Genomic DNA, 72,089 nt, shown 5'->3' with positions numbered 1-72,089 from the left:
AGGAAAGGGACAGGATTAGCCCAGCGCTTGGTGAAGGGGGTGGACGATTTGCGAGAGCTATCCCCTCAGGTGCAGATCGTGGTGTGCACGGTGCCGGAGGTGCCTGTACGTGACAGTCACGTACAAAGAGCCGTAGTGGCTGCTAATGAGGCAATATGGAAAATCAGCCGAGAGAAAGGCTTCTTGGTTGTCGAAGTAAACAGCGAAGTGAGAAGTTGTGGTGGTTTTAGACGAGACGGGATCCACTTCAATTACATGCTGGCACGAGACGTGTGCTGGCGACTTGGTGGTCGCGCTGTTGCTTATTTAGAGGGTCCGCGTGTGCTCCGGAGGCTAGAGTAGATAGTAATGAAGAAGGTCCCCTAGGGGAACCTCAGAAGAGCATCGCCGTCGATAACAGGAAAAAGAGAAAAGCAAGAAAAAAGCTCGCCATGCTGTAGGCTACATAAACATGCAGGGCGGCAGAAGAAAGGAAAAGTGTGCAGAGATTGAGGAGAAGTTACATAAAGAACAAATAGGGGTGTATGCGGTTACAGAAACGAACCTTAGAGACTCAGAAGAGCCGCCAGTTATTAACAATTATGTTTGCGAAGGGTGCAAAAGAATTAAGTCGGAAAGAAAGGGAGGGGGAGTCGGAATGCTAATCCATCAGGGAGCCAAATGGAAAAGAGTAAATTCAAAATGTCAGGAGCATCTTTGCTTATCAGGTACAATGAGTGGGGAAAAAAGTTTGGCTGGACGTTACGTATTTGTGGACCGGAAATAATTGCATAGAGAAGAATAAAGAGCTAGTGGAATGCATAAGCGCTGATATCAAGGGTTCCGGGAATGGTGCTGAAATTGTCCTATTAGGTGACATGAATGCCCACATACAGTATTTAGGTGGCTATATCGACAACAACGGGAAGTCAATGCTAGACCTTTCTGGGCAACATAACCTCGTTATCTTGGATACAAGGCCTAAGTGTGAAGGGCAGATCACGTGGGAAGTGGGAAACCGGCAATCGAGCATTGATTACTCTCTGATGACAGAAGGAATTCATGGTAAGTTGAGAGAAATGGTCATTGATGAGGAAGGGCATAGCAGCATAAAGAGGGACCATAAACGCATCATTTTGAAAATGAAATATGTAGTTGGGAAAGAGAGCAAGGAGCGCAAAATGGCCAGTCCAAATTTGAACACTGAACAAATAGCAAATATAGTCACTAGAGTCGAGGAAGAACTTGGAAAATGGCCAAGTAAAGAGTGGGAATATGGTGAGCTTCTAAGTGTAATAAAGACAGAAATACGGAAAGGGAAACAACATGTTCGTTGGAAAGGAAGAAAGAAACCGAAAAGCTGGTGGAACAGGGAGATACGAGAAGCGATCGCCGAACGACAGAAAGCATCTTGAGAAGCACAGGCAGGCAAAGAAGGCGCAGTTGCCGCAGGATGAAGTAACCAGTAAATGGGAACTAAACCGGGAGAAAAAGTCTATGGTTCCAACACTGGTGCAAGTAAAATTAAAACGTCAAAGTGAACGTTGGTTGGTCAGAAATACGTGAGAAAAAGAAGGCCGAACCTAGAATATTTTGGAACCACATAAAACTATTAGGCAGGAAGTCAACTACAATACAACATATCCTAGACGAAGATGAGGAGAAGCAGCAATAAATTACATCCGAAAAATTCCAGCCGAATCTTTCTAAGCCAATGACGAGGTTGTATTTGAAGAAAAAAGAGCATGAAAGAGACCTAAGTCGAAAAGGAGCTGGTGCTGACAAAGTTCAACTGGAAGAAAGCGGAAGAGAAAATTCCTAAGCGCACAGCCACGGGGCTACACGAGGTTCCCGTTGGGCTGATTAATGAACCAGGACCAAAAAGTAAGGAAGCTCCGGTGAAAGCAGAGGAAAAAACATTAAAAGATGAACGAATACCAGGCAGTTGGCGACAAAGTAGAATGAATTTAATTTATAAAGGTAAGGGGGAGAAAAATAGAATTCACTCGTATAGAGTGTTGACCATTACATCGGTAATATACAGGGTAGCAATGCAGGTAATTAAATTAAAACTTCAAGCATGGGCAGAGAATAATGGCATTTTGGGAGAACTTCAGAATGGCTTCAGAATAGGTAGGCGTTTAGATGATAACTTATTTGTTCTTACTCAGCGTATTGAAATATCAAAAGTAGTAAGCAAACCGTTATATGAGGCCTTTTTAGACATTACAGGAGCATATATGACAACGTAGACCGGAACATTTTGTGGTATATTCTGGAAGGGGAAGGCTAATTAGGCGACGATTGTCTACAGCTTTTGAGATTTACCTAGAAAATACCGTTTGAGTTGAATGGGAAGGGAGAAGGAGCGAGGAGAAAGTTCATATCAACAAAGGACTGTGGCAGGGGTTCCCTTTATCCCCGCTGCTGTTTATGATGTACATGGTGAGGATGGAGAGGGCGCTAGAAGGAAGTAATATCGTGTTCAATCTCCCATACAAACAGGCGGGTACAGTAATAGAGCAGCAGCTCCCAGGTTTATTTTACGCGGACGACATTGTGTTGCTAGCTAACAAGCAAAGTGATTTGCAACGTCTGGCTAATATCTGTGGGTAGGAAGGCAACAATTTAGGTTTGAAATTTAGTGTTTGAAAATCAGGTGTTATGGTATTCAATGAAAACAGTGAACAGACAATGGAGATACAGGGCCAGGAAATACCTCGGGTAACATAATATAAATATCTTGGTATATGGATAAACGAAGGCAATCGATATACGGAAACACAGGAAAAAACAATAACAGTGAAGGAGAAGAGAAATGCAGCCATAATGAAGCACAGAGCGCTATGGGGATACAATAGGTACGAGATCATCCGAGGTATGTGGAAAGGTGTAATGGTTCCAGAACTTACTTTTGGAAATGCGGTTGTTTGCTTTAAATCAGGGGTAAAATCAGGACTCGATGGGAACCAAAGTTTAGTGGGTCGCCTCGCATTGGGCGCTCACGGGAAGACTACAAATGAAGCTGTGCAGGGTGATATGGGCTGGACTAGTTTTGAAGTGAGGGAAGCTCGCAGTAAAATTGTTTATGAAGAACGGCTGAGGAATATGGAAGAAAGTAAATGGACTGGGAGAGTGTTCAGGTATCTGTACAGGAAAAACATTGATTCACAATGGAGGAAAAGAACTAGGAAACTTACCAGCAAGGATGCGGCCTGTAGGGTGGGCAACACAGCAACAAAGAAGGTCAAGCGGAAAGTAAGAGAGGCTGAAATAATCTCATGGGTGGCGGCAATGGAAAAGAAACCTGCCATGAGTAACTACTTAAGAGAAAAAAACGAAATCAGGAAAGAAACCATTTATGATAACTCAAAGGGAAGCTCATTACTTTTCGTAGCGAGATCGGGATGCCTTAGAACACGCACCTGTAAAGCGAGATATAAGACGGAAGAAGAAGCATGTGCTTGCTGCGGTAAAGCTAGGGAGACTATGGAGCGTGTTTTGTTAGAATGTGAAGACGTCTACCTAGCGGTCGATTTAGGCGCCACTGGCCTCCTTGAAGCACTTGGGTTCAGCGAGAGCAGTGGAAAAGTAAACATGTCCGCAATAGGCATTAGTAAGAGGCGATTGAAGGATTGGTGGAAGAAAAGTAGGGAAACGAAATAGGGGATCAGAAAATTTGGGTGGAGTAGTTCCCATAGTGTTTTTTTTATTGTTTAACCTAGGCAGTACATTAAGCAGTATAATAGCAAGAGCTTGGTGGCGTAACCCACCGTCCCGTTCCAAAGGTGACGCTCATAATATCCATCCGTGGCAGCGGCGACGCTGGCTGTCGGTGGAAATAAAAAGAAAATCCGAGGACATTTTAGGACTTCTTACCAGCTGTGAATGCGAAAGCATTAATGTGCAATTGAACGCCGCTGAGGGGTTCTTAGAGTTTTGGGCTGCTAGTAAAGTGTATGGTTGAGTGAGACGGTTGAGTGGGACGAGTGGCTGGGGCGGCGCCAAGGAGGTTATATAAAAACTGCTTTCTTTAACCTCCTTGGGCGGCGCATGCTTTGCATGAGGCGCGCGACGATGAAAAATACTGTGGCGGCGCTGCGATCGCAGTCTTGGGCCGCATCAAGGTCGCGCCGTTGGAAACTGCTGGCGATTCTGCTCGGCGGGGTCGTTCGTACTGTTTCGCGCGCTGATGTTTGCCATCAGACCATTCAAATGGTGTTCATAATGGGATATGGCATGTATTTATGCCTTCGTAATAGACGCATTTCTTTATATTCTTTGTTTCGTTTTATTTATTTATAATACCGCTCTGTGAGCGCGCGTTGCGGCCGCAGTGTCGGTTTTCATTCTACTATGTTATTGTACGGTTCCCTTTGGAAAACAAATATTTTTCTTGTTCTTCAAGCAGTATGTATACATCGTGTGTATTTTTGCGCATATAGTTTTTCATCACCAGGATTGCGAAACGTAGACAGAAAAAAAAAAACATATGTAAGCTTCCTGCTTGCCGCTTCAACAAATAAAACGTAGCGGCGCCGCGCCCTGTACTGAGATTTACGGGAAGTATTGTTATAGAAAAGGAAAAACATACTGCAGTGCAATATTCCATTTATGTTCGCGTTTTCCTCGCGCAACATAACGCGCAGTAATTGGCACGGGTTCTTTGATTGCAGTCATCATCATCATCATCATTTATTGTCCGTTAAGGACCCCTTTACGTACATAAGGGGGTCGGAACTCTGACGCCGAAAACAGCTATGGGCAGCTATTGTATATGCTAATCTTTGGCCCATAAGCCATGTGAAATTTTTTGTCCAGTCCATTCTCAGCAACAACAAAAGAAAAGCTCAGTGCCCTTCCACTCTGTGAAGAACGATGACCAGCGAAGCTGTGTACGTGGGCCCCTAAATGGCGAACTGCACCTCCGCCGCTGGTCGGCCCGGCATTGCACTATCTTCGGTATTCTTTTTCTACACGCGGACACGATAGTGGGGAAAGTAGCCCTTAAAAGCTTATCTGTAAAAAAAATGAAAGAAAAAAACAAGCGGCGCGGTAGCTTAATTAGTGGCTGCATAGTGGATATGGCGTTGCGCCAGCTGCTAAACTCAGGCTCCCGGGTCCAAATCAGATCGCGGAATTCCATGGTAACAAAACGGAAAAACACTAGTGTAATTCAGTTTAGGCGCACATCAAAGAAACCCAGGTGGTGAGAACTGAACAAGGTGCCTCATAAGCATATCGCCAAACGTAAAGAGCTATAGATTAATTAAAGAAAGAAACAAGGAAAAAAAATAAAGTAGCTGCGTCCTTCGGCTTTTCTCTAAGGGTGTAAACGAAAGGAATTATTATCGAGTCTGATTTCCGTGAAAAACATGCTGCGCTTATCTTATATTTCATATCTAAATGCAATGTCGTTCCCGACTGTACGTGCGTTCAACTAAGCAGCTGTTGTATTATACTTATAATTATATATATGCTTTCGGTTATCTGGTGCACTATCATAAGGACAATAATGAAGCATTTAAAGTAACGGCATGCTTCACATACACGTAGATATATTTGTAGCTCTGCTGTGTTCGTTGAAGATAAGTGTGGTACCACATTGGGCACCCAGCTTTAATGGGCTACAGCGTCCGACTAAAAAAGAAATGTTTTCCTTGCCGGAGTCAAGTTTGCAGACATGACCCAAAACGACGCGTTTATATTGAATGATAGCTAGGAACTTTTCCAGCAGAACCGACTAGCACCCGTGCGTTAATTCTCTCGGGAACTGGTGCGCCTCTGCGCAACAGCCACGATTCTCCAGCAGCACAATCATTCGGAATAAGACTGCTCAATTGCATCGGCCCTTCACCTTCGAAATTTCAGAAGTGCTGTTAATTCGTTATACTCCGAACGCAAACGGTTATTCAGTAATTTTTAATAGTCAATTCTGAAGTCGAATACGATTTGAGTGGCAAATACAATTCGATAAGACTATATGTTTGTACTTCATTTCGTCTGCTGGCACGTCGAACTAGATCGCCATACAAGCCACGGAGATTACTTAGGTAAATACTTCCCGGTCTCAGCGATTCAATCTGAGTACATAGGCAATATCTTGTCCCTAACACCGTTGTTCATATTAACGCCCAATAATTGCCTCGATTCCTTTTCTCTGAAAGTCAATTGGTTCACCTGGGGCTGGTGCAGCGTTTAAAAGAAACGTGCTTATTCCGGTCAGGAGTTCTCACTTGTTCAATCAGCGCAGTTAGAATATTTGATAATTTTTCTCTTGTATACTGTCACGTGGCAGCGACGGGGAAGAAAGCAAAACGGCGAATGGCGAAACTTTTTGGGCGAATTTGTGGCCAAAAAAGCAAGTTACGCTCAAAGGACAGCAATAGCGGCGAACACGATCGGCGGTCGTCGAAATCTGATCAGCGGGTCAAGCGCGTCGGCTTTTATACATCAGTCGTCGAATGTTCCAGAGCAATCGCTGGGACCCGCGTGTCTTCCACAAAGTTCTACACTATTCGCGCCGCGCATAGGCATTGTAGTGTTGTCTCCCTTTCGTCCTTGTTTTGCAATCAGATTGTAGAAAGTTTGGTGACAGACAGCGGTTGGAACCATCGATAACATTCCAGAAACTTTCGATACATGCAGGCGCGTCCTGCGCTGTGCGAAAACATTTGTTAGGCGGTCAAACGTGGTCGGCCGATAAAGATAAACAATTACACGTGTCAATACGCCCTCTTCAAGAGCATCGACCTGATGCTGCAAACAAACGAAAGTAATAAACAAAAACACCCGTAGCAAAGAAACAACAAAATAACGAAATTCGTCAGCGTGCGTAAAAAGGCTTAAGACGCACCACGTGGACCACCTCAGATCGTGCGCGGCGCCGCTGTGAATGCGAAACGCCGTGTGGCACGACCTCATAGTCGAGTTCGCCAATACATCGGATGATCTCGTAGGGTCCGAAATAGCGTCGCAATAGTTCCTCACTGAGTCCTCGTCGGCGTATCGGGGTTCAAACCCAAACGCGGTTGCCGTGCTGGTACTCCACGTAGCGTCGTCGGAGGTTGTAGTGTCGGCTGTCGGTACGCTGCTGGTTCTTGATACGTAGGCGGGCGAGCTGTCGGGCTTCTTCGGCGCGCTGGAGATTGGTGGCGACGTCAAGATTCTCTTCGTCGGTGATGTGCAGGATGGCGTCGAGAGTCGTCGTCTGGTTCCTGCCGTACGTAAACCAGCGTGAACGGCGTGATCTGTGTTGTTTCTTGCACCGCCGTGCTGTAAGCGAAGGTTACGCACGGCAGGACGGCATCCCAGGTCTTGCATTCGACGTCGATGTACATTGCTAGCATCTCGGCGAGGGTCTTATTCAGGCGCTCCGTAATATTCGTCTGTGGGTGGTATAGGTAGTTGTCCTCCTGTGACTTGTCTGAATGTACTGCACAATGGTTTGGGTGAGTTCTGCTGTAAAGGCCGTTCCTCTGTCATTGATGAAGACTTCTGGGGCGCCATGTCATAGCAGTGTTACGTTTCGCCTACAACGCGCGGTATAGCCGGCGCGGATGCAGCGGACGCCGGGGCTTCGTTCAAAGCGGCGGACATTTTGGCCCGTTCGGCGCCGCCGCTACGCCTCCCCGCCAAGCGCGTCCAGGCATGTTCCAATGCCACGTGTCTTCGTGTGCGTGTGTGTGTGTGTGTGTGTGTGCATGTTGGTGCCCACGCTTGTCGAAGCGCGGCAGCCGGGGAGAGGAGCTCCCCCAACTGTGAAGCGAGGAGGTCTGACCGGCGCCGGCCCGGCGGATGCGTCACCTACTCGTCCCAACGTGCCCGAGCGGCGCCGTCACGTGCGCGTCTATAGAGGCGTTCCTTCTTGCCCTCAACTGCGAGAGTATAAAAGCAGCTGCCCCCGGACGCCGAGAGAGGCTCCGATTTCTTCTGTTGAGTAACGTGCACTCCCGTCTCTCCACTTCGGTCGACCTGACCGCCCGCTCTTATGCGATGATAGAATAAACAAGTTGTTCTGTTAGCAGTCGACTCATGCTTTGCCGGGACCTTCGGATGCTTCCAGTTGTGCCCCAGGCCGCCAGGCCAACGCTACCCTTGGGGCTTGCGACCCATATGCAACAACGGGCGTCAGCGCTGAGGTTCCAACAACTGGTGGCAGCGGTGGGATCGCGACAACGGAGGCCAGCAGCGAAGATATGCAGTTGACTGTATGCTGAGCAGCACAACGACCATCCGGGAGCAGTGCAACGAGCCCTGTGTGATGACTGGTTGCCTGCAGCGGAACGACTGCGCTGAATTCTTGGCTGCGAGGTTTGGTGAGTGCGGGACTTTCTTCTTCTGAGTTTTGCCAGGCTTTTGTTAGTGTCAGAAACAGAGCTGGTAATTGTGGTTGTCGTTGCTGCCGGGTTAGTTTGCGGCAAGACAATAATAGGCAGTAGAGAAAGCAGCATTCAGAGCAGCCATGGATTTGAAGTCGTTGCGCAAACCGAAATTGCTGGAGCTTGCAAGAGAATTGGGTCTGGATGTCTCAGACAAACTCAGAAAACCAGAACTGCTAAGGGCTATTCTTGAGTTAGAAGCTGAGGATGACGAGCTGTCGGAATGCCTTGAGACCATTGAGGAGAAGGAGACGGCAAAAAGACAGGAGCGCGAACTTAAAGAGCAAAAAGAGAAACAGGAGCGCGAACTTAAAGAACAGAAAGAAAAAGAAGAGCGTGAACGTAAAGAACAGAAAGAGCGAGAGCAACAAGAGCGCGACCGTCAACACGCTTTGGAAATGAAGCGTCTCGAGGTAGAGATGGAACGCGCTCGTAATGGAAGTCAGGCACACGGTGCAGGAGAACGCGTATTGTTCAAAATGACTGACCTGATGCGGCCGTTTAAGCTTGGAGAGGACATTGGTTTGTTCCTGGTTAACTTTGAGCGAACGTGCGAGAAGCAGAGGTTCTCTCGGGAAACGTGGCCACAGCGCTTGCTCACTTTGTTACCCGGCGAGGCGGCCGACGTAGTCGCTCGCTTGAATAGAGAGGAGGCAGAGGATTTCGACAAAGTGAAATCGAGTCTGCTAAAAAAGTACAGGCTGTCAGCGGAGGCGTTCCGTCGGAAGTTTCGGGAAAATGAGAAAGGCAGAAGTGAGTCATATACGGAGTTTGCGTACAGGCTTATGTCAAACATGCAGGAGTGGCTCAAAGAAGAGAAAGCGTTTGGTGACCACGATAAAGTTCTGCAGTGCTGCGGGCTGGAACAGTTTTATAGTCGGTTACCTGAGAACGTGCGGTACTGGGTCTTGGATAGGCCAGACGTTAGTACGGTGGCTAGAGCCGCTGAGCTAGCCGAGGAGTTTGTGACGCGTCGGGCTCGCGGAGCTAAGGACGGTCAAAAGGGTGAATTTGGCTCCAAGTTTGAGAGGCCAAAGTTCACACCCATGAGAGCAAGGGGGGACACACGTAGTGCGGATGCGAGTGAAAGTCCGACCGAACGTAAGGAGACGGCGGCAGCCGAAGCCGAACGCAGAAAGCGGTTCGAGACGAGGCAAGCGCGCGTGTTATACGTGCCAGAAGCCGGGTCACTTTTCGGCGCAGTGTCCGGAAACAAAAACAAAAGTTGTGTTTTTGTCATTATGCAGCACTGACGAGAACATGAAGCTTCTCGAGCCTTACATGCGAGACCTCCTCGTGAACGGGAAAAAGTGCCGAGTGCTTCGCGATTCCGCAGCTACGATGGATGTAGTTCACCCCTCTTACGTAGAACCCGATATGTTCACGGGCGAGTGCGCATGGATAAAGCAAGCCGTGGAAGCTCATAGCGTGTGTCTGCCCGTAGCCAAAGTGCTTATTGAAGGACCTTTCGGAGCACTTGAGACGGAGGCCGCAGTGTCATCTATGCTGCCCCCCCCCAGTACCCGTACCTATTTTCGAACAGGTCCGATCACCTCCTGCGCGAGAAGGGGCTTTTGTTTGGTGAGGCTAGCGTTCAGGCCTTAACCAGATCGAAGGTTCGGGAGCTCGCTGCAAAGGCGGTAGTTGCGGCGCCGACGTTGTCGAACAATGAGAAAGGGTCAGAGGCGCAGCAAGCCGATATTCAGAGCACGCCCGAACTGAATAAACTTGAGTCTGTAACGTTAAAGGCACCAGATACCGGAGAGGAAAATCCCGATGCGGGAAAGTTAGAAAAGCTATCTGCAGATTTGCTCATCGCGCCTACGTCAGACGGACTTGATAGGTTGCTAAAAGTCAGCCGGTCGGCTTTGATAGCCGAGCAAAAGAAGGATGGTAGCCTAGAAAACATACGCTGCAATGTCAAGGAAGGTATCGCCAGGAAAAATGCGCGTTTTGTGGAAAGAGTTGGAGTCCTGTACCGAAAGTATCTAGACCGCAGAGGAGTGGAGTTCGATCAGCTGATCGTTCCTCAATGCTATCGTCAGGATCTGTTGCGCTTGACGCATGGGGGTTCGTGGTCCGGACACCTTGGAGTTAAGAAAACTAAGGACCGTCTCTTGCAAGAGTACTATTGGCCAGGGTGTTTTCGGGACGCAGACCATTTCGTGAGGACATGTGCCAGTTAGCACAGGCCGAGGTTGTCTACCTCGGTCACGTGATTGGTCAGGGTCGTCGCCGCCCCTCTGAAATAAAGGTGGCCGCTGTGCGAGACTTCCTGCAACCGCGCACGAAGACCGATATTCGGTCGTTCTTAGGTGTCGCCGGCTACTATCAGAGGTACATCCCCAGGTACTCTGATATCGCGGCTCCCCTGACGGATGCTCTAAGAAAAACAGAGCCTCAAACAGTCGTCTGGGACGAGACAAAGGAAAGAGCTTTTAGCGCCCTAAAGAGTGCCCTAACAAGCCAGCCTGTGCTACGATCGCCAGACTATACAAAAGGGTTCGTTGTTCAGTGCGATGCTAGTGAGCGAGGCATGGGCGTTGTACTGTGCCAACGGGAAAATGGAGAAGTAGAACACCCCGTCCTGTATGCTAGTCGTAAGCTGACCAGTCGTGAGCAGGCGTATAGCGCCACCGAGAAAGAGTGTGCATGTCTCGTGTGGGCCGTTCAGAAATTGTCATGCTATCTAGCCGGCTCGAGGTTTATCATTGAGACGGATCACTGCCCTCTCCAATGGCTGCAGACCATCTCTCCCAAAAATGGCTGCCTCCTGCGCTGGAGCCTCGCTTTGCAACAATATTCCTTTGAGGTGCGTTACAAAAAGGGGAGTCTCAACGGTAACGCCGATGGCTTAAGTCGAAGCCCCTAACGTAGGAATCAGCCTCAAAATTGTTTGTTACTGATGTTTTTCTTCCTGAGGCAGGATTTTTAACATATTGCTTTTGTTTAGTGTTTCAAAGTGATGACATGCTTTCTAGTGCAATTTTCCAATTTGTGGACGCGTTCTAAGTGCTGCTAGACTACTGTAAGGAACTAGGCAGTGGTATAGAAGGGGAAAGAGCCTGGCAGGGCTTAGTGAGGGTTGTGCCGTGCTTGCTGACTGAGCGGTTGAGTTTCAGCGTAGTTCTAACGCTTGCCGGGAACAAGAACAAAAATGTGAACTCTCCCGAAGTCACTTTGCAGTGTCCTGTGCGAACCTGAACGAGAGAACGAGGCCTTCTCTGTGCGCTGCGCTCAAGAAACGTCGAGGGACGCCCGACTTCGGTTATGAGCATCATCGAGCGACATCCCTCCGGACAGCGGATGCAGTCCCCTGTCCATCGGGATCTCCTTCCCCCGGCGGGGCGGTCTGTTACGTTTCGCCTACGACGCGCGGTTTAGCCGGCGCGGCTGCAACAAAGCGGCAGACATTTTGGCCCGTTCGGCGTCGCCGCTACGCCTCCCCGCCAAGCGCGTCCAGGCATGTTCCGATGCCACGTGTCTTCATGTGCGTGTGTGAGTGTATGTGCATATTGGTGCCCACGCTTGTCGAAGCGCGGCAGCCGGGGAGAGGAGCTCCCAACAACTGTGAAGCGAGGGGGTCTGACAGGCGGCGACACGACAGTGTGAGCCACCTTCTCCTCCCCATTGTGCCCGACCGGCGGCGACACGACAGTGTGAGCCACCTTCTCCTCCCCATTGTGCCCGACCGGCGGCGACACGACAGTGTGAGCCACCTTCTCCTCCCCATTGTGCCCGACCGGCGGCGACACGACAGTGTGAGCCACCTTCTCCTCCCCATTGTGCCCGACCGGCGGCGACACGACAGTATGCGTCACCTTATCCCATTGTGCCCGAGCAGGCACAGTCACGTGCTCGTCTATAGAGGGGTTCCTTCTTGCCCTCAACTGCGAGAGTATAAAAGCAGCTTCCCCCGGACGCCAAAGGAGGGCTCCGATTTCTTCTGTTGAGTAAAGTGCACTCCCGTCTCTCTACTTCGGTCAACCTGACCGCCAACTCTTTGCGATGTTAGAATAAACAAGTTGTTCTGTTAGCAGTCGACTCATGCTTTGCCGGGACCTTCGGATGCTTCCAGTTGTGCCCCAGGCCGCCAGGCCAACGCTACCCTTGGGGCTTGCGACCCATATGCAACAACGGGCGTCAGCGCTGAGGTTCCAACAGCAGGAAGTTCTCGACGAAGAATTTCGCCCCTTCGGCTGCGCTGCCTTTTGGTAGAGCTTTAGTTTCAGCGAAGCGGGTGAGATAGTCCGTCGCCACGACGATCCACTTATTCCCGGATGTTGACGTCGGAAACGGCCCCAACAAATCCATCCCAATCTGCTGGAATGGTCGACGAGGAGGTACGATCGGCTTTAGTAATCCCGCAGGCCTTGTCGGTGGTCTCTTGCTTCCCTAACAGCCTCGGCATGTCTCGATGTAACGGGCAACGTCGGCGATCAGGCGCGGCCAGTAATACCTTTCCTGTATCTTCGATAGCGTCCGGCAGAATCCGAGGTGCCCAACGGTCGGATCGTCATGCAGGGCGTGCAGTACTTCTCGACGCAGTGCTGAGGGAACAACAAGAGGGTAGTTGCCGCGGGCTGGCGAGAAGTTCTTTACTAGTAGGTTGTTTTGAACCGAGAACGAATCCAATCGTCGCTTAAATGCCCTGGAGACAACGTCAGTGTGCCCTTCCAAATACTCGACGAGGCTTTTTAGCTCCGGGTCTGCTCGCTGCTGTTCAGCGAAATCTTCCGCGCTTATTATTGCAAAGGAGGCGTCGTCATCCTCGTCAGCTTGTGGCGGCGGGTCAACGGGGGCGCGTGATAGGCAATCGGCATCAGAGTGCTTTCGTCCGGACTTGTAGGTTACAGTGGTGCCGTCTTCTTGTAGTCTGAGGCTCCATCGCGCCAGCCGTCCTGAAGGATCCTTTAAATTCGCTAGTCAACACAATGCGCGATGGTCGCTGACGACTTTGAGTGGCCTGCCATATAGGTAAGGCCAAATTTTGCTGTAGCCCAAACGATGGCGAGGCATTCCTTTTCGGTCGTAGAATAATTGCCTTCCGCTTTTGACAGCGACCGGCTAGCGTAAGCTATCACTCGTTCAAGTCCGTTTTTCCTCTGGACTAGAACGGCACCGAGGCCTAGGCCACTGGCGTCATCGTGGATTTCGGTATCGGCGTCCTCCTCGAAGTGTGCAAGTACCGGCGGCGACTGCATGCGTCGTTTGAGTTCTTGAAATGTCTTGGCCTGCGGCGTTTCCCACTTGAACTCGACATCACGTTTGGTTAGATGTGTTAGCTGCTCCGCGATGCGTGAATAGTCCTTGACAAAGCGCCTATAGTAGGCACACATGCCAAGGAATCTATGCACTGCCTTTTTGTCGATGGGCTGCTGGAACTTTGCAATGGCGGCTGTCTTCTGTGGGTCGGGGCGGACTTCAGATTTGCTGATGACGTGGCCCAGGAACAGAAGCTATCGTAAGCGAAGCGGCCTTGATGGCCTCTAACACTGTCGCAAGCCGCCTAAGATGATCGAAATTTCCGGCGAAGACGACGACGTCAACGTCATCCGAGTAAACAAGACAGGTCTGCCACTTCAACCCTGCTAACACCGTGACCATGACGCGCTGGAACGTTGCAGGCGCCAAGCACAGTCTGAACGGCATGACCTTGAACTCGTAGAGGCCGTCTGGCGTGATGAAGGCGGTTTTTTCGCGATCTCTCTCGTCGACTTCTATTTTCCAGTAGGCAGACTTGAGATCCATCGACGAGAAATATTTAGCGTTGTAAAGCTTATCCAATGCGTCGTCCAACCGTGGGAGGGGGTATACGTCATTCATAGTGATCTTGTTCGGTTGACGAAAATCGAGGCAAAGGCGTAGGCTTTCATCCTTTTTTTTTTTCACTAAGACAACAAGAGATGCCCACGGGCTTTTAGACGGCTGGATGATGTCGCCGCGCAGAATTTCGTCGACTTGTTGTCTTATAGCTTCACGTTCTCGCGTCGAAACGCGGTAAGGACTCTGGCGGAGTTGTCGAGCGCACTCTTCGCATATTATGCGATGCTTTGCAACTGGTGTTTGTCGAATCCTCAATGACGTCGAAAAGCAGTCTTTGTATCGTCGAAGCAGACTTCTGAGCTGTTGCTGCTTAATCACGGAGAGACTTGGATTCATATCGAAGTCTGGTTGGGGAACTACGGTCGTCGGGGTAGATGCGACAGAATCCGAGGACAAATGCATTGCTGGTTTCCAGAATATCCTCGATGTATGCGATCGTCGTACCCTTGTTCATGTGCTTGAACTCCTGGCTGAAGTTCGTCAGCAACACTTTCGTTTTTCCTCCGTGTAGTCGAGCGATCCCTCTTGCGACAAAATTTCCCGGTCGAGTAGTATAGACGTTGGTGCCCCTCGATGACGGTTTCTACGTCTGCAGGTGTTTTGGTGCCGACGGAAATGATAATGCTGGAGCGGGGCGGTATGCTGACTTGATCTTCAAGCACACTCAAGGCGTGGTGAGTACGACAGCTCTCCGGCAGTACCGCTTGATCTTCCAACAGGGTTATCGACTTCGGCTTCAGGTCGGTGACTGCGCCGTGTTGGTTCAGGAAGTCCATTCAGAGAATGACGTCTCGTGAACACTGTTGGAGGATAACGAAGGTGGCAGGGTAGGTCCTGTCTTGAACTGTAATTCTTGCGGTGCAGATTCCAGTCGGCGTTATTAGGTTGTCCTCCAGCGGTCCAAATTTGAGGGCGTTCCCATGCAATCTTAACCTTCTTCAACTGGGCGGTGATGGGTCCCCTTATGAAGGAGTAGTCGGCTGCGTCCTCTAAGGCGTTGACTGCGTGGCCGTCGAGAAGCACGTCTAGATCGTTGGTTCTTTGTCTTGCGTTGCAGTTAGGTCTTGGAGTCGGATCACGGCTGCGTCATGTTGAACTGAAGCTGGAACGTTGCGTCGCCAAGTAGTCTTTCGTTGGTGTATCCTTGACTTTACGGCTTCCTCGGGATGGCGGCGTCTCGTTGATATATCGTCGAGATCGTCTTTTCGGCGTCTTTGTCGTCGGCAGAGGATCTTCGTCAGTTCGATGAACAGCAACCGCAGCTCCATCGGTTGCTGCCTTTGGCTTTCCGGATATGGGTTGACGGACCGGCCCCGGGCTGGGCCAGTGTATGGATGGCGCTGCGGCGACAGGTAGCGGCCTGGTGACGACGAACGGGATGGTTGTCGAGGGCTCCACTGTGTGGCAGCGAGATAGTCGGCGACATCACGTGGGTGTTCACCTTGCTGTGGGCGCGGTGCATTGGTGGCGAAGCCTCGCAGTCTCATCTCGCGGTAAGGGCATCAGCGGTAGATGTGCCCGCCTTCTTCGCAACAATAGCAAAGCGGACGACAGTCATGTGCACGACAAACGTCAGCCTTCCTTGGAATGCTGCCTGGAACGATGGGTTGGCGTGCTGGTGGCGGGGGTGGTGGTGGACGACCGAGCTGTGTCCTCACTGGGCCCTGCTGTGGGCGCGGAGGGGAACCTGACGGCGGGCTACAGCGGCGTACGTCATCGCTTGCGGCTGAGGCTTTGGCGATTCAGGGGCTACTCCGAGTTGTTGTTGGAGCTCCTCACGTACGACGTCGGCAATCGAAGCCACTTTAGGCTGTGATGAAGGGAACAGCTTCTGTAGCTCCTCCCGCACGACCGCTTGGATAGTCTCGCGCAGGTCGTCGGTGGCCAGTGACTGAACTCCGGCGTAGTTTGTTGAGTTCGTGCGGCAGTTGAATTGCCGGTTCCGCATTTCCAGTGTCTTCTCGATGCTGGTGACCATCCTCTGTCTTACGCTCCAGACCGCGATTTACCCCTTCCCCGCCCAAGCCTTCGCCCAGTTTCCGACCGCCGTTCTCCTTCTCCTCGTCGTCGATCGCTCTCCCCGATGCGTCGACGTCCCTCTACCGCTGACACGGAAAACTAAGTGGCGCAGTTCCCGAGGCAAGAACTGCGTCATCGTCACAACACTCAAGCCCTCTTCTTTCGCCACTCAACGTTATTTATGTAGCTGTTGAAGGTGTCTCTGTGCTTGCCCTCATTGACACAGGTGCCGCCATATCTGTAATTGCCGAAAAACTATGCCGCTCAATACGAAAAGTCACGACGCCTTTCTTCGGTCCTTTACTCCGCACAGCCACAGCACAGCACGTCCAGCCAGTGGCTGCGTGCACCGCCAAACTTGAAATTCAAGGAGTGGTCTACACAGTCGAGTTCGTCATTCTTCCCCACTGTTCCCACGATATTATTTTAGGCTGGGACTTTCTCTCCCATCACCAAGCTGTTATTGACTGCTCCCGTGCAGAAGTCGCCTTCTCTTCGCTTGGCAATGCCATACCTGATGACGTTTCGCTTTCCTGCACCAAGTTGTCCCTCACTGACGACATCCATATACCTCCGCACGCATCCGTTCTGGCACCTGTATCCTGTTCGTTGCCTCCGACTCTACCGTACTCTTCACGCCTTCGACCGCTTTCGTTCACCGCCACCTCTCACCACTCCCAACTGCGCTGCTTAGCCTTCAAGCTGGTGCTACTCACCTTCCTATACACAACCACTTCCCATTCTCGATTGCGCTGCTTCGCGGTGAATCTCTCGGCACAGTGGAGCCTTACGACACCATTACCACGTCGGAACATCCTGTTGGATCGTCAGAGGTCAACACCCTCTACTGTAGTCCCGCACCTGCCACATCGCCTGAAGACGTTTTCAGCCACGTCATCGACGCCTTAAGCCCTACGCAACGCCATGACCTCCGTCTCCTCGAGAAATTTCGCCCTGCTTTTGACAGTCATAGCACTTCTCTGGGCCGAACGACGACTGTATGTCACCGTATTGACACCGGTTCTCACTCACCGCTAAGGCAGCGACTCTACCGCGTCTCGTCGACAGAACGACGCGTCATTGATGAGCAAGTACGTGACATGCTAAAGCGTGGTGTCATTGAACCGTCCAACAGCCCATGGGCATCGCCAGTTGTTTTAGTTAAAAAGAAGGATGGCTCGATCCGCTTTTGCGTGGATTACCGTCCTCTAAACAAAATAACCCGAAAGGATGTTTATCCATTGCCGCGGATCGACGACGCCCTCGACAGCTTAGCAGGTGCAGAGTTCTTTTCCTCCCTCGATCTACGCTCTGGTTATTTGCAGGTGCCTATAGCTGCAGAAGATAAGCCTAAAACTGCTTTCATCACACCAGATGGCTTATACGAATTTCGTGTAATGCCATTCGGACTTTGCAACGCGCCCGCGACTTTTGAGCGGATGATGGACACTATTCTCCGAGGCCTCAAATGGAACACGTGCTTGTGTTATTTGGATGATGTAGTAGTGTTCGCGCCAGATTTTCCTACTCACCTTCATCGCTTGGAGCAGGTTTTATGCTGTCTCAGTGACGCTGGCCTCCAACTAAATCTGAAAAAATGTCACTTTGGGGCACGCAAGCTGACAATTCTCGGACATGTCGTGTCGAAGGACGGAGTTCTCCCTGATACCGCTAGGCTCCGTGCTGTTAAAGAATTCCCGAGGCCAACGTCTCTAAAAGACTTGCGCAGTTTCATTGGCCTCTGCTCGTACTTCCGCCGCTTTATTCAAAATTTCACTTCGATTATGGCTGCTCTGACAGAGCTTCTTCGGGGAGACCCCAATCTTTCCGCGTGGTCCCCGACTTGCGATGATGCCTTCGCAACGCTACGTCGCCTGCTCACAGCACCACCGATACTGCGCCATTTCGATCCAACTGCTCCCACGGAAATCCATACGGATGCTAGCGGTGTTGGTCTTGGCCCTGTGCTCACCCAGCGAAAGCCCGGCTGCCAAGAATATGTTGTTGCTTACGCGAGCCGCACTCTGACGAAAGCTGAAGCAAACTATTCCGTCACGGGAAAAGAATGTCTCGCGACCATCTGGGCCATCACAAAATTTCGCCCATACCTGTACGGCCGGTCCTTCGATGTCGTTACCGATCACCACGCACTTTGCTGGTTGTCGTCTCTCAAGGATCCCTGCGGCCGCTTAAGCCCGGTGGGCACTGAGGCTCCAAGAGTACGATATCCGGGTTGTCTACCGCTCAGGCAAGAAGCACGCCGATGCCAATGTTCTTTCGCGCTCGCCTGTCCACGCCGACATTGTCAGTGTGTCCGTCCTAGATGACCCACTTCCATTCACTTCTGTCGACACGGCTTTGGAGCAGCGCAAGGACTCCTGGATTTCATTTTGATAGATTACATATCTGATTCACCTGCACGTCCACCATCTCGAGCGTTACGCTGACAAGCTTCGCACTTCGCCATCCGCGACGGAATCGTCTATCACCGTAACTACAGTTCCAACAGCCGCAAATGGCTGCTTGTAATACCTCGGCAGCTCCGCACTGATGTATGCGCCGCTTTCCACGCCGACCCTCAGTGCGCACACGCTGGTCTCTTCAAGACCTACACCAGACTACGTCATAGGTTTTATTGGCGTGGTATGTACACATTTGTGCAAAAGTACATTCGCTCTTGCATAGAATGTCAATGCCGGAAGCCTGATCCTTGCCGCCCTTCTGGACCAATGCAACCTTTGCCGTGCCCTTCGCGACCCTTTGACCGGGTTGGGATAGACCCAGTGGCGTTGCTAGGTCGTCTGGTACCCGGGGCCCATATGTCTTCTGTCACCCCCCCCCCCCCACGTCCGTCCGTCCGGGTGTAGCCCACGGAAAGAGGGATGTCTTCAGATATATATGACACCCCCCCCCCCATCTGGCCCCTTGCACCCGGGGCCCACGGCCCCCCGGCCCCCCTCGTTGCTACGCCACTGGATAGACCTCTACGGGCCTCTGCCATACACAGCTGCTCGCAATCGCTGGGTCATTGTAGCTGTAGACCATCTCACGAGGTATGCAGAAACGGCCGCTCTGCTAGCCGCGACGGCTCGTGACGTTGCCTCCTTCCTCCTTCAACGCTTCGTTCTACGTCACGGCGCTCCCCGCGAACTCCTGAGCGACCGTGGCCGTGTCTTTCTCGTCGATGTCATTCTCGCTGAATGCCGCATTATTCATCGCTGTACCACCGCATATCACCCGCAAACAAACGGATTGACAGAACGCTTTAACCGAACTCTTGGCAACATGCTTTCGATGTATGTCGCCTCCAACCATACCAACTAGCTGGAACCTCATCCTTCCCTATGTCACGTACGCCTACAATACGGCACCCCAGTCAACGACAGGCTTTTCTCCCTTCTTTCTTCTATATGGCCGCGAAGCATCATTTCCCATTGACACTATTCTTTCTTACCGTCCCGACTTATCAGAGGGTACACCTGTTTCCAAAGCCGCCCGGTATGCAGAAGATTGTCGGCAACTAGCTCGCTCCCTTACAACTCAAGAACAAGCCCTACAGAAATTTCGTCATGATGACGGGCGCCCCCACTACCAGTTTTCGCCTGACGCTCTCGTTTGGTTGTGGGTGCCTCCTACTTCGACACCAGGTACGTGTCTCCTCGAAGTTTGTATCCCGATACCATGGGCCCTACCGGGTTCTACAGCAAACTTCTCCGGTGAACTACGTCATCGAACCTCTGACGCCCCCTACGGACCTGCGTCGCCGAGGCCGCGAAACTGTGCACGTAGATCGGCTCAGGCCGTATCACGAGCCCTTTGTCTTCACGACGCCTTAGGCCTCCTTTGCGGCTCCGTATTCAGCGAGGGGGGAAGTTGTATGGAAGAAGAAGTGCGCCGGTGCAGAGCTCCGCAGCCGGATCGCCAGTGCTCCTGAAGTGGGGTTCGGGCTAGACGCTGTTCCTGGTGTGACTGGCTAAGCCTACGCTGTTGCGTCTTCTCGTCCGCGTCCATCGTGCCGTCCACAGCCGTGCCGGACTTCTTTGCCATAAAACCATTACTTTGTGCAGTTGTCTAATATTTTGCTATGCCTCTCTGGACTTCACCTTTCAGGGAAAGCTGCTACTTTTTCTTAGTCAGGATTCGCAACCACCTAAGTAACAATACAATGAAGCCAAAGAAGACATAGGGAGCATAATTGTTATTTATATACCGTGTCTTTAACAGCACCTAATTTTTATAAACTGCCTATGGAAGACAGCACAATTCCAAATCTGGAACTAAATTAGTCCACGAGTTGGTCACTACTTGCACAAGAAATCAAAATGCTTAAGTGAATAATTAGCATAACTACAGTAATTGTATTTAGTTACCTACTTTATGGCACATACTTCAAGTAAATAATTGTAGCCGGCGAGTTTGCAAGACATATCCACTTCGATCAAATTCACAGGACTATGCCAGTTTCGAGACATTCATTTTCAAATTTTCATTGTCTGGTGAAAAGCATTGACGTTCATTACGCTTGTGCTCCAATGCATTAAACAGGGTTTGCTTAAAAACACACACAGCCAGGGCGCTCTGGCTCCGTGCTTCTTGCAGCACTCAGGCTGCCCGCTGATGGTTAACGTCAGCAGAACACCGCCTCGATCGAGGGGCGCGGTATTAAGTTGATATGGCTTGTATGGAGAACTCGCTTCAAATTCTCGATTACGAGCAAACTGAAACCAAAAGTTTAACAGTCATTTAATGGAATTTTGTTAATTAGCCACTAGTTAACACATATGACCCATCAGTCCATGGACGCCACCACTGATGGCATGTATCTGAAGGAACCGTCCTTTTATTTCAACACGGCTATTAATATAGCAAACAGTTACTGACTTTAGGCCTCATGTTACAATTGTGAAAATCAAGTTCAGGAGTGGCGAAGTCGTCTGTGCAGCAGAAATTGCAACTATCACTTTCTGAGATATGCGACCTTAAACTGTGCTGCAAAATAAATGGACGTTCCTGTTGGGTTTCCTAAAAACATACCTCCAAAAGTTTGGGATGATCTTATCCCGAACGCCGAGGCATTCTTGAGTGTGTAGATTTTGGGGACAGAATTCTCTAAAGTGGTGCTAGTCTTAAAATTCCTGCTTACTACACTTCACAACTGCTCATCTTCAATATTGCAATTGCAAGGTACACCTAAAATTAGTTGCAAAAGTTAGTTAGCGAAAATATCTTTTCATATCTTTTTGTCATACTGCTAATGTCCACCTAGCCAAGTAACCTACTTGCAAAAATGGCAGCAGCAATATGACTGTTTTGTTAAAAAATAGTGCTCTACATCAAAAGAATAAGCAGTATGTGCTTGTAAAATGGCAGTTGACACTAATTAATTTGATGCTTTGCTTAATTTGAATGCACTAGAAAGTCCCAGTGAGAAACCATACCTGGTTATCGAAAAAAGCTCGTTCAACTAATGAAAGTGTGATGCTTCGGTTAATCATACCCTTGCCAGCGTCCCTCCATATGTGCAGAGGCTACTAACACTTGAAAAACAATAAATTCAGCAGACAGCGCAACTGCTTCCACAACTGTGAAGCTGTTTTACTTTGCTTCAGTTTTGTTTTCAGCACTTTATGTCAGTAGCCGGATCTTGCGCTTTGGATGCCTTGGCATTGTTATGACCAAATGCAGCCGACAGTTCAAATCTGATCTTTTCTGTGAACTCACATGCCTGCTTGGCGTCCACCTCATCCATACTACCATGTATCACCCATCGGCAAATGGAATGGTTGAACGCCTTCACCATCAACTTTAAAGCTGCCTTGATGGCACGCCAGGCTCGCCTTTCGTTTAAGTTGTACGTTGAGGCAGCATTTAAACATATTGGTGTTCATTGTGATTTGAATCACACTTTAAGAGCAGCATTAAGCAGAAAGATGTTGCAAACTACCTCAGGCAATAAAAATATATTAAAATTCATTTATTTTGCCTCCGTTTGGAATTTTGACCTTTCGAATTAACGGGAGTTAACTGTATTGCCTATTGCTTGGCTGTACGATCTGCGGTAAATCTTTGCTAGTGTGCACCCCGTAGACAACCCTGTGAAGTTTCCATAATGCACTCAATGTCTAATTCCCCACAATAAATGTCGAATATTGGAGATGATGGTGGAACTTCAACCTTGCAAAGGAAAGGCTTGAGCTCGTTTTCCTCCATACTACACTAAGTGGAAGCACAATGCAGCCAACCCCAACACCTACAGCAGCAGCATCGGCAAATCCCTTTAATGATTTCCTTGCATATGTCTCTCAAGGACGAAAAGTGTCAAGCTTTCGTATAAATGGCCCCTCAATTCCCATGTGGCTTGCTTATGCACTGCTCATCAAAGTCTCCCTATGATCTCTGTACTGCCATATTGCCAGTTTTAGCTAAAATCATTATGCACTGCTCCACTAGGACACAAGCTTTTGTCAACTTCACAAGGCTTCACTGAGAACAATATGGTGTCACAACACAATGATGGTGGCAGCAAGGGGACCACAAACTTTACTCTGCTGTGATGAGAGTAAACAGACCACAAGCACTCACTTTCCTCACAGTCAATCTGACCATGACACCACTCATATCTCTGACAAATGTCAACTGGAAACCTGAGCTCAACACTGCTCTCTACGTTGCCTAAGTAACTTTAAGCATAGCAAACCATAAGGGTTCTTGCACTAAAACATACCAAATGAAACCGCCTTGGTAGAAAAGCATTCATTTGCTTCACAACATGAGCTGCCCAGCAAATGGACAGAGCTTTACAGATATTTCAGCAAGTGAGACATACCCCATGCTTGTACAACTCTCATGCCCAAATAATTTTTCAGTTTAATATGCTGCTACACAGCCAAAAAATTAGTCTTCATGTCCCAAGTTCTCATGCAGGGTCAAAGTATATGTTGGTCAAATAACTTTGGCAATATTAACATCCCTCCTCTTTCGTCGAAATAACCTCAAAAATTAAGCATGCCCGTTTCATGTCTGAATTAGCTTCTTATATTGTAACATAGGAAACAAAGCCAATGCAAATTACTGGCAGACCTTCTAAAGCAGCCATCAGTGTTCTTACTGGCTCTTTCAAAGCAGCAGAATAAAGCTCTGGCCTGATTGCCTTAGTAACGGACCCTATCATATGCAAAGAAGTACCTGCTGGCTTTAGTTTTATATCATTATGTTTGTGCAAACATGCACTTATGATAGTCACCCTTGTGTAGAAGCACAAATTAGAACAAGATTCTGAAAGTACTGCAAGGGTGTCTTTATTCAGACAAAGCAAAAACATTTTCACTTAAATGCAGTCACTCAAGCATGAACATAGATTCAATATCGGGCACTTTTGCAATAAAGCCTGATTCAGGTCGCGCTTGCGCATCGGTCTAGACATTTTTTTTTTACAATGAAGTGCAAGTTGAGAAAGCATTAATCGTTAAAGCAAGACAAGCAATGTTATCTTATTTTCAATAGTATTTGTCTCTATATACATAGCTCTCTTTCCAAATTCATTCAAACAGTTTATTTGGCGACAAAGTAATGAAATACACAACCGTAGGAACACTGTCCTCCAGACCAATACCATCAAGAGAGGAAAAGAAAGGAAGTCGCAGTTTTGCCTGAAAAGCAAAGCATCGATTGTGATAGAAAATAATTAGACAGCTATATGAAGTAAGAATAGCAGTTTTATCGGCCATGTAAACTTGTAAACATTCACTTGCTAAACTGACAAGCATAGTGTCACATGTGCACAAGCATACATTAAACCTAACTCGATGATCACAGAAACTCACTCTCAAAACATGGGAGTGAGGAAGCACTGCAGCAGGAGCGAGCGAATTGACCTTCGTACTGCTTCTTGCTTCAATGCAAATAAGTGGCAAGAACATAACGCACACGAGGCAATTGGCTGTTGGTGCACCTAGACTCTTTCCCCATCGCAGATCGCTTTCAAGATGGGGCCCACACGACCAAGCCACGTGCAGCAACCACTAAAGTATAACGCCCTCCCCCTCCCTCCTCTACTCCCGGTGCTCTGCATGCGACGGTAGACGACATGCTTCCTCCCCGCTTTCTGCCCATGCGTGCGCGATTGAGCCGCCATCGTTGGCTCACTGTCACATGCTTTAACTCACACATACAGTATACAGTGCATGGGGATGATGTTATCGCCCTTAGGCTTTATACAGAACATCACGGCGACGCCGACAACGGAAATACACCTGGAGTGTCCACATTTTTATTATTTTTTTTATTTGTCCATACTGTGAGCCCTTTTCGGGCTGTTACAGGGTGGGAAATACAATCTTATAACAAAACAGTGGCATGTGCAAAAACAATTAATCAATAATTACCTACAAGGTGTATATAATTACAAGGCATATATACACTTACGATTAGTAAAATAACATTTCCAAGTTTCTTTCAAAGGAAACCACACAGTCAACATTTTCAAAAACCTCGGAATTAAGTATGTTCCAGTCAACAATTGTTTTAACCAAACAAAAATGCTTACAGACATCAAATCTGGAGGAATAAGGCATGAAAGCATAGCTGTGATTAATCCTTGGTGCTATTCTGCCAGGAGGTCGCAAGTACAGACTGGGATCCACGTTTAGGCTTCACATTTGTAGTTGGAACATAAATTCAGCACTCAGCACTCAGCAAGTGCCGGAAGGTTAGCCCTATCAAGTTACTCTGTAACTGATTGCATTCAATAGTAGCAGGAAAAAACAAACCTGGCAGCAAGACGCTGTACTTTTTCTAGTTTATTAATGAGGTATCACTGGTATGGGTCCCAGACTATACTTCCGTACTCTAGACTAGGGCGAACAATTGCCCGGTATGCACTTAGTTTTACATCACAACTGGCAAACTTCAATTTCCTTTTTATCAAGCCAAGCTTTCACTGTGTGGATCCACACGTGATCGCCACATGACGGTTCTATTTTAGATCGTGTATTATGGTTATTCCAAGATATTTCATATCTTTTGTATGTTTTATTATATCACCACCAATAGCATAAGAAAAAAGCGAGGGTAGTTTCTCATTTGATACAGTCATGCAAGCAGACTTGTTTAAGTTAATTTACATATCCCATAAGGTACAATAGTCATTAATAATCTGCAATGACTCATTCAATAAAATTTGGTCAATGGTGCTTTTTACCCGGCAGAACACCAAACAGTCATCTGCAAATTGTCATACTTCGATCAGTGGGTTAATGTTCATGGCTATATCGTTAATGTATATGTATCAGAAACAGCGCCAGCCCCAAGACCGACCCCTAAGAAACGCCGGACGTAACCGGCAATGTTGACGACCGCTCATTACAAATTTTTACGAACTGCTGTCGATTCTTTAAATAAGCCTGAGCCCATCATACTATTCTTGTATTAATACCAGTGTCATAAAGCCTGCGCACAAGTTTTGCATGGCAAACCCTGCCAAATGTCTTAGAAAAATCTAAGGCTATGACATCTATGTCGTCTTTGTTGTTTATGGCTAACACAAAGTATTCAACTGTCTCGAACAGCTGGGTCACGGTGGAGAGGCACCTATCAAATCCATGTTGTTTAGCATAAAATATTTTTTTCGTTTCCATGTTCTCTATTATATACTTGCAGAGGATGTGTTCCAACACTTTACAAACAGTGCATGTAATAGAAATAGGATGGTAATTCTTCATATTGAATCTGTCTCCTTCTTTGAAGATCGGCACTATCTTGCCCATTAGCCAGTCATCAGTTAAAGTACCAGTGTCTAATAATGCCCTAAAAATTCGTACTAGGAATTCTTCAACCCAATCAATATAGCGTTTCAGAAATTCATTTGGTATGTCATCTGGCCCTGATGACTTCTCACAATTTAGTTTCTACAGGAGCTTTAATAGTCCTTCCTTTGAAATTTGAATTTCGTCTCCGCAGGTGTCCTGTAATTCCTGTATCGGGGGGTCGATTTGTCCAGGCAAGAACACTGAGCAGAAGAAATTATTGAATTCCTTTGCCATGAGGGCTGGCTTGCTGTAAATGCTATCATACACGCGAACTGCAGTTATTGCTGATTTTGAAGCAGTCAGGTATCTCCAGAATCTGTCCGGACTGTTTAGCACGTAATTGGTCAAGGCAGTCGAAAAGAAAGTTGCCCTGGCTGTCTTTAATTCAGTTCAAACCTGTGCGCTAAGAACAGATATCATGTCAGGGTTTCTTGGCATCACCTGCCATGCGTGCTGTAGTCAGCATTTCAAGTGAATAATGGTTCTAATGATCCACGGGTTTGCGTTTTCTACGCGTTTCCATCTGACAGGTACAAACTGTGATATGCAATCTGCAACTGTTGACTTAAAATATGTCCAAACACGCTGCACATAATTTTCCTGCGGTATCGTGTCAAGAGGTATCTCTAGATTATCGAGGACTGATGTGTCATCTGCCCTTCGAAAATTTAGCACATGCGTGTTAAAATGTTTGGCAAAACCCTTATCATCTATTTTCAGGGCGGCTGCTATGGTTGGTGGTCCGATATTCCATTTTCTACATCGATTTGGCAATAAAAGCTCTCATATGATAAAAATACCACATCAAGTATCGAGTGGCATTGGCCCTATTTTCGCGTTGGTTCATTTACCACTTGAATTAGGCTATGTTTTGCCATTATTTCCAACATACAGTCCGCGTGTAGCCTATCGACAGTGCTTGATATTTGTGCGTTCCAGTCAACACCAGGCAGGTTAAAATCGCCCTTTAGTATTAACCTACTACATTTGTTAGTTATGCTTACAACGTAATCAAGCTTCTGAATAAACTCTAAGGAGCTGCCAAGGGCACGATAAATAACACAAATTATTAAAACGAATCTACCCATGAATAATTTGCACCATATGCTCTCGTGATCCTCAATGACGGGAAGTGGTTTGTGCTTAATTTAGTTCTTGATTAACAAGGCAGCGCCACCACCCTTTGTTGTCTTGTCGTTACGCATGGCATGAAAAGACGTAATTGCCATAATTGCTATCGCAATAAAATGACTAGGTATGTGTACTGCAAGTCAACATTTTTTTTTTTCTATAGCAATTATATGGACACTACACATGAATTGCCGCCATCGTCACCGTAATGTTCTGTATAAAGTCCAAGTGTGATAAGATCGCGGCCATGCACAGTGTGCTGTAGGTGCAACGCAGAGCCGGGGATGGCGACCTGGTGTCGCAGCGTCTTGCACGCACAGGAAGGAGGGGTGGGGCGGATGCGTGCAGTCTCTTTGTGCGCACAAGTGGAGAAGCAGTGAGCGTGCAATAGAAGAGGAGGAGAAGGAAGTTGGTGTGTTTCCTCCAGCGGGTGGGTGGCTGCGAATGGGCACAGCTGTGCACAACCGTGTGAGCCTATCTTGGAGGTATGGGTACAAAGGCTACGTTCGCCCATGGCTTCGTGTGCCCTGCGTTCTCCCATACCTACTTCGCGTTAAACCAGGAGGCAGCCCTATGGGTAATTTGCTCGCCATTGGTGCCACTCTTCATTGTGGCAATGTTGTCATCGCAAATGCTTGTGGTCGTTGAGTGAGATCTGCTCGTGTTTGCCTGTGCATGCGCGACACCATGCTTGGTATTGTAATCAGAAAGGGAATGTTCACTGCAATTTATATGACCAACGAAACTACGAGCCTTGCTTCATGTTGCTGAAAACTTCGTTATCACAAATTTATCGTAAGTGCCGTGATTTCCAGGCGAAACTGCGAATTTTTTTTTTTTATGCAATTGTAATCAAGTAGTGCAACAAGCTAGTCGTAAGCAATGCAAAATTGGAAAACAAGATTACTATACATGCTCTTTAAGCTGTTTTATTTCAAAACAACTTCCGGGTTAACTGATACGCTGCTCTTCGAATATGAGTGCTCCATCATGCAGAACAAGGAAAAAGCACACATATTGTCACGAATTTGATTACAAGTAATACCTTGTCATACAAATATATTTTAATAATGCTTGACAAGAGGAGCACAAACACCTGCGCATTTTGTTGTCCTCATTCTGGTGGCTCCACTTGGCAGCCCACTTTGGATCAATGTAATAGATGACAGAGCCTGTGTTTATTGTAAGTACGCCTTTGTCATTCTATATTAAGTCCACATGGCTCCACAATAGTATTTGCCTATTCACACTAAAGCACTGATAACAGCTATGTACCAAACCTCATGAATGAGTTTTCCGGACTCAAATTTCTCCTAAACTGAGCCCACTTCTATCTAGCCAGATTAAAAAAAGCAATTACCATGTTTGCTGTTCATGTACCTTTGCTGTCTTGTATAACTCGCTCTGGAGCAGTAATATCCTTTATGTTGTGTTTACAACATCTGTTAACACATTTTATCGTGCACGTCTCCACAGAGCATGACTGCCGCGCAAGGCATGTGCCTACGAACACGAAATCATGTCATCTGGGTTTTCTCACAATCATGGGTGCGTACGTGGCGCCGACAATTTGCTGCCTGTGTGAACGCAGCAGGGCACTTTGTGCACTTGAAGGGCTTCTCCCCCTTGTGCATTCGCATGTGGTCTTTCATGTGAGTCGCATAGTGCGTGGTGTACGGGCAAAGGTTGCAAAGGAACGGATCTTTCCTCATTCCACTTTTCTTTGCCTGAGCAGTGGCATCTGTAATAGAACTCCCAAAAATGGGGCGAAACTTGCGTGGCCTGATACCTTCAGTCTCAGCTGCCTCTTCAGCATTTTCCCTCACCGACCATAGCTGCAGAAATGATCTGCCCTTGCCTCGAGCGCTTCGTCCTGCTGCAGCTGCGGGGAGAGAAAACACTCATGTTACACTGCGAGGGCCAAACTACAGGGAAAGGGAAAAGTAGATACGCCCGTTAGAGTGACTTACATATTTATTCCAACAACTTTCAAAGAAGGCTTTACACATCCCGCTGGTTTTTTTTGTTTTGTTTTTTGTCAGCATTTTTTGGTAACACATGGTTTCTTTGCTTGCACAAGTAAGTCGGCAATAGATAAAACCAACACTGTCAGTACTGTCAAAAGAGCAAGTTAGTGCAGAGTTGACTTGCAAAATTTACCTCCAGGGTGGAAACAGCTTCTTGCTGTTGACATGGTACAAATTACGAGTGTGACCGCCTTGTTAAGCTTGTGTTACTGCTTCCACTCTACAAAAGCTTGCACCATGTTGGACATAGTCAAAATGTATTGGCACATGTGAAATGAATATTTGTGCCGTCTGGCTCCAAATCATTTCTTCTTTAACTTCATTTAACTTCATAACATTTGAGGTTAAAGCATAGACGTAAGGAAAAGAGACTATTCATACCAAGGAGGTCGAAAGCACTGCCATATGTTGTGAACGTGAGCGAGTAATGCACCAAAGATATTGTAGTAAGCGATTTCTCAAACTCTTTGAATTTACTGGAGGTGAGAGACACAGTGGCTTTGATTTCTGTCAGCAAATAAAACATTGAACAACTAAGTGAACAACAATGCCACATATTCGAGAAGCATAGAAGTGCAGGCCAGTTGGAACAACATTGTTAAGAAGAATATAGTAGCAATGATATAAAAAAGGACAACACATAAAAACACAATTGCTAACTATCAACTAAGAATAAGATAGAAACCCTCTTTTTTGTCAACGCCATAGCATAAGCATGTGGAAATGTGATGATGCAAGGGTTTCCTAATAAGTTTATTTGAAAGGTGGTCATTATGATGCTTCACAGTCTTTTCTGTTTGTTGGCCATATTACTTCCTTAATAATGACACATGTTCTACCAATGGTGCAGACCCAGAAATGTAATGTTACTGCAAGATATGCACAAGAACAAAGCAGCACTAAGTGCAAAATATTCGGTTGGAGTTGTTGGAATAAAAATGCACATTATTGTACAAAACAGGCAATGTTAAATCCTAAAAACTATAAGCATTCCTATATCGCAGCATTCAAAAAGCACAGAATGTGCCTTATTAACTCAAAAGTACACAGAAATGTGGGACTGTTTGCATGAAGCAATTTATCAGTAAATTTAGCTATGGTCAAAAAGCTTTGCACAAATGGTAGCTGGCAGCTGCACATTAGGATGCCAAGTGACTATGTTAACAAGTTTCATGCAAGTGCCCCTCTTCAACACTTGGTAACTTATTATATGCATTAGCTTACTGCTGCCTGCACACAAGTTCATAATTTGAGGTTATAACTCTGGTTACCCCTCGGAAAAATGCTTTCTGCAACTGCCCCTTGCACTGGTAAGCAGGCGAAAAAATTTCCCAGAAAGCAGGTTTTCTGTATTACAAAATACATGGTACGTACCCTCAATAAATTATAGAGCATACTCAACTCAATGACTCAAACACATGTTTCTTAAAGGCAAACTTTCTGCAAAAAGAAATATTCTAATAAAGAAATGTCTTACTACTACAATGCAAATTCAACATTGCTCGAATTTGGGTGGCCAGGCAGACACGCTATATTTTCCTATTATTTGCAACTCAGACACTTACTGAAATGAGCCTGCTGAGCAGATTCAAAGCTGTCAAATTTTATTGATGTTTTCGGCCTATGCATTTGATTTATCTCGTCTCTGCTGTCAATGCAGCAAGTAGCTAAAAAGGCACAAGTTACATTTTCATAGCCTCAGGAAGCTTTTTCTTTACATCTGCTGCTTCATGGGTGATGAATACTACAAACCCTTGCATAAAATACACACCTGAATTTAACATAATGGACTATTTCACGGCCGTGAAATACCAAAAGAAGTTTAGCTGTGTATAATATGTCCAAAAATGGTTTTGCGCAATCAAATAAGTCAAAAATACACTTTGATTCATAAGCACTGTGGTACCCAAACAAAGAAGCAAGCTTGTCACGCCAAAATGTAAAACAAATACATTGCATTACATGTTGGACTTAACAGTAAGTGATCAAGAACACCAATTATTTGTGATGTTCACCAGTGACCAAGCAAACTGCATTCAGAAACTGAAAAAACGCAACATTTATTCCTACTGGGTGTACAAAGCACTTGCCCTTCTTGCAGCAATAAGCTCAAGCTCAAACCAAGATTAAAGCAATGGCAAGCACACAACATTGTGTTACAGAATAAAAGGATGTGCAAATGGTAATTTCTGAGACTGAATTGAATACGAATCGAAAAGTGCCAGAAGCAAATCAACTCTTATACTTTTAGAATAGTTCTCGAATAATTAACAACCACTCTCAGGATAAATGCTAAATGATCTTCACAATGTGGAACATTTAGTGTTGGGGAGCTTCTTTTACAATAATACTGCCCGTTAATTTCGAAGTGTTGCTTATTAAAACACAAATGGAGCATTAGGATCAAGCAAGCAGTTTATTCGCATACTCAGGTGTCATAGGTGAGTGGGAATGATAGTGCCGTAGCTCTAGAAGCCTAGCTCCCTGAGTCATGTACCGCATATTCCACTATGTAACCTCTCACATTTTATGTCTACTATGGCCGCCAGGAAGTAAATTCATCCCAAAGTTGATGAACTGAGTTACTTATCTGAAAACTGTTTGCAAGATATTTCTATTTACAAATAGTGACTACTCGATGTGAAGATCGAATTGAATATGGCAATATTCGACTTGCTTTCGAAACGTTCGAATACTTACACAGCCCTACAGATGAAGAATAACAAGCATATCGTGACTTTCAGAACATCAATCTTGGTTGGCTTCAGTTGGGACCGGTTTTCCGGTAAGTTGGAGCTTGCCTGTGCAGCATTTGGAAAGACCTGCTTGGCATCTTGCATTTCAATCTCGTTTGTATGTAATTAATGTCATAAGCAAAGGTTCCGATACCCTGAAAGCGTTTTTTGAATTCGCTTCTGGTGACACCACACTATCTGAAATTTGTGCTTGTACTGTGTTGTTTGAACAAACCCATGTGAACTGGACACATGTGTTACACTTCTGGCAGCATGTACAGGCTGTAAAACGTTACTTTTTGCGAAACTCATGATTGTAGAATTTTAGCTCACAATTGTGCGTTTCAACATCTGCAATCAGTATTAATAAGTGAGAAAACAGAAAACTTGGTTATCGCACAGTTTGCCAAATTTCAAAGTTTTACGGTACATTTAAATTAGCAAGTTAATCAATACTGAGAGTTCACAAAGAAACATTTTATTTAGGGACCATAAAAGCTACAATTTTCCAGAATAATTCATACTTTAATTATTGGGTCTAATGTTCTGAAATCACACAGTGGGTTATGAAGTACACTGTAGTAAGGAGTTCTGGATTTTTGTACAACTCTTTCATATGCACCCAAACATGGTCTACAAGCATTTTTTGCATTCCACCCAAATCGGAATGTAACCACAGTGACTTTCAATCAAATGTTTGCCATTCAGCCAAAACAAGTACAGTAATCGGCATTTCACAGTAAATAGCTAAATTATTGACACACCACGTCTTCTGCAGTGAAAACACTGTATCAGACCATCATCCAAGCTTTAGGCTGTGTACAATAATATCTCCCCATTTGAGACATACAGAGTTTAACATATAAGCAACGGTGTGAGTTCCAATGCATTCCTTGAAATAAACGCACTCAAATCAATTCATACACCTTCTCAAGCAACAGACATGAGAAAGAGAAACAAAACCTTGCACCCTGTAAGAAATAATACTGATGATTCGGTTTAGCATCACATATACCAACATAAGCTACACTGGGCAGCAAATAAGGCACAAGTACACCATTAAATTAAAGCACTTTAAACATGATAAGCTGTTTCTGACACTGCACTGCCTAAAACTTTACTACTTTGTACCTATAATTCAAGGGTCCTCAAGAAAGTATGGCCACTCCACGCACGAGATCATGTTTTCACAGCCACGAATTACACTCTTTTGAAGCACTAACTATGCACATGGCATTCCTGAATGACCCAGAAAGACAAAAACCTTAGGTCACCAAATAGCTACTGTACTGGGTGTTACACACTTTGCAAAAGCACATCACCTGTACAGCTGAACCTCCTTACAACAGTTGCATTCGACACGAAGATGCCATTGTACATATAGTATTCAATATCAGCATTTATTTCTAATGCACTCGTACTAGAAAGAAAAATTTCAGGTTAACCTCATTACAGAGAGTCAACCACACTTGGTGAAAACACCTCACCAGTACAGCCTAACCTCATTACCTCCTACAGGTGCTGTGTGCTCAATTGTGGACGCCAAAAATAGAGCGTCAAAAGCAAAAGCGCAGATGAAAGAGATATTAAAAATGTGTTGCATGCATCTTGAAACACTTTGGATTGGACCTGTGCTGAAGATTTAAATAGTAAGTGTACATTGCTTAGTAAAACGAGTTACAAAGTAAATGGCTGCTTGTTTGCTCTCATCACAGCATCTCATGGTGTATGGGTTCACTTTTACTGTTTTTCACAATGTTTTATGTCACGCATATTATTCAAATGGCAGGAAGGCTCCCTTGCAAGTAGTATGCTAAATGTTAAATAGTTGATGTTCTGATATCTGGCGTTCCCTTGCTGGACTCTCGCATGGAGTACACATTTTTTAAATGTGATAAAACTCGCTCAACATTTTCAAAATTTTCTATCTCTTCTGAAGCTGCTGCTGTTGTGAAAACAAATTTTCAATAGACAGATCTAATAAGAGCCTGAAGGGGATAAAATGAAATCATACGCAACACAAAAATGTTCAATATTCGTTATCCGCATTTATTTCTTACACACTGATATTGTCAAGAAACATTTTTGATTTACTTCTTTATTTCCAACAATTTCTTACATCTGTGTTTTTAATATCAAGGTGTATTCAGTATGACAATCTTTTGTATACATACAGCCAGCAATGGCTGAAGACAAATGCATGACGGAGAAGGAAGAAGAGTACGGCCAGGCATACAGAACGAGAACAGTAATAAAGAATACAGGAACATACAAGACAAAATGTACTACGTCAGGAAACATTGAGCTTGTAGCAAAAACAGACATTCCACTCATGCAGTTCAAGGAAGAATATAATACTTATCGTCTTTTTCAACAAGACAATAAATTATACCCCTGTCACACGGCAAATCTAATGTCAATTAAAATGAATTACATTCACTTATAATGACACTTGTTTGCTATCACATTGTAAGATGTAATGAAATTCGTTGAAAATGACAATTCCAAATGAATAAGTTTGCCAAACTCATTCGTATTGGTATCGAATGGGTATCCTGGACACCAGGAGCCTATCGATCAGCTCCACAAACAGTACATGCTTTTTTTTGTAGTTTAACAAGCAATAATGATTGTTCTGTTGATTTTGTTAGCTAATTATTACTTTGATGATGTTTAAGTGCATCACAGCGCATAATTATAGAATGCTACTCTCAATCCAGTGACTAGAAAGATGTCCTTGGCTTTAACTGTGGCAGTTGTTTGTTCGCACTGGAGCATCAGTCGCGGCCACTTTGATTGACTTGACGAAAATGCATGCATGTTTCCCTAAGGCATGTGCTGACGATGTGGATATTAGGAGCCTACATGCACATCAGAATGATGATTACACACAGCTGTCGTTCCTCGTTCCTCTTCAGCAGAGGTAGCGAACTTGCCCGTCTTGCTTTCTGCCATGTTGCTTGCCTGATCTTTGGCTTGGCTTAACTCGAGTTGGTTGTCAGTGTCAACAAGTTAGGGATCCAGAAGCACGGTGTGAAAGGGAGCATCACATATTCCAATGAAAATTAACACATTGGAAAATGATTATTATACAAAAGAAAGTAGGTTTGACGCTATTTTTGCCCGTCTTTTTTTTTACTATCGTCGTTGTCATCATTTTCAAATGACAATTTTTGCCGTGTGACAGCATGCGGTGAGAGTGACATTAACCACGACAAATGTCATTTCATTAGAAATGACATTACATTTGCAATGTGACAGGGGTATTATTTGATATTCATGTTCCTGTCGCCCCCTACAACAAATCATTTGAGAATAATCGCCAAATTTCAGTACGATTCTACTGTGTATTGCCCACAAAGTCTAACTGTTTCACTTTTCTCCTAGTAAACAGGTCTTGCGTGCAATATAAAAGGGTGTGCGATATGAATAGAAGTTCTGTCATAAAAGTCGTATGAAAAATGTTAAACTTGGATGCCCTCTAACTGCTTGATAATTACCTTTGAATGAAGGTGTCAGACAACTTTAACATTCCTGCCTCATGTGGAGAAAAAGATACGTCAGCCTAATGGCTAACATAGGCTTGTAAAATGTGAAGATTTGTGGGCTTGGAATTCCAAATCTAAACTGCTATGGCTGTCTAAATACTGAGTTGTCTTCAATAAGAGAGGATGATTCATTATATTGGGTAGAGAAGCACAGTTCAAGAAAATTTGGTGATCCAATCCTGGTGCTTCACAAGTGTGGTGTATGTACATACATGAATGGGGCATTGTTTAATCGACCAGGGCATTATCTGATTCAGTTTTTCTGTGGTCATTAGGCATGCTTCAAATTGTACTTTCTGATCCTAAATGAATGTCTGTGAATGTTTCCTTCTTCATCACCAGAAATTCAACAAATTTGTTGCATCTGGCAAGTGCCACGCAGTGCGGCCAACTTCACGGCCACCAATATTGGTGCTTTCATTGCAACAGTGCCCAAAATATACTTGCATATGCCGAAAATATCGAAGTTTAAAATATATAAATCTTGATGTTTCTAGCTTATTTTCAGGATAAGCAACAACGGTTTTGCAGATATGGTGGTTGAATAACCCCCTGTCCTAGCAGATACGACTAAATGGTATGACATGTGCACCTGCAAGTGCTCAGATAAATGAAGCACGCCTGGTTCCCACAGACTATAGCAATAAAATGGTGTGTTTGTACTCTTAAAGAACAGGTAACTGCCATGATATTGGGCGATCCCAAATAAGACCCATTCTTGTCATCTTGTGCTCTGGGCACAATACCCATTCGGTGTCAGCTTTCGTATAATTTATTTTCATCTCTCGGATTTACAAAGTGATATTGCTCAGGCATTAACAGTGTGGGCATTACCGAGAGCAACATTGTGAAAAGCATTTCAAATCATGACAAGCTGCACAACGGCTCCATGGCCAAAATAACTATGCCAAACAAACATTACATTTTTGGCTAAAAGGTGTGCGGAGTGCACTTCTGTGAGTGTGCTCAAAAACATGACCGCTAAAGCTGATAAGAGGCTGAAATAAACTGATAAGAAGCGGACCTGTCCAATCTCAATTCAGAACATCCACAACTGTTCCTCAGTCAGCCAATCAATGCACACTGAAAGTCAGAATTTGAAATTTTCGATGAAGAATCTAACCCTGGTATCTTAGGACAAACAATTACCAGTCATGAAGACCTTCTTTGTATCGGATGAACATAATGCAGCCCAGTTGTTCAGCTAGCACCAAAGCAGTAGCAAAACTGCATAATTATATTTCACTTCAAGTCTCACGAAGAATAAACAATCAATCAAAGAAAGTATCATAAAACATAACATTAGAAAGCATAACAAAAAGCAGCAAGAATGTATCAAAAACTCTGCAGCTGTCAAATGCATGCATAATGACCCTGCAGAATGACCTAACAGAAATATACAGAAGTTCATTTTAATCTAGGCATACTTTCTTTTCTGCATAAGCAGTGGCGCTAACTAAAAAAAAAAGGAAAAAGCACTGAGCATCCTCAAAGCTAAGCATCCCACTGCCTGAAATGTTTCTACAGAATATAGTATACTTTGAAATCCCAGCACACTTACGAATATTTGAAATACATGCACAATGTGACTTTAATGAGATCTTGGGCCCCAGTGAGATACCATTAGAGCACTGCACAGGCCATCTTTTCTGGCCTGGGCCTGACCCGAGCCCAACCCGATTGTTTCAAACCTAGCCTACACCTGACCCAGGCCTGAAATATTTGGTCCCTGCCTGGCCTCGTCCGATCCAGTTCAGCCCATTCATCCTTTAGCCTATCGAATCGTGATCCAGTTCGTAGTTGTTGCGAGGCTGCTAGCCACGTCAAGATTTTTTGCTAAAGAGAAAGATTTGACTGTGTGAAGTTGTTGCTGACAAATAAACAGGTAAGAGAAAAACAAACTACATGCTCTATTTATTAGACCTGTACATTACTGTGTCATATGAATGGCCCTACTATGTTTTCCAAATGGTTGTACAGCAACATACTTGTTGAAAAAATATGGAATGAATAATCGTATATTCATATAGAGAAGACATAGCTGACTACTGCTGTACACACTAGTAACCGTTTCATCTGACTCTTGAATCTCGGATAACACTTGTGCCGTACAATGCTAGAATTCTCACAAACAATTAAAATTTACAGGAATGTAAATTTAAATATGCTGGTCTATTGGCTTTCAGAATTCCATAATCACTAGTGCTAGGATCTCTTCCCACTCCATTATATAGAAACGGTTGACATGCAAGGGACATGATCATGTGTCACGCGGAACCAGGAATATTTATTACTTTATTCAACTTCATTTTATTATCATCAATTTTTCAGTCAGCAAGGCAATATTGGTTTTTCGTAATAGAGCGAATTTCGGCTCTGTCTACTTTTGATTTAAATTGCTGGATGTTAAGCACAGTGCAGGTATGGTTTAGACAATGAAGTACTTTTTTTCTTGATCAGGTTAACATTTCACACAGTTCTTCATTCATGCTGATCCCTAGCAAACACGAGTAGTGCGAGGGAGAATGAATGAAAGGCAATGAACATGAGGGTCATGCCATTTACCATCTCAAAACTTCATTCAAGAGAAAAATGTATAGCGAGATTAATTTATCTGCGTTGTTTTATTTTCCACATCCACTTCGCTAACGTTGCATAATTTTGATGCAACTGCATCGGTTTAAGGTATCTACAAAAATTAAAAATCAAAGCTATGTTGCATTAAATGTGCAATAAACTACCCCATCTTATTGAACACGCTAGAACAAAGAATGAAACGGAATGGAAATCAGTAGCAAGTTGCACTATGCCTTAACACACAATGCAATTTCTGAATGTGTACTCCAAAATCTCTTTGCTGCTACCCTAATGAATTACTGCATAGCTCTAAGAAAGTGTTGAACATTTGTTTCATTTTTGTTCTTGCTTAAAATTGTCACAGGTAAGTCAATGCAACGACGCAAAGCATTCACTGCTGCCACAAGTACGAATATTTTTATGCAGAAACAAATGATCGTCCACTGAGTCTGCTTTAAGGATGTTTTCTGCTCTGGCAAAATTTAGCTGCACTGAAAATCGTTCCACTGCTTGAGATTGCGCTTGCTATATTAATACTTTCAGCAAATGAAGAGAGTCTAGGACATTTTTTTTTCTGTGATCCTTCCACTATTCATGCAGGTGTCCCATCTCTTCCAAGACCACTGCGATGCAAATATCTGTCCAACTCGTCTTCATTTTGTTCCAACTCTGAGAAGTCTTGCCACACTTGGAGTCGATCCTTTGCGGCCACTCCCTATCCGGCTAATGCGCTTCCTTTGTTGTTTGATGGGGCCACTGTGACCCATCTCGCCACTTGGATGCAAATGACGGATCATCAGTCTCTCATCTGAACGTGCAGCTCACCTCAAGAAATTGGAGGCCTTAATTACCTGAGAACTACATTGATCAGTGTTTTCTAGTACTGTGAAGACAGGAAAAAGTGGGGCATAGGTGGGCTTCGGGGGGGAGAGGGGGGGGGCTATTGGTATCATTCTGCGAGAGACTGAGGAGTCCTTCTAACGTAACACTTATTGGTGGAGCATATCGCTAAAGTGTAGCGACCTGCCTGCCCCTGCTTTCCTTTAGCCCGACTGGCGCTATTGACCAAAATGCTGCAAATGCAGCAATTTTCACAGCGAACAGTTTTGCAAAGCTACAGGCAACATAACTGGGCTTTATTGTGGACTCAACCAAAGACCGAGCCAGACTTGAGTCTGAAGCTGCGAGTGCCGACATCAAAGCTCTCTTTACATGACACAGGCCTGGCCTGTGGGCCAGCCCGAGCTTTCGGGTAAGGTCAGGGCTGTGCAGTGCTCTAGATACCACTCCAAGACAAAAAAGCGTGCAGACCACTGACCTCCAAGCACATGCTTTCTTGAATGATCGCAGCATTCCAAGCCCCTTGCAAAAAGACAGTGAGAACATCAGTTACTGGCTTAGCCAACACACACAAACTACAGAGACAAAATTTTAAGACAAAGGTAAACAAATTGGTCTATATATTATGAAAACAGAAGTTAGAGCACAGGCAATCATGCAAAGTCACATTCTTTCGCAATGAACTTCCAGATTATACATTGAGTTTAATCATGGCTGTGTGCTTTTCCATAATACAAGTTAAAGAAGAAACAGTCTGTGTGAACCAACAAAATGAGCAAACCCTCTCAAAAGCTACAATCCTCCAATGTGCAAATAACTGAAAGATAGTAAGAGATGCCATCTCAATGGAATGCTGGAGATTTTTTCCCCAATTGGCAGTCTGGCATGCTACTCCACGTATTTGTCAAAGATATGACTTACAGTAAACCGATTTAAACATCATAACAATGCCTAATGGGTTGCAGATGAATTTTCTCAATATGCGTTATTTAAATTTCAGGTGGTCGCAATGCACTTAAGCATTATGCTCTGCGGTGAAGTATAGTATGCATGACCAGAACACAATAGGAATTGCACCGCCCAGTGAAACTCTCGAGTGAGGGCAACTGGACAGCATCGAAACCTGACTACTTGCATCCATGGTAAGCTAGTTCTCAAGTAATGCTACAATAATTGCAAAAAAAAAAGAAACTACAGCATTAATCACTCATAAGGATGATGAACATTTGGATTACTATCATTTAACAACATGTCAATATAACTGGGTCAATGTTATGCACCTCAAATACACCGTACGTTAGACGGATCTCACCATTATAATGTGTAATCCATGGGTGCTGGACTACACAGTAGTGCGACAAGCAGCACAGGCTTTGAAACACAAGATGAAAATGCATTCAAGCTCTTTTAAGTCATTGACAAATGTGATTTACAGAACGTTTCTTCGGGATCTGTGCTTTGAAGGAGTACTGACATAAACGTTGAGTCGATTCCTCTTTGCAGAATGATAATACCAGCATAAATTCAAACATGAACAATACCGACACTACTCTAATGCATTGTTCAAGGTTTACCTGTATTTGTAACGCAGTCATGATTCAGGCACCAAAAATGTATGCTTGGTACTACAGTCAATCCTTATCGACAGGCTAAAAAGGGAATACGTGATGCACTTGCATGTAATTATGCACAGCAAGCATTTTAAAAAGTCTGCTGTCTTCGTCTTTCATTTTATGCTTATGGTACCTAGGTATTCCTTTGTATGCATACATACCTCCGACCTATTACAGTAGAACGTTGTTGATACGTTCTGAAAAAAAAAAAACGCGAGAAAAAACGTACTCACGGGGAAAACGTACGATCCGAACTAAAAAAAAAATTGACAGACTCAACTGTTGTTGCCATCTACGTCATGCGATGCGTCGCGCGGATCGATGCGGCACGAGACGCCGACGCGCGTCGAGCTGGTGCTCCGGCGATCCGAGGAGCGTTTTGTTGTTTTCCTATTGTGTGGTGTTTCAAGAGGCCGACGGGAAACAGAAGCTAATTCAAGCTGGTGGGCGACGCCGGATGCCGCCGAAGCGAAACGTGGTGCCCACATCGCGCCGCCTGCAGCAGGGAACGGTGGCGCGTTTGGATTATCGCCTACTAAAAGCGTGCAGTACAATGACACTACGCACCACGCGCTGTAAAACAGATAGGTGAAGATACTTATCACAATATGTTTGGCGGCGATAGCTGTGAATGCGGCGTGCTGATATGACCCGGGCGGAGATATGCCCGTACCGGAATAAGAAACTGTGCGCCGTCGTTTATCACGTGAGACAGGCGCCTACATACCGTCTCGATCGCGCGCGCCTCGCGCCTTTGCTTGTTCACATGGGATCTAGCGACCGGAAAACGTATGCGATCGCAGTCTGCAGCAGGGAACGGCGGCGCGTTTCGATTATCGCTGTTAAAAGCGAGCGCTACGCTCCCGACGGCACCACGTGCTGTGAAACGACAGGCGAAGATGCTTATCGCAATAGGATCGGCGGTGATAGCTGCAATTGCCGCGTGCGACGACCCCGAAGATTTACTGCTACCGAAATGAGAAACTGAATGCGCGCCGGCGTTTTCACGCGAGGCAGGCGGGCGAGTATGGCGGTGAAGCTGCCGTGGCGAGCAGCTGTATGCTGTTCTCGATCGCGCGCGCCTCGCGCATTTTCTTGTTTACGTGGGACCTAGCGGCCGGAAAACGCGTCACACGATCGCAGTTTGGCGACGCACAGACCGTTGATGCCGAAAAAACCTGTTTTCCGGGAATGTATTTTTCATTTTTCGTGTGCTCGATTGCGAACGCTGGCGAGGGGAAACGTACGTGACGGGAACGTATCAACGAAGTTCTACTGCACTAGTGGCAAATGTTGCCAAAAGCTTAATCTTAATAGAAGCTTTGAGACAAGGCACATAAATCACTTGAAACCGCATTGCCTAGAAAGAGTGAGAACACGTTCTTTATCTCCTACACACTTCCCGGTGAGGCTCAACAAGGACCGCTCGCTGTGATCACCTGCAATGCTTACGTGTAGCCCAAAGAGAAAAAAAGTTTCCTGCTGGACTGCTCGCCTTCTAAGCTGCCAACTTCTCATCTCCCGGTGTGTGGCGTCACAAATTGCCTGCAGAACAGAAGCCTCTACCCGTGACCTCCTTGCCCTCGATTTGCATAAGCTGCCCCCGTCCTATGCCTGAAAATATCCTGATCTCACTGCATGCCCTCTATTACATCTCCTGGCACCCTTTGCAGTACACTGATAGACTACTAACTACCTTCTCTACACATTACACAATCTGCCCGAGTTTGTTCTTTTCTCTTAATTGTAACTCTAACATCAACTACTCATATTGGCTCTTAAACAGATACTGTCATCTCCCCATCTCTTAGCATTAAGCACATCATTTTAACTTCCACCACATGTTGATGGGCCCCCAGCTTTCTTTCAAGTTTCATTGTTATCATCCAAGTTTTGGCCTCATAGGTTAGTACTAACAAATCAAATGGATTTATGCATTTCTTCAAGGACTGATAAACTGCCTATCAAAGCCAATAAGCCCAAAAGCAAATTAAATTTTGTGGTTTCTTTTTCAAGACAATAAAAGTGCAAACAAAAAGGCATGAAAAAGTGTCAGCGTGCCTTCTCTTTCCATCTGTTGTATCCAATGTTACTGTCTTTAGGAATGAATCCCAACCAACAAGCTCCACTTACTGCATCTCTACATTATGGACCCTTTTTATAATTTTAAACCTAGCTTTCCCATGAGGCAGTTCGGACAGCTAATGGCAAAGCAGTCACTTTCTGCAGTCCGCACATACTGGCACCGTTTACTTGTCTTATGACATGAAAAATATAGTCATGGTTCACGTAATTATACCTGCTAAATCTGCATAACGAATTCGGATGCATCGTACAATTCTGTGAATGTTGTCATCAATATTTAAAAGAAAATAAATTCTGTTTCCAAGTAAGCTTCAGTCATTGGCCTCCAAACCTACAGTTGGAAGTATTCGGATTGTGAAAGGGTGCAAGAGAAGTACTTGCTCTGAGCAAGTTTGTACAGACAAGTTTCTGAAGCAACATCGGCAACAGCAAAGTTGCCAAAAAAGTCACTGTGAACAGAAACATTGCATTGCGTGTCAGTCTTTGCTGCTGCTTGCATGTTTTACATCTAAAGGTAAATTTACATTTAAATCATTAGTAAAGTGAGTTTGGATCCCATAAAAGGTGGGTGCTGAGGACAAGCTTTAAAAAAAGTGCATGGTATACCTGTTGCTTTGTGTGTGAATGTTTTTACAAATTTTAATGTTCACGGATCGGCAAGTACGGGCCTGATAAAACCATGCACAAAAGTCAGGCCCCCGAGTGTGCAGCTAAGTACTTTGTCTTGATGTGAATCATGATCAGTGCCATCATTACTTGAGCAAATAAGAAAAAGCAGACAAGCACACTTGCAGATTCAGAAACGGTTCTATTGTGGTGTTCAACATCTCGAAACCACACACTGTGCTACAAAAAAATAATTTTGACTATCTGGTGTTCTATTAACTAGCACCCAAAAACGTGGCACTTGAGCATTCCATTTTGGCCCCCAGACTCCCTCCCCCTGGAATGCAGCATCACCAGCAAGGCGTCGAAGCTCTCGCTCTGCAGCTCAACGACATGACTGCTGAGCTACTGAGTGCAAGTCACAAAACAAAGTTTGACTGAGTACTCCTTAAAATTGCCAAGGAAGGCTCTCTATTCTTTGTCTTTTTGTAATTTTTACCGCAGGCTGTACACTTCCTCAGGGGACAAACCTCGCTTTCCGAACAGAGGCACGCGCAAGTGCAGCACGTTGGTGAGGCTTCTTGGGCTCGTGGGTGAGCAAGTGCCGCTGACAGTGCGCCCTCTGTGTGAACGAGGCTGGGCACTTTGTGCACTTGAAGGGCTTCTCTCCACTGTGAACCCGCATGTGGTCCTTGAAGTGGGTTGAATAGTGTGTCGCGTACGGACACAGGTTGCAAAGAAGTGGCTCTTTCCGCATCCCGTTCTTGCATACTCGAGCACCGCTCTCGCCGACACTTTGGAAGAAAGAATGCCTGCTTGGCCTGAACTCGCCCGCCTCCTCGGAAGGATCCGCCGGCCGTGACTGGAGAAATGAAGTGCCTTCATCACAATTGGTCGGAGCTGCTGCATCTGTGGGAGATAAATGCATTATGCCAATGCTGCAATGAAGGACCCAAGTTAACTCATACTCCAGAATGGATGCTACACTTGCAAGACGATTGGTTAAGCATTTAAAGAGAATGACTTGTGATGTTCGCGACACCTGCTTTCTTTTTTTTCTTCAGTCAATAAAATCTTTTTCAGTGTTACGGAAAGTGCACCGTCCATGGCGCCCAATCCAGCAGCGGTTATGTGAAAAGCACTGTGGAACATTTTTTTGTTTATTTTTAGAAAGCTTTTTTAATCTGCAGTCTGGATTGTGCTTATGTAGTCCTATGATAAAAACAGCGATAAGTGGCCATAATAGCCACTACGCAGTGGCATGTGAGAGAAGCTGACATGTGTGGCCCCAGTTGTAAAAACATTCAGTGCTTACCAAGAGAATCATCATTTGATAATTTTCTTTAGAACTGTTGCATTATGTCTGCAATATGCATTTTTTCCTTTTCTATCAGTATTTTATGCTTTAGTGATAGTATTCAAGCCAAGCAAGGGTCCTCAAGTAATGACAGATAATTTTTGTCTCATTTTTAGGTTCCTCGATAGTTGTCGACTCAGTAATTACACTATGAAGCCTCAGTTCCATGAGAGTGAATCTAATAATTAGGCTACTTCTTTTTAATGCACTCATTTCAACAAGCACACAGTGCAGTTTGGTTTCGGATGCAAGGCTCACATCCTTCTGACACAGCAACCACCCCTGCGATTTCCTTATTAGTTTGTTATTATTAGCTTGTCCATAAACTTGTTGTTGTTTATGGATTACCAGAGCCACACATGGCAGAAGCAAAGCTAGTAGGGACATCTTGTGACAATTTGTACAACTACAATGTGTTTCTAAAATTCCTGTGTCACCTCAGCGTTATCCCTGAAACAAAAACAGAAACTACTGCATGTTAACAATTATGTTGCTACCAACGCTTTACACCAACCATTAAGCAGAATACGCAAGTCACTGCAGTACTAACTTTCCGTGCTCTCAGGTTAGACTCTGTCACCAGATGCCGCTACCAATGTTGCTGCTACCATACACAACTTTGGTAACCCAGCATTCGGCAAATGAACATGCTTATGGAAAAAATAAAACTCTCTATTAATCTTTGTCTTTTATCTTTTCCTGCTGTGCTGTGTGCTCAACATTTTATGAGAACTTACAAGTTGTTCCCGCAACCGCTGGCTTGTGACGCACATCAAATGCAAGCATATGATGCGAAGCACACAGCACATAATGTCATCTCAATCACAGCCAAACAGTTTCCTTTAAAGAAGCGAGCATGTCTGCATTTGCATAAATTTTCAGCTCTTTTCGGAAGAAACATTGGTGTAATAGTTTCCAGACACAATGTACCAACTGACCTATCATTACAATTATCATTATGCTCCTTAAATATGTTGTAGTGACTTCAGTCAAGTTTTATCAGTGTGTAAGCAATGACAGATCCCAAAGAAAGACATGAAACTAATGCCTATAAGCACTTGGACATTGTCCATTCCTTTTGGCACTGCCGAAATTGCCGTGTCTCATTTCACCGTGTTTTCTTCAATTTACATGCTGGTAACATTTCATTAGTCATCTTATTCTTGAAACTGTATCAGCACCTCAAATATTGCTATTTTGAAATATGGCAGTGCACTTTGAAAAAAAAAACAACGTAACACAGAATGAACAAACACAAGCGCTGTTAAGCAACTAGCTCACTAGTATGTCTTAAGCCCTGCTATTTGTTATGTTGTTCACCTGTTGAAGAATCCCAATCGTGCCACCTTCTCTCGTCATAGGCGTACACATAAAATATTACTGGCTTTGAACACAAATTTCGTGTTCGCATTTATATAGGCATGCCTTATACCTTTTCATGGCGATATTGGGCTCAACTCAATAGATTTAACATCTGTTTAGGTGGGCTATAGTCAAGAGAGGTTCGATTCCAGCGACAGCAAATGACCCCTTTGTAAAAGTGCAATTTAGAAAAAAAAATTCTGAATGCTCTGCACGGATATCTTTATTCAGAGAATGAGAAAACACTTTCCCTTAAATGCACCATGCATCAACATTATTTACCAAGTTATTGTGCAACTAAGTGTAGCTGTGGCGTCAAGCTGCCTTAATCCAGCTTTTTTGCTGCACTCCTGCTCATGCAATGCACTCCTTACATGTAAGAATTAAACTGAAACCATGTACACATATTTTGGGAGCACTTTAAGATCTGGACATGCATACTTCTTTTTTTAAAAGAAGCATAAGATGAGGAAATTCACTTCACAATATAAGACAAGCAATGTTCACTAGTTTGTAATAGTATTTAACTTTACGTAGTTCTCCACAAAATTTAACAAGGTCAACTACAATACAATGAAACAGCCAATTTCGTGGAAAAGTTGACCTATGTAACCATATGAACACATCGCTCCTATGAACCAAGCGCAACAAACTAGTGAATGGCAATGACAAATGGAAACACAATACAAATATGCATATATTTTCAGGCTACTATATGTCAAACGAACACATTCCCGGGTTAGGTGGTACACTGCTCTTCAATGTCAGTGCTCAAACTTAAAGAGCTAAGGCAAAAGCACGGAGTCAATGAGCAAGATGAATATGGAGCCTGTGCCTTTGTCATCCTGCCTATTTAAGGTAGAGCATTGCTATTAAAGAACACTGCTCCATCTAGCTGACTAATCCATTCTGTATTCAACTTCAAAGTTGGGCCCTTTTCTATTTCGTTAGACCACAAAATACAACGCTTGCATGCATTATATATATGTGCCATTGTGATTCTGTCTAAAGCACTCCGGAGCAATGGAATCCTTTATGTGATTGACGCAACACATGTTAATGCATTTTTTTCCCCACACATTTGCACAAAACATGAGTGCCATGAGCTCCCAAGCACGAGCTAACGTGAGCATCAGAAAGACATGTGGCGATCCACATCGCCAGTGGTCAAGGATTAGGAGAGAATAAGAAGCAGAAGAGAAGCTCACTTGAGAATGCCACAATAAACCGATAAAGATCACTATGTCTACACAGAAACTTTACATTGGCACAGCCGAAGTCTGGAACCCACAAATGAAGATTAAGTTCGACATCACGCGCCGTGAGGGGGTGACCCATCATCGTGGGCTTCCGACCAGATGGCGGGAGATACATCAGGCTGCTGGAGGACATGACCACCCCGAGTCTTCTGGAGACGATTTCCCATATAGCTGGAGCTACAGTAGATGACCTCGTCACGGAAGTGTGACTGTCAGTCTGAACCTTGAGGACTTGGCATCTTGGTTAGGGAGAGTCCCACCAGCCAGCAAATTTCCCTGACTAACACAGCATGTGTCATTAGCACATTACAAGAAATGCAGATGACGTATATGGTACAGCAGCAGCAGCCCCTAGGACTTGTTATTCAGCGGCAAATCCGAGAGGAAAGTGCGAAGACCTCTTTGCAAGACCAGACTTGTTTGATGGTACTTTCTTGGGTGTAGCTTTTTGGTTGGATTACTATGAATACACCTGCAACAAAAACGAATAGACAGTTGATGAAGAATGCATCCGTAATATAGGACCTTTTCTCTGTGGGAACGCACAAAAGTGGCTTGAATTGCAAATAGTACTTCTTGGATTGAATGGAGGAAAAGCTTCTTGAGTGCTTTTCAGATAAATCCTGTAGAGCTGTGGAATAATGCTATTATCTACAGGCAGAGAGGCACTAATATCGGAGAGTATGTTTTTGAAAAGCGGTGCTTGCTTCATATTGCTGACCCGACATTGGTGGATTATTCTGTCATCGCTCTCGTTGTACATGGTATGACTAGATATTATCAGACAGATTAAAATCAGATCACTTACCACTCTGGACTAATTACTACTCGCACTGAATAATAAATGTCCGAAATACCATGCACCTGACTGATAAGGAGACGTCGGTCAGTATAGGCGGCTATCGTGACAAGAACACAGCCACATAATTGGAGGCAGCATAAACTAGCACTGACTGTAACCGACACTGCATGATGCCCAATGTTCAGTGTCAGAACTTGGATCAAGAGCGATGCATTGTTGAGGAAACAGTATTTCTCACAAAGACGGGCATTTGAGTGTCCAGATGCTAGTGGACAGCCACACTTTGTCAATTCTAATTGATACAGGTGCTTCTGTAAGTTCATTCAACAAGTGCCTAGTCTATGCTGACAACATTGCGCGTGGGGAGATCATACGTGTCTGCAGTTACGATGGTTCTTTCCGAGAGTGGGTGGACATCGGTCCAACGCAAAGTGCTTCTTAACAGGAGGATCATCATCCGTGAACTTGTTGCTCAGATTTCTGGGATTTCTTACGGTACAGTGGAAAGAGCTTTCACTGAAAAATTGGCGTATCACAAGTGGTGTGCTTGATGGGTACCGCAGCTATTGACATCAGACCACAAGGAGAGACGCCTTGACTGTGCTCGCCAGTTTCTTCAAAAGTGTCAAGAAGATAAGGAAGGATTGTTGGACTCTATTGTTACGGGAGACGAAACGTAGGTGTTTCATTTCACTCCCGAAACGAGACAAAAATCCGAACAGTGGTTTCACTCAGAGTCCCCAGTCACAAAGAAGTTCAAACAAACTCCGTCTGCTGGCCAAGTCACGGCCAGTGTTTTTTGGGATTGCAAGGGGATACTGCTGATCGATTTCATGGAACATGGGACAACACTTAACTCAGACGGTTATTGTGCAGCACTAGAAAAACTCAGGCGAGCTATCTAGAACCGCCAGCGAGGACGACTGGCAGCCGGTGTAATGCTGCTTCACGACAATGCCCGACCTCATGTTTCTTGTCCAACCCAGGAACTTTTGACAAACTTTGGGTGGACTGTCAAGCCCCACCCACTGTACAGTCCGGACCTCATGCCTAGTGATTATCACTTGTTCCCCAAGTTAAAGGAGCAGTTGAGCGGCCAACGCATCTGGAGAGACGATGAAGTCAAAGAAGAGGTGAAACGCTTCTTCAACGAGTTGGTGGCGCAGTTCTATGACACTGGGATACAGAAATTGGAGCCCAGTCTACAGAAATGTGTAGAAAAAGATGGCGATTATGTAGAAAAATAGAACAATGTTTCACCTTTCCAATGATGCAAATTTCTATGAGAATAAACGATGTTGTCTATTTCTAAAATTGATGGGAACCTGATTTCTGGATCAACCCTCGTATATGAGTACAATAGGCTGTCGTTTGGATGGGAAAACTCCGGATCATGGTTTCAAAAGATATAACAATGTGCTCCACAACTTCACCGGAAAATTCTGTAATGTATATGTGGACAACATAATTGTATACTCGAAAACAAGAGAAGATCATGAAGAGCACTGCTAAAGTTAAATATACAAAAAAGTGAGTTTTTTGGCAGGAAAGTGGTTTTCCGGGAAGAGTATTTGATGTAAAAACAAAAGGCAGTAAAGAGGAGAGAATTCAGCACACCAAGAAACTGGCACAACCATACAACATTTATTCTTTTAAAAGTGTTTCTTGGGGCTCACAGGCCACTTTTGCGCTTATATAAAAGACTATGCAAGAAAAACGAAATATCTTACTGAACTGACACAGAAAGGCGTTCATATGGTGCGAAGAATGTGAGAACAGCTGTCTGAAACTTGTGCGAGCCGTTTCATCCGAACCTGTGCCGACACTCCCAGACTTTGATTTGCCGTTTGAACTCTAAGCAGATGCTTCTCACTATGCTACCGGTTCCATTCTTTATCAACGAGACGAAAATGAGCAACCTGCAAGGAACTCAAGGCCATCAGATACCATTCCTATACATTCACGAAACCACAAGAGAACTACACAACAACCGACAAGGAAGGGTCACTATGGCCCTAAGATACTTCAGCAGCTACATGAAAGGCAAACATTTCAAGCTCTTCAGTGATAATCAGGCATTGATGTATCTCTTGGAACTTGCAATGCCAAAGCGTAGAGTAGTCCACTGGGTGAGCGAAAGTCAACAATTAAGCTTCGACATAACGCATAGACCAGGCCAGCGGCATCAGGGCGCTGACGCATAATCACAACTTCATGTCCCACAAGAAATTTTTAAAGGAAATATTAACTTGATGCAGCTCTGGGAGGGTAGGAAAGAGATGGAGCTGCACAAGCGGAAAGTCTAGTTTCTGAAACAAAAGTGCCCGCAGTCCTCAAGTTATACCACACCAGTCCTCAACTGCGAGGACATGATGCATTTTGGGAGGCTTACCACAAGCTCACCAAGAGTTTTACGTTGAAAAATATGAAAGCGTATGCCGCCAATTACGTGAAGACACGTCACGAGTACCAAATGGTCAAATACAAACCTTGTGGGAACAAAATGGTACTGCCAGAATACTCGATGATCCCATTCGAAGTCATTCATCTTGAATATGCTCGAGTTCAAGAAGAAAGGTGAAGGCGTTAGGAGAACTCAAGCTTTTCTGGTCGCCCTTTGTTGCCATCAAGGCTGGAAGAGAAGATGTGAGCTGTTTCACATATCTTCTCGAGCGGGAAATCTTCAAGAACACCAAAGTAATTGTTGCCGACAATGGAGCAGCCTTCAGAAGTGAGGAGCTACGCAGTTGGGCTAATGAGGAAAACATCACGATTCACTACCTTACCATCCTGAGGCTAGTTCTCTTGCTGAACGCATGATCCAGGACCTCAAAATGTTTATTAAGTTATATCCAGAGTTTAAGGGAGGCTGGAAGAGCACTTTGGAGCCAGCAATGCCTCACCAACACAGGTCTTGCACCGCAGGCATTGGGTGCAGCTCACACTTCCCTGCATTCGGTACTATCCCTTGGTTGCCGTATGATCAAGAGCTGGGCTTAATCGATAGCATCGAGTTGCAGTGACGATAGGACCCAGCTGATAGGACCCAGCTGCAGTGACAGAAATACCAGATGACTATGAAGACGCACTTTGATCACCACTGTAAAACAACGATGCCAGAGATCGACCCTGGCTCCACGACACTGGTGAGGAAAGGACTGGACTCAAAAACTCTATTCACTGGTCTGTACTTCACTGTTAAAACAGCTAAGCGACAAGGACTGTTGAAGACCATCTATTATAATTAACCAAGTGGTAGAACTGAAGAGGCATCTGTCAAAAATGTGCTACCAGCGCATTACCAGCGGCAGGGCAACGACAGCTGGCTGGGAGAGTGCAGCGATCACCATCGCCAGTGGCCAAGGATCAGGAGAGAAGAGGAGAAGCAGAAGAAAAGCTCACTTTAGAATGCCGCAATACACAGATGGAGTCACCATATCTATATAGAAATTTTACAAGACATAATTAGGTCAGTGAAGTTTTCCGGCGCCCGTGGGTGCGTAAGTGGCGCCGACAGTGTGCTGCCTGCGTGAATGCGGCAGGGCACTTGGTGCACTTGAAGGGCTTCTCTCCGCTATGTGTTCGCATGTGGTCCTTCATGTGGGTCGAGTGATGCGTAGTGTATGGGCAAAGGCTGCAGAGAAGTGGATCTTTTCTCTGGCTGGATTTCTTTCCCTGAACAACAGCACCTTTAGTGGTACTCCCGACGAGCTGGCGAAACTTGCGTGGCTTGTTTGGCTCAGCCTCAGCTGTCTCTTCGGTGTTCTCCCTCACTGTCCACCACTGGAGAAATGATCTCCCCTTGCCTCGAGTTCTTTGTCCCGCTGCAACTGCATGGAGAGAAAACACCCAAGTTACACAGGAACGTCCAAGCCACAGGGCATAGTAGGTACGTTAATGACAGTTACTCACATTATTATTCTAACTTCCAACAAAGTAAAACTTTGTGCTTAGTACTGGTTGGTTTAGGCTCACAGCAAGGAAACACTTTTTTGGCTCACATCATTTGGTAAAAGATCACTTCCTTACTTGCATGGTAAACCACCACATGCACATGACGCCATCAATAGTGGGTGTGTTTCAAATCTCTGCGTAGATGAATACTTTGACATCTTCACTGGACAATTACGAGCATGTGTGTGAATCGTGCCATAAACACAAGATAACTTTGAATAGACAGCATCAAAGTCTGCCACAGTGCAGGTTACTTTGTTGTCTAGCGAGCAGATGACACAAGTGAATGGGGACTACGGGGAGAAAAAATATGAAATAACAAATATGAGACAATGTCAGAAATTGAAACGGAGGTTACAATCGGCTCTGGTCTACTCTTGTGTAAGACTGTGGATGTCTGAGAGCTGCTTATTACATTTGGGCCATTGTTGAAATGAGTGGTGGTTGCAATGTATTGTACTTGTAGATGAGGTATGATTATATTATCTGTCTCAGGGCAAACAAAAGCAATACTAGAATATGAAGCTGAAGTTCATCAAAATTGTGACCTGGCAGGCTAAAATGCAATGCAACTACTTTGGTAAGTTTCTAGTCGTCTGTGTGGTGCGTTTACTCTAACATTCCTAGGCATTCTCGTTTCCTCAATATAGCGTTTGCAGCAAAAAAAAAAAAGAAAAGAAAAGAAGAGAGAGAGAGAGAACTGCAGGAAATATATTTAGGACTTGTACAGGTAATATTGGATTTAATTCTAGGCTCAAAAGGTTGGGGGGGGGGGGAGTGGTCATCAACTTGTAGTAAAGTTACAAAGCTTCCTCCACCTTGTGGGCAGCTTACACCAAACTGATTTGCCAATTTCGTGCCCATAATCAAGTACTGTGCTACTACCTTTTACATTATGTTGAAAGCGTTTGCAGGTAATACACATTACAAGACAGCAAGCTATTGTGTTGACAGTATACTGAGAGCTTACTTTTGCATGACCATATTTCTGTTGGATACGAGACCCTCGGTACATACAGGAACACACTTTATGGTGGCAAGTCTCACTGCTTGATAATATTGAACAGTATTTATGTACAGCAGTGTTTGTGTTTGAGAATAAATAGGAATGCTTTGTTACAAAGGCTAGTGGAAGCTTAAATTGTGTTTTAGGCTGGCTCACTTCTAGGTAATGCTGAACTCCTTTCTAATTTACATGTGCCGATATAAGTGTGGTTTAAGGTGTTTCGCAGGTAATTAGTTTTAGTAAGTGTTGCCTTGGGATTATTTCGATGGTGACTGTAATTGTCATTGTCACTACAGATCGCTCTTACCGATTCTGCCCCTGCTCTGCAAATACTTCCTTGTTTACTGTGTCGTGGAGGATGACAAGTATAAGCCTAAAGATAGGCAACAACAACTTAGACTGAGTCTAAATATTGCTGTCTATCGTTAGGCTTTTTGTAGAGCACCGTCTTCAGTTTTCCTTGTTTATTGTAAACTGTTGCATTGACTAAGGCGATTGCACTATCAAAATGATGCCAGACTGATTCAGACAGCTGTCATCTGTCCCGTCAAGGCACTGACATCTGTCAGCAGAGAGCGTTTCTTTGCCAGTTCTGTCTCAAAAAAGGGATGCCAGCAGCGTTAGCCAATGCTATTAACATTGTTGGCACCTTTCTTTTGAAAAAAAGAAATGGTGAGAAAATATTTTCTCCTGATATACATATGTGCTATAACACCAAAGAGACAAGGCAGACAATGGCTGTGTGAATCGGGCTTAAGTATGAGTGCTGTTTAGGCTAGAGGGGAAACGTATCCTTAGGAAAGCGATGGGCACAAGTCGTCTAAGTTCCTCGTAGTGTTATCTGTAACGACAATAATTGACCTTTGGGTACACTGAAAATTGACTTTACAGCTTACTTTTGCATCCAAAATTAGATGCCAAGTGGTGAACAATGTCTAGGTGCGCTCATGTTTCAATACACAGATGGATAGAGAGAACAAGCTGTTTTCTCAGATATATTAAGTGACAGAACCTTGCTTGCAGGAGTGAATTGGAACACACCCATTGTTGATGAAGAAGCAAGCTGAGGTGGAGACATCGACTAGCTTTGTGCCTGTCTACAACTACAAGTTTGGAGAAACCAGGAAAACAACAGTGCGAAGTACTGAGAAGTGCAGGCCAGTTGACAAAGCAGTCTCTGGGACTAAATAGTGCAAACAGGAGGAGAAAGAACATGAAATAACGCAAGCATTAACTTTCAATAAGAAATACATTGGGGAACCCTTCCCTTGCCAACAGTTGCCGTGCAGGCATGCATGAATGTTTCACAAAGCAACAGTGCAAGTTGGGATGAATTTGTTGAAATAAACACACACTACAAACAATTCATACATGTTTGCAAACAGAACTGAGAAAAAGAAAATTTTCCACAATGAAAGAAATAATACTGGTACTTTGATTTGACATAATACAATGAAAAAGCAGCACCAAGCAGCCAAGGCTCCACAACGACATCCTTAAAGCATAATAGGAGGATGAAGTGTTTGTGTAATACAAGCATCAACCAAAAAAATAATGCCAATGCACTTTATTTCTCGGCAAGTACTCACTTAAAACAAGAGAAGCTTGCAGAGAAATTCAACTGCCAGACATTATTTCTTGTAATATTTAAGCATTGTTTATATGATCAACTCCACAACTAACGTTATCATTGCTCATAATTCATCCAAGCACAACTTGTTACATTCTCATATATATACTTTATAGAGGTGGTCCCATTTCACTGACTTAAGCTCAATTCTGATTATGCTAAAGCAAACATGGAGCAAGCATGCCTTCATGTGCTAGGCTGTGTGTAGAACATAACACCATGTTCTCACGACAATGAACTGCACTCTTTTGACACAGTAACGCTGCACACTTTTGTTCTTAAGCGACCGGTAAAAATAAAAGTCGCAAGGCACCAAATACATACTGTAATGGGAAATCCGCACTTCGTGAGAACACATCACCAGCACAGTCAAAATGCATCATAATTAAGACACACACAGATATATGTTTATTACAGTCAATATTCACTATATCCACATACTCCTTACACAGTCATACTGGCAAGAAAGAAAAAAAGGCAAAACAGTTACGAGTGCATAATGAGAATGTTTAATGGGGAACATGGATCTTGGCGACAAAAAAAAAAAAAAATTCATTTACAGTTTTTCTAATCTACACATCATGTTGCGCCTGTGGTAAAGGGAACCTGCTCAGGCCAGCATATCCAGGAAAGGAACAGTATTTAACCTATGAACTTCTCAGCGTTCATGTTGCGCACTTCCTTTCTTTTGTCCCTTGTCCTTGTGCTGAAGTATCGTAACCAAGAATCCAACATTCCAACTAGCCCAATTAGCAGTCTTGATTCCCCCGTCAAAGCACGGGAAATTAGTTCTTTTTGGAACGCACGGATTCAAATCCACTACATGAAGAAAGACTAAGACAAGCTGACAGGACAAAGCACGACAACTGTTTATCTTTCGTATGTTTGCCAAGTTTATTGGGTACACGATGGGCAAGAAAATGATAGAGCATCACATACCCCTACACCATACTGTTCTACGCTTTGCCAATCAAATGAATTTCTAGAAGCGATAGACAGATAGGTGGCGCACTCGCACATTTTTTTCTGCTTCCAGTGAAGCCATGAGTGCAAATTATTATCTTTTCCTTGCCATATTTTGTTTGCTCTAACATTGTTTTGGTGAGTGCACCATCTAACCGTTTATCACATGTGGAAATTGATTTGATTGGCCAAGCGCAGAAGGACAATACGGTGTAGCGGTGCGTGATGTTCTATCGCTTTCTTGCCCATCATGTACCCATATAAATTTAACAAACATATGAAAGATACTGTCTGTTGCACTTTGTCCTGTCAGCTCGTCTTTCCGTCTTGTTTCTTCGTGCAGTGTGTTTAAATCAGCGTGTCCATAAAATAAATCAAAATGGGCCAACTAAATGCACTCCATTTATTGCTCTGCTGAAAATGATCTACACTGTGCTGTTCCCTGTTGAAACGACAACTTTCCAGCTTACTTGCCTGCCAAAAAAAAAAAAAGAAAAACCCCTCGATGCTGCTTCAGAAGAAAGCTACATGGTTTTGAACTGCAAAATGTATATTTTTTGCATCCTTTAGTGCTTTTTGCTTTTTTTTCTCAAGTAACAATTATTGCAAGTTGCAAATTTTGGGAGCGGCATTGTCTCTCTCTACTACTCATTCAATTTCTTTTCTTTATTTTTACCCTGAGCACATGAGCCATTGAGTGAGAACTGTTGTGATATAGTGTTTCAGAGAACAGTAAGATTTTAAAATCCTGTAGAAGTTACCAACAAAAATTCGTGGATGCAATGTCTAAATTTTAGAATTTCATAACTTTGTCTAAAATACAGATGCACACATTCAAATTACAAGTTGTACACCTTGGACATTCAGAAACATACAAGCATAATTTTAGGTCTCGCACAACTCACCTGCAAAATTTATCATATGAACAACTTCTTTACATTATCTAGAAAAGAACTTAACTGAGTATTTGCAATCGGTACACAATTGAATATTTGCTGAAAATTTATATTGCCTAGAGCCAATTTTTTTCAGATCCTGTGGCTAATGCTCGGTGGTGTTCTCACTCCCGATATGACGCCATCCGGTTAATGCAATGTTGCAGCTAACACCCATGGACATCACCAACTCGCAAAGAAAATACAAGCCATGGCCATGCTGCAACAATATTTCCACAACACTGCAGGTGCAATTACTCGCTTCAGCTGCCTGTGACATGTGAATGGCAACAAAACCTGGTGGTGTTGCAGGAAACAGAGCTTTGTGTCACATGACAAAATTCTCCTTTCTCGTTAGCAGAAAAGCACATAGCATTGCTTGACTCGTGTGCTTGCCCGTCTGCCACTGAAGCTGGTGCCCCAACATGGGCTTTCATTATGTCAGCAACAAGAGTTCTGATTCTGCTCATCCAAACTGCTAACCTCGTGCGGCAGTAAGCAATAAGACTACTTTCCACAAGGAACACAGAACCTTACTTCAAACTCTTGAACACAGTTAAGCACAGTTGAGTAAAAGCACAATTATCCTGGCAGTGTCAACAAACATTTTTCACATTGCCAAGGCCAAGGGGTGTGGATGGCAAAGCCAACAATGACTGCGTGGAACTCAGGAATGAGCTAAGTTTACACATTAAAATTTAAGATTTACTTCGTCGGACGGCATAATCCTCACCAGCATTAGCTCTTCACCAGTACATACTCAATATGAAAGTTTATTCAATACATATGTCAGCACCAGACATGTCATTACAGAAAGCAGGGCAGCCAGTCATGCAGAACAAAAACAATGAACAAGAATGCACAAAAGCAAGAGTGCATGGGTCTTTAAAGTGGAACAAATAAAACTAGATCAACATTAAACACTGTTTGTACTACATCAGAAATGTTAGGTTTGTAGCAGAAACACTCCATTTATGCACTGTTCAAGAAAGAAAGAAAAACATTTCTAACATCATTCTTGTTAAAAACTCATTCACGTATTCATGCTTCTGTCCCATCCCACAACAAAGTGACAGTAGTTCAATTGTACTGTTTGTTACTTAAAAAGGTTCATCGTTTTATTTTTTGTCACTATTTTTCGGAAGTCAGCGGATCTGAATGAGTGCATGATATAGACGCAAATTATATATCATAGCAATTAGACTGGTGTCAGAGGTACTCTTTTCTGCATCATTTTCTCTTTTCTAACCCGTTTTAATCCGAATGAAGGAGATCAGAAAGTTCTCAGCAGGTTCAAAGCATTATATGTTTTACTCCAGAGCTGAAATGAAAAATGTGAACCAAAACCAACACTGAACCGCAACACATTTCTATTTGACACCCTGGTTAGCAATGACAGACTGCACCGATTGATATACCCTTCAAGGACTATGATGCTCCTTGTTCGAGCTTCCAAGTTGAGAAACAAAGCATGGGGTTTGTCTTGAAGCTGCACACTCAGCTATGAGGCATGCCACAGCTGAAGGATCCTGATTGAACATGGGCTCCCAAACACATTACAAGAGTATCTTTTACATTCTACTCTGTATGTAAACGAGACAGCAGAAAATCGAATCCTCAACCGCCTGCTTAGCAGCAGGAGGCCAACGGTTCTCAATGCCACTCAGTTGCCGTGGTTCACACGAGTCAAGAAAAAAAAAAAATCCTTCAGTATCCCATCATGTTGCCAGGCAAGGCTTTATTATTATTTTGCAAACTTACAGCAGGTTCTACGCTTTCTGAAGGGACAAGATTCCCTCTCCAATACACTGGTACAAGTCTCGCTGGTTAACCTCAGATTAAGACAGCATGAGCTGTCTGTTTCAGGGACGTCAAGATTACACTGGCTGATTCACTGCTTAGGCTGTGAGTGTGAGCCAGATTTAATGAACGCAGTAGCTATGTCAAAAGATTCATAAAGCTTAGGATCACCGAGGCATTTCATATCAGGAGGAAGGAGCAGAGTCGGTCATCTTACAATTAATGTTTCAGACGAGGCTTATTTATCCTCAAGCTCTGTGCACTTGAAGGTAAAACAAATAAATGAAAAGTTTGTGCTCAACATGTAACACAAGAATGATGATGATGTTGATGCACACTTGTATCTCTGTGGCAGTGATGACACTCGGGGTATATACCGTATAAGGTCTTTTTCCCTTTTTTGATAAACTGAGTTGTAAGTCATCCCTTGTCTTGTTCGCTTTCTTATCTTGTGTCCTGTCTTACAGTGCCATTTTTAGCAATGCATGCATACCACTCGCCAAGCTGCCAACCTTATCGATGTACCGTTCGCAGGTGGCGCCGACAGCTTGTTCTCGTTGTAAACGTCGCCGTACACTTTGTGCACTTGAAGGGCCTCTCTCCACTGTGAGTCCGCATGTGGTCCTTGAAGTGGTTTGTATAGTGTGTCGTGTACGGGCAGAGGTTGCAGAGGAGCGGCTCGATTCGCATGCCAATAGGGCGCACCCGAGAGCTGCTTTCTCCGACACCTCGGAAGATACAATGTCCGTCTGGCCTGGACTCATTTGCCTCCTTGGGCGGATCTACCGGAATATACGGAAGGAAAGAAGCTCCGTCACCAGCATTCCCAGATGCTGCTGCACCTGTGGGAGACAAATGCCAATGCTTCAGTGAAGGAATAAAGTTAAGCCAAATCTCTAAAAATTAATGCAACAGTTGAGAGATAATTGAGGTAAATAATTGCCATGTGATGTTCGTGGTACCCGTCTCTTTTAAATGCTACCCCATTGGAGGCTAACTTCAACCCCATTGAAAGTGTCAAGCAAAAAACACGGGCTGATAGCAAGGGCAATGCACTCGAACACAGTGTCTCATAAGTGCTAGTTGCACAAGGAAAGTACACAACAAACTGGCATGTGACGCAGGCACTAGAAGGTTTAGAGAGATTTTTGCATGAAAGAAGCATGCATGGAATCGTGGCGTAAGGATTAGAGCACTGGGTTAGCATAATGGAGAAGAGAGGTTAGATCCTACTATTGGCCGTGAATTTTTTTATAACATCAGAGATACATTTCACCCACTTTGAAGGTATCTAACAGAAAAGTGTGTCCCAAGCATATGCAAGAGTGTCACACTTTGCACTACATTGCAAGTTTGAAAAAGATATAAAGTCGCTCTGATACATGAGTAAGCAGTCATTCGTGATGCATGCACACACAGCTGTTAAGACATCACAATTATCACAATCTAAATATACAATATCATATTTAGAGAGTTGGTGGAGCTAAGTTCTAGCTTTGTTTCTTTCTCTCAATGCAAAGTGTTCAGGCCCAGTATGACCAAACTTTGAGCAGAAACTTTTTTTTTTTAAGCTGAAGTCTGGAATGTTTTTACTGCAATCTAAATATGCAGTATCCTATTTAGAGACTAAACGTAGCCAACTTCTAGCCAAGCTCTTTTTTTCTTCTCTCTCTCAATGCAAAGTGTTCAGGTCTATTATGACCAACCCTTCAGCAGAAACTTTTTTTATCTGAAGTCTGGATTTTGTTTATGCAGGCCTATGCTGAAAACAGTGGCATGTGAGGGAAGCCAACAACTGCATCCCCAGCTGTACAAAATTCTTCTTATGCTCATGGTAAAACTCGTTTCTTTTTTCGTTAGATTTCCGTGAAATGCGTTTATTTTTCTGTTCTGTCAAACTGTATATTAAAGGAGAATTGAACCACCCCTCGAGCTAGGTGAAAAAACACATTCCGCGTATACGATACGCCGCTGTGAATATCACAACTAAATGTTCCATGCCTGCATGGTACATGGGGCTCACAAGATGAGTGTGAAGCCATGTTTTTCTCAAAGAGAGACTATTTATCTGAAGCCTTTTCCTTGCCCTTTTTGTGGCCGCCATATTTCATTATAAATCAGATACCCGTAGATGGCTGCTCTTGGCCAATAGCTGACATCAATCAAGAAGTGTGAGCCGACTGTTGTCTGCTCGCACTCAGCTGTGCCTGCCCACGTAGGAATTAAGCTTTGGCCGCAATGCTTTTCACGGTGTCGTAGCCACCAGTAATCCCTAACAGTTATTAGTAGGGAATGCTTAACTAGCCTCCAACTATTCAAAACTTAAATCCAGACCACATGTCCGCTATGCCTGCCCATGCCTTGTGATGAGTACCGGATAGCAACTACAAGGGAACTGTGCTCAGTCCCGGCCACTCCCAGCAAGATGTGTTTCGCATTGAGCTTCCTATTGAGCACTACAAGGTGCACAATCTGGATTTGCCTACAATCCGTGCAGGAAAACGGCAGTCTGTAGTGCATAGCAAGGCCAGGCTGGAGCATGCGAGCGCGCACTCCAGCCCTGCTGCCACAGGTAGTTGCGTCTGCTGCGTAGTGTAAACACCGCGGCAGCCACGGGGTGCCGCGGCAAGCCCATTTCCGTAATGTCATAGGCGGGGTATCGACACCCTATTGCCAATGGTGTTCCTACGCTCCTTCGAAGAGGAGAACATTGAGGGCAAATGGGAAAGTAAATACTGTGCTCGAAGTATCTACACTTGTCTTTCTGAAAAATTACTTCAATCGTATATTCCTGGGAGGTACCATACTCGTTAAAACGAAATTTGGCGCTTCAAAGAAATGTGGTTCAGGCTCCCTTTAAACTTGTTTCCATAACGAAGCCAGGTAAAATTCCTCCAGTAGCAATTGTCTGGCAATCCTAGCCATTTAAGCACGCACGGCTTTTACAATATGGTTTGAAGGTGCTGTGTCTCTCGCATGCAACACATGAAAAAAGAAAAAAAAAAAGTCTACCAACGTGTACACCAATCTACACTATTCTGCCGCAATCCAAACCAAGTGCAACATACTAGTGAATGGCAAACATACTCCTGTGAGGCAGTGCAAAATGAGAACACAAGATAAGCATACATATACGTTCAAGCAACTATATCTCAAGCTCATTCCTGGACTATTTGCATGCTACTCTTGAACATAAATGCTCCAACATGAAGAGATAAGACACGAGCACAGTTATTGTCACAAAGCTGACAAGATTGCCAAATAGTGGTTTTCCAATAATAGCTGACACTGGGACAACGCACATAACACTGCAATCTATGTCCTACGTGTTTTCATGAGCAACAGCTGTAGTTGGAAACATACTTCACATCAATATGAATAATGTGGACCTTACCTTTGTTGCATATGAGCCTTTCTCATCATACCTACATTTTTTTACATTACACAATAGTAACCGTCCTTTCACACTGGAGAACTGCTATTTCACAGTAACGCACCAACTAGCCAAATATTCAGTTTGCGTCCAACTTGTACACTGGGCCCTCTTCTATCACATCAGACCAACTAAAACAATGCCTGTGTACAATGCCCGTGTTCATAAATGCATTTCCTTCCCACACATCAGCACAAGAACATCATTGGGATGAACTCATAAGCGTAAGGTATCACATGCGTGAGCACAAAGGCATAATTAGGTCAGCAGGGCTTTCTGGCACCCACGGGTGCGTGCATGGTGCCAACAGTCTGCTGCTTGCATGGGTGCAACGGGACACTTGGCGCATTCAAAGGGTTTCTCCCCACTGTTTTTTGGTGTGTGGTCTTTTATGTGAGTCGCACAAAACGTGGTGCATGAGCAAAAGTTGCAGAGATGCAGATCTTTCCTCTTGGCAGCCTTTCTCCCTAAATGTCAGCACCTTTAATGGTGCTTCTGCAGACATGGCAGTACTTGTGTGGCTCGATACTTTGTCTCAGCTGCCTCTTCAGCACTCTTCCACACCGTCCATCACTGGAGAAATGGTCTGCCCTTGCCTTGAATGCTTTGTCGTGCTGCAACTGCAGAGAGAAAGCACCCCTGTTGCACTGGATGGGACAAGCCACAATGCAGAGTAGGTGTGTCCATGACAGTTATTCGTGTTACTGCTCTAAGAACTTTCAACAAGCTACAGGGCAGAGTCGGTACATCCATGAAAATTACACATTTATGACAACACGTTTAAACAAAGGAAAGCTCTGTGCTTGCTTGGTCATGCTTGCTCTGTGCTTGGTTTGTTAATGCTCACAACAAGAAATTTTCTTGATTCACATCAATTGGTAAAACATATCTTACTTGCTTGTGGAATTTCATCTGTATATAAATTGCTAGTCACCACCATACATGCCCGTCACCAGCGCTATTGGGTGTGTTCCAAATGTCTGTGTAGATTGATACCTTGACATCTTCACTAGACAACTGGCATCTTAAGTTATGCTTCAATCATGCTGTCAAATATGGAATGTAGCTTCGAGGAGACATCATCAAAATCTGCAACCATGCAGGAGACTACTTGGTTATCTAGAAAGCAGATGACACGGGTGAAGAAGCAGGGAGAGGTGAAATGAAGTACAGTCATGCGAGCACGGTTAACAAGATTTCATATTATACTGAACGCCTGTAGACATGGCAAGTGTGTGAATCATAAGTCCTCAACAACACAAAACATCAGAGAAGTTCACAGAACGATGACAGCTTGAAAGGTTTAGCAGTGATAAAACAAGGAATGTCATTGGTCAACATTTCGACAAGGGTACTCTTAGGCAGGATAGGAACTGCTTCCCTTGGCAGCTCTATGATCTGCAGCTCACTCTCCCGCACCCACAATGGAGGAGGAGGAGAATAAGCCGGTGCGCCAAGTAAACGCAGGTCAAGTTAAAAAAAGAAAGACATACAGAGGAGAAAATAAATTAGTGAAGGGGAGGATGACATAAAATAATCCTCCCCTGTACATGGTTCCATGAGCATGTACAGGGGAGGATGACAGTGTTTCTTTCTTATAGAGAGGCAACAGGTAGGAGAAGTGTTGTTACTTTAGGAGCCTGCTTCACACAGCCGTCATTGACTCTGTCCAGCACCAGTCTACAGCCACCCAGGCACGCATGGGCGTTTCACAAAGCAACAGCATGGGTTGTAATGAACACGTTGAAATACACATGCATTAGAAACAACTCACACACCTTCTGAAGCATTACAAATAAGAAAATATTACATTAAGAAAGAAACGATAGCGGCACTTTGGTTTACCATCACATGCAATGAAAAAAGTCAGATCAAGCAGCAAAAGCTGCAGAAACTCATCCCTAAATTAAAGCATGTCAAAAGAGCAAACAGTTTCTTTACTATAAGGGTCACCCAAAGAATGCTAAACTTCCATTAATTCGACTCTGGTTAACTTGATTTTTTGGGTTATTTTATTCCAGCCAGCACCCATGGGCCCAAACTTTCACTATTTTGATCTGAGAATTCACTTTCACTAGATAATTCAAACTTGGCCCGTAAGCATGCACATGCCCAACTCATAGAGTGACCCCAATAGCAACCCCTTTAGTAGCAGAGACTCGCTCAGCAAAGCTCAAGAAACCATGAATGTGTTGATGATTTATCATCTCCCATCAAGAACACCTGTTTTTGGCCTGCTCTAAGAAAATTTTCAAGCAATAACTGTAGCTCACAGTGTCTGATTACAGTATTTACCGGATTCTAACATGCATCCTTTTTTTATTGTTCAAGAAAATTGGGCCGAAAATTGCCTTCACGGTGTAATAAATAAAAAAATAGGGGACGATACCAAAACCACCTTCGTGGCATTCGTATGCTTTACCGCATAACACCTATGTATTGCGGCGAAGATACGTTAAAATTTATGCAGCGAAGCTGACTTTAGAAAACTGGCCACCATTGTGCAACACGTTATAGTAGGCCCTTGCCCGTTTTTCGTACTAAAAATCAGGTGCACATCAGACTCCTATTTTCTTCAGGAGCTTTTATGACATTTCTTCGTTAGTTTTCTACTTTTGACAATTTGATTCGGAGGCACATTAGAACTGGGGAAACTACGACCAAGTGGTGTGTTCCGGCATTTCTTTTTTCATGTTGTTTAATTCGAACCGCCGGATAATTCAATCAATTTGGACAATCCCGTGAGGGTCAAATTATTGGAAGTCGACTGTATTGCCGCGGCACTTTACTTCTTGGAAAACATGAATAACAAAATATTTGCAGAGAAAGTCACCTGAAGATCTTGCAAAACATTACTCCTATCTTTGTTTTGATTATTCAAGTCTTCTACTAAAAGTATAATTGCTTATATTTACTTCACTTCAATTGAAGCTGTACATTCTTACATATACTTCGTACATGTGGTCCTATTAGTCCCTAACTTTGGGACCTCCTGTATGTCATTGTATTGTAACATATGCTCGCATTATTAAACTTGATTCTGATTATGCAAAAGCGAACATGGTGCAAGCTTGCCATCATGTGCAAGTTTTCACAGCCACGAACCGGAGTCTTTCTGACAAAGCAACACATCACACTTCATTTTTGAGCGGCCCAGGAAGATAAATTTCGTAAGGCACCAAACATATACGGTAAAGGGCCATCTACAGTTAGTGAGAATACATCAGCAGTACAGTCAAAACTTATCACAGTGAAGTCACCTTTGACACAAAGATATGTTTATTACATTCAATATAGAGACATATTTCTTACACAGTGATAATGGAAAAAAAAAAGACATGCAACAGCGCATAAGGCTAAGCATTGGCTGTGTTGCAGGATGAACATTTTCACTCCCAATCTAACACCATCTGTTTAACACGACATGGCGGAAAATGTCACTTACTCACGGAAGAAAAGGCGAGGCATGACTGCACAGCAACAAATCTTCCATGATACTGTGGCTACAATTGGTGGGTTCCAATGCCGCGATACACAGAAGGCAACACCATCTGGTGGCATTACAGGAAATAGAGTTTAGCAGAACATTACCTGCAACTTTTCAGAATCTACTCGTCTAAACTGCTAATATTTCGCCTTGGTAAGAAGTGATTAGACTGCTTTCCTTGACAAGCAGCGATCCTTGTTTCAAACCCTTGAATATAGAGAAGCTAAGTGGGTTTGACGCATAACTGTACCTGCAATATTGACAAGCTTTTCTCATGTGTTGCCAAGGGATGCACTATGGAACAGTGAAGCTGTAACTGTCAGCATGAAACTGAGGAACGTGCAAATAAAAGCAGATGTTTTAAAAGTTAATATTTACTTCATCACAAATTTTCATCCAAAAAAAAATTATGGGTTTTACGTGCCAAAACCACTTTCTGATTATGAGGCACGGCGTAGTGGAGGACTCCGGAAATTTCGACCACCTGGGGTTCTTTAACGTGCACCTAAATCTAAGTACACGGGTGTTTTCGCATTTCGCCCCCATCGAAATAATTTTTTTTTTCATCCACACTTGGCAAAAGTGCCTCACCAGTAGGCGTTCAATACAATTTATTCTATAGATATGTCAGCAACAAACATGACATGACAAAGGACACGACCGCCAGACATACAGAACAAGAACAATAAAGAAGAATGCACAAACACAATGTAATGTCTACAGTCTTTCAATGTGGAATAAATGAAATAAAGCGAAATTAACATTTAACACTGATTGTACTGGATCAGAATATGTTGTTTCAAGCAGAAACATTACATTTATGCATTGTACAGGAAAGAAAACAATATTTAAAAATGTATTTCTCGCCAAAAAACCCGCATTTACATGTCCATTCATGTTTCTGTCATGTTTTCATGACCAAATGACTTCACTTCTACTTTTTATTACGAAAACAGTTTAACTGTTTCATTTTTCTTTTAGTAAACAGGCTTCGCAGCAGCCTATTCATTCTCACTGCAGCCTCCCATGTCATAGGTTTGCATTGACAGAACGCATCTGTTGATATACTTCTCTTTTCAAAGGACGTTCGACACTGCTCATGAAACTCTAAGTCGAGAAAGAAAGAGAAAGAAAGCGTCAAGAAAGAAAGTATTTAAGGTCTTGAAGCTGCACATGAAGCTTTGAGTTAAACCATGGTTGAATGCTCCGGATCAAACATGGACTTTCTTGATGTACACTGAAGCATGTTAAAAAAGCATATTTTGTAACAAAAGCATTTTCATTACAGAGAAGGGAGAGAAGTGTTAGTCACCTTTCAATTATCTTGAATATGCTTATTTTAGTTCCACAAGAACATGAACAATGCTGCTCTTTACAAATGTGGGTATCTTTATTAGACAAGAAAGTACCATGCCACTCTGGCTGTACAGACCATTTTACCCAGCCAATTTTCATATAAACTGGCGGCATTTTCATGGCACCTAGCTAGTGTTCCTGGACATGGCTCTCACATGGAGTCAAAGTTGCACGGTTATTCCGCATGCCTCTCGCTCCACCAAGGTGCCACTGAGCACCACTATTATCCAAGCGCCATCAAGTGGTTGTAGTGGGCTCCGCTGCACTTCAGAGAAGCCAACTCATCAGAGATGACCCTACGACTCCAGAAGCACCAGCTGACAAAGCGCTGTTGACGCCACTTACTGTTAGTTTCCTTCCTCCATGGTGTTATTGTATGCTTCTTTCTCAGTGCCGGTGGTCACAAGTGTTTTACCGTGCAGAACTGGTTCGGTCGCGAAGTCACTGTGGTGTGATGCGCTGACAGCTATAGCAGTATGACAAGGTGTAGGAAGCCGAACTGTCTTAACCAAAATAAAAGCGGTGAACTGTTTTACGCGGTGCCATGTGGGGAAACTTCACGGGCACCATCAACTGCAAGAATGGAGTCGCTTCTGTCTCTTGATCCAATCGTTTGCATCTCAAGACTGCATAAGGGTCGTAACGCGGGTAATGTCTAGATGCAGCGTGGTAGTATTTTATGCATATATGTGAGCTACGCTAGAATCATTAGTATCGAGTTCCACCCTGGTATTGACGTAGTGGAGTAGGTCAATGGATGAGTGCACATATTTCATTACAACATATACCTGGATCAAACGGAGTTTTCATACTGAAACGTAACAGCTAAGGTGTACTAGACACAAGAGCACTGTTCTTGAATTCAAGCACATGCATGCTCTTTAGCTGCCATAAGCCTTGATGCCCATGCTTAATGAAACAGCCATTCTCTGAAAGTTTGATATTGTGCTCAACCTATAGCCTGGAAATCAGGAATGCCCGCACATGCTGTTACTTTGAGCCGACATATGCGCTCAGTGGGTGTTGCATTTTCAGTAAACATTACGCCTACATTTAGATGTAGGCATAAAAACCAAGCACATTAATTTGATATGAGAGATAAAGTGCTTCTCACAGCACCCCCAAAAGACAAGAAGAAATAAAATAGTGCAAAAATTGACAATGATTGTGACTATAAAGAAAGAGACCAAACAAACAAGCGAGCCAACAAACAAATGTTCTTCTTCCCAAGTCCGACTACAGACCATCGGCCACCGACCAACCACGAAAATGGGCAAAAGAGGCAAAGAAAGTGACTCACTTTAAAAGTACGCTGCTGACAGTGCAAGCAGCCCAAGCACGGCTCCAGCGCTTGTGAGGAGCGTTTTTCTGGCCCAATATTGGAGCTTAAGATCGCAGACCTTTGCACAACTTTGGATCGTTACAGAAGTCATATGCAGGGACTTCTGCCTAGCCGCTGTTTAGCATCCCCAACCTTATCTTCATGCCTTTCATGCATTATGCTGGCACTGACATCGTAGCATAAACATATAAAAATGACACACTAATAGACACATTCTTTCTTCTGTTGTTCACTCAGTGTGGCTCGTGACATATCAATAATGTCGAAGATGGGATCTGCATGACTTGGCTATGTGACACCCCTCTCCTAATGACTATTTTGGCTCCCGATTGTGCCCTGAAGTTTATCGAAAGGGATACTACCTGGGAAACCTACCAGATTCGCATGGCGGTGCATATTGAAGGACATAAAATTAGTATATGGGTGAGACAACGTACCTGGCTGGCAGCCTCTCTGCCTAAATAGTGTGGTCAAGTGTCTTCAAGGGCAATGCCATACGTAGGGGATGGACGAGCTGGGGTCATCGCCGAGTACTTGCAAAGCCATTAAGTGCCTAAAGTAAATCAGCTATTTACTAGTTACCATATTTTCATGCGCGTCAAAAAGAAAGGTGAAGCATTGCGAGAGTTCACTGCAGACTAGCGCCACTTTGGCAAGAGCTGCAGCTCTGACACTTTGCGGGAGCGAATGATACTGGACTGAATAGTGTGCAGAATTCGAGATGAAGACATATGGCACCACCTATTACCTAGCGGCATGTTGTCCTTGAAGCAAATAGAAGTTTTTGTCATAGAAGTTTGACGATTACCACGCTTGTCACTAGTGAATCCCTGGTCAGTGTTATTCGGAAATTGTTTTTCAAGTACCGCACTGAATAGTCTCCTTTGTTAAAAACCCTAAACAAGTTATCATGCTTCCTTGGACCCGCACTGTTCAAGAAACGTGTTGTCCCCTCCATGGCAGTTCAAATTCCAGCTGCAGCATGCACATTCCAGAAGTTGAGGAATGTAAAAATGCTCCTATAATTAAGATTTAGGTGCGCATTGAAGTGCGCCAAATGCTTGAAATGAATCTGGAACACTCGGGACCCACTGCGTAGTTTGGGAATGCTAAACCCCACATTTTTTTTTTATGCTGCTAAATATGCAGTAAGTATACACATTTCACTGAGGCTGCTCGCTAGTTAGTTAATTGACAACTACTGCGTTGTTACCTAGATGTTCCTACAAAAAGCTGACTCGATCTCAGTGTTCTGTGTTCAGAATGGAGAACTGTGGAAAAAGGATGTACCGCTTGTTAATGACGTTGTTAATAACTGCTTTAGTGTACCTACCGTTTTCCCAAAATTTCTTAGTCCTTGTTCCCTTGCGCCACAACCTCAGAATAAAATGAATCGTCACCTAACTCGAACCAAGTTGTTGCTGTAGCAGAACAATTGTGCAATTATTAAGAAAAATATGTGATGGCCAGATAGCACTGCTAATGTAGTAGACACTCGTTCATGCTTGTAAATATTCTTCTGGTCCACTAACGCCTGGCCCCATCACTAAAAATCAATGGTACTCAGTCACAAGAGTGCATTCGGTAAAGACTATGCTGACCAATGAGAGGTTTACATGTTACGTAAGAATGTTTGAAACTAAAAATGTTTCGTCACAAACATCAACGTCAATGTAGTACAAACATAATAATGTCCTTTTTGCAAGCTAAAACTAAAATTCAAAACATGTTTTAAGCTCAGAGTGCAGAATAAAAAAATCACAATTTAGATAAGTGATTATTCGCTTACTCACAAATTCATAAGTGGTTATGCAAATAAATAAAATGAAAGACATCGCATCGAGAAACATTACTTGAACCAAGAACAGAGCACACTGTGCATTCCAAACCATAAGCAATAAGAAAAAACAATGAGCCAGCGGCAGTAATCCTGAATCATTACAGCGATTGAAAATGTACATGGGGCACTGTGTCTTGGAAAACGATTTCTAGCCTTGCCTTCTAGCACATGAAATGTTCGGCAGTACTCATGGCACACGCACAAAGCATAATGGGCTGGGAAGGACAGATATGCGACATTTACGTCTTCTCAAACATTGGCCAAAGTTTCGTGCCATTAATGCAGTCATTGTCGGCAACAAATGCCAATATGGTGGCTTGCTGTGCTCTGCAACAGCATGATATGCTGCCATTTTGAATAGAAGCAGCGCAGGCACTCTGAAGCAAGCAATGTACACGTCCCATGTTATCTAACAAGGCATTTCCCACGAGAGCGTGGTGAAAACAATCTGTGCTATATAGACTTTCTTTTTATTTATTTTTCAATAAACTCAGTTGTGAGTCGGCACTTGTCTTGTTCTCTTTCTTACCTTGTGTCCCATCTTATCGTGCAGTTTGTAGCAATGCCCTCCCTCAGCCATCAAACCTATTAATGTAGACTTCGCATGTGGCGCCGACAGCTTGTTCTCTTCGTGAATGCGGCTGAACACTGTGTGCACTTGAAGGGCCTCTCTCCACAGTGAGTCCGCATGCGGTCCTTGAAGTGGGTTAAATAGAGCGTTCTGTACGGGCAGAGGTTGCAGAGGAGAGGCTCTATCCGCGTGCTCAAAGAGCGTGCCCGAGAGTTGCTTTCTCCAACAGCTTGGAAGATACGATGCTCGTCTGGCCTGGACCCATTTGCCCCCTTGGGTGTATCCACCGGAACAAACAGAAGAAATGAATTTCCGTCACCAGCATTACTTGATGCTGCTGCACCTGTGGAAGACAAATGCCAGTGCTTCAATGAAAAAGCAAAGTTAAGCTGAGTACCGAAATGAATGCGATGATGACTGTAATGACGATCGAGTTGCAAGATTACTGGTTAAGCAATCAAAGGGGCCGATATCGCATGTTTGTGATACCTGCTTTTATTTTTTATTTTTGACCAAGACCAAAGGCAGTGCAATCTAACAGTGTTTCAAAGCACAAGTTGGTATGCGATGCACATGCCAGGCACAACAAGAAGCAACTGGCACGAAAGAAGTATGTGCGTGATTGCAGACTAATGATCATAGCATTGGGTTTCTATGCTAAAGGACAGATGTTATATTTTAACATCGGCCATGCACTTTTTTCTAGCATTATAGGCTGACTTTACCTCCTTTCGAGGTACCAAATAGAAAACTAGAGGTGTGGTCAGCATACGCTAGTACATCGCATTGTATACAAAATTACAAGTTTGTAAGAAATATGAGGTACAGAAATCTTTCTGATAAATCAGTGTGCAAGGTCATCCATGATGCACAGGTGCACAGCTATCAAGACGTCACAATCATCACAAACTATGTATGCAATATCATAATCAGAAAGGTAGCCGAGATAACCTAGCAGTTTTTTTTTTTTATGCAAAGTGCTTCACCTGTTATGCGCAGCCCTTGAGCAGAAACATTTGCTATCTGAAGTCAGGATTGTGTTTATGCAGCCCTATTCAAAAACAGTAGCATGCATGAGAAGCCAATTATTCTTATGTTCATCAGGGCAATCATCATGCAAATCGTTCTGTCAGAGCTGTTTTATTATTTCAGCAATATAGATTTTTTTCTCCAGTAAAATTGCATTTGATATCATAGTCATTTCCAAGCCAGAAAGAAATTCCGGCAGTAGTAAATGTCTGGCAGTGCCAACGGTTTAAGCATAGAACTTTTACAACAAGAGTTCAAGGTTTTTACCGTCTCACAAGTAGAGCACAGAAAAAAAAATTTACTGACACGTACATTTTCCACTGCAATCAAAACCAAGAGGAAACAACTAGTGAATGGCACTGCGAAATGGGAACACAACACAGACAAGCATACATTTTAAAGCTGAATTATTTAGGACAAGCTCATTCCTGGTTTAGGTGACAAGCTGCTTTTCAATATCAGTGCTCCAGTATAAAGAGCTAAGACTACAGCACACTTACTGTCACAAAGTTGATAAGAAAAGGATTGCCAAATTTCAATAATTGTTTTTACATAACGGCTGACACTTGGACAGCACACACACTGCTGTATTTTACATCCTACGTGCTTTCATGGCCAGCACCTCGTGTTAGAAACATAGTTCATGCCAATGCAAATGCAGAGCCCGTGTTTCTCCTTTGCATGCCTTTGTCAACTCGACTACATTCCTACATTACCCCACTGTAACAACAGTCCATTCATACTGGAGCACTGCTATTTAACAGTAGTGCACCAACTGGCAAATTAATCA

At 44.2% G+C, this 72,089-nt stretch overlaps 1 protein-coding gene across 1 annotated transcript; it reads right to left on the bottom strand.

The window, feature by feature from the left end:
• Positions 1-23,487: 23,487 nt before the first annotated feature.
• On the bottom strand, positions 23,488-59,299 carry LOC142592670 (uncharacterized). The gene is made up of 5 exons (XM_075704236.1): positions 58,767-59,299; positions 51,643-51,783; positions 43,704-44,082; positions 39,348-39,391; positions 23,488-29,024 (listed from the first exon to the last, which is right to left on the bottom strand). Exons 3-5 carry the CDS (start codon positions 43,928-43,930, stop codon positions 28,660-28,662), a joined length of 636 nt encoding a protein of 211 aa, XP_075560351.1. The 5' UTR covers positions 43,931-44,082; positions 51,643-51,783; positions 58,767-59,299; the 3' UTR covers positions 23,488-28,659.
• Between the last annotated feature and the right edge of the window lie 12,790 nt (positions 59,300-72,089).

Source organism: Dermacentor variabilis, chromosome 9 (genome assembly GCF_050947875.1).
Source record: "Dermacentor variabilis isolate Ectoservices chromosome 9, ASM5094787v1, whole genome shotgun sequence".
In the NCBI taxonomy this organism is placed as follows: Eukaryota; Metazoa; Arthropoda; class Arachnida; order Ixodida; family Ixodidae; genus Dermacentor; species Dermacentor variabilis.
This window is presented reverse-complemented; position numbering and strand designations above follow the sequence as displayed.

Excerpts from the sequence above, each read along its gene's own strand:
- LOC142592670 (XM_075704236.1), bottom strand. The coding sequence starts at position 43,930 with ATGCGGAAAGAGCCACTTCTTTGCAACCTGTGTCCGTACGCGACACAC. Across the intron at positions 39,392-43,703 it reads GCCTCTGTTCGGAAAGCGAG|GGGCTTGGAATGCTGCGATC; the intron begins GTTTGTCCCCTG and ends TCTTTTTGCAAG. Across the intron at positions 29,025-39,347 it reads AAGAAAGCATGTGCTTGGAG|CTGCAGCAGGACGAAGCGCT; the intron begins GTCAGTGGTCTG and ends CTCTCCCCGCAG.